Consider the following 72,089-nt stretch of genomic DNA (forward strand, 5'->3'; position numbering starts at 1 on the left):
CAGACTGAAATACCCTTCAGTTTTGTGAAAAAGCACTTTCTTTCAAGGGATGGGTGAGACATTTTTCTCCCTCTCTCATAATATTAGAACCCAGGGTCATCCCATGAAGCTAACTCGTGTGAGATTCAGGATAGAGGAAAGGAAGTACTTCTTTTCACAGCACAATAACTATGGAGTTCACTGCCAACAGATGCAGTGATGATCACCAATTTGGACGGCTTTAAAAGGGGGTTAGACAAATTCCTGGAGGAGAAGGCTATCAATGGCTAATACTGATGGCTATGTGCTACCTCCAGTGTCGGAGACATTATGCCTATGTACATCAGTTGCAGAGGAACATGGGTGGACAGGTGCTGTTGCACTCGTGTCCTGCTTCTGGGTTGCCCATCGACTTCTGCTTGGCCAATGTATGAACAGAATGCTGGACTAGATGGACCATTCAGTGTGTCTCTTCTTATGTTCTTAATCTTGGTTTGTTTTTGATAAGAACTCACTGGAATTAACAAATATCTTCATATTTGGGACTGAAATAATTTGAGATTCATAATGTTGGAATGTGGGGAAAACCTAAATTGATGCATCTGAGCCAGCTCAGGACTTCGAATATTTAGCTGTTAACAGGGCTGGCGCTTCCATAGAGGCCAGTTAGGCGGCCGCCTAGGGCGCCAAGGTAAGCGCCCCCGGAAGTCGCCCTCCCAGCCTTCCGCCCTGCTCCCCAGCGTCCCTGGCTTGGCTTCAGCTGGGCGCCCGCCCAGCAACTGAAGCCAACCTGGGACACTGGGGGGCGGGGACGGGCGGCTCCACATTCTGACATCCGGCGTGCGCCGGACGTCAGAACATGGAGCCGTCTAATTGCCCTCCCACAACTTCCCGGCTTGGCTTCAGCTGGGGGGTCCCAGCAAAACCCAAGCCGGGACGCGGGGTGGGGGGAAGGAACGGCTCCATGTTCTGACTTCCGGCGCGTGCCGAAAGTCAGAACGTGGAGCTGTCTGACTGCCCTCCCCCAGCTTCCCGGCTTGGTTTTGGCTGGGGGCTCCCAGCCAAAGACAAGCCGGGACGCTGGGGGGGGGGGGCGGCGAACGGACGGATGGAATTGGAGATGCCTGCCTACCCCACCGCAGCGTCCCGCCAAGCCAGGAGGACTTCAGGCGAGGGACAAGTAACCTGTCTCCGCCTACCTGGGGGGGGGGGGTGGATACGGTGTGTGGGGGGGTGAAAGCAGCTCACCTTGCCTAGGGCGCAAAAAAGCCTGGCACCGGCCCTGGCTGTTAAATGTCTGAGTTTGAATGCCTGTAGATTCAATCATCTTACTGCTCAATTGGTGTTGCTACATCTTTTTTCTGACAGGCTCCTTATCTTTGAGCTTCTCTACACGAGCAATTTATTGCATGCTCATGATTGGCCACTTATGGAAGTTTCTGGGTCCTTTATATGATGCTGTCAACCTGCAGGACATTTCCCATGTTTTTCCCTGGTAATCCTGTTTTGTTTTGTTTTAAATGGAGATAATGAAGTATATAAATGATCATGGGATTAATTCCTCCACTGGTTGGTGCTGTCCATTTAGCAGAATAGCAGGGAAGTTTTCAGGTCAAAATCATGTGGTCGCCCTTGGTCACCACCTAAAGAATCCCATAGTGAGCAAGACCAAGAAAAAGAAAGCCTGGTAAGAATGCAAGTTTCTCCTAATACTTAGATACCTTTTAACAGCTGTATGTCAGGCAGGTTCAACATGCTCCTCTCCACGGTAGGAATAATTGTACCTCTTGAATTTGGCCTGTCCAGATGGGTGAGAATTTCATTTCAGTTTGCTTTTGATGAGAATTTTACACAATTTGCAAATGACTTTATTTTTGGGACAGAAAGAACTTGAGATTGAAAAAATGTGAATGTGGAAGAAAGCGAAACTGACAGATTTATCCCTCCCTATTCCCATCTAAGCCCTCTGAAAATGGCCCTTAGCAGAATTGGACTCTGGAGTCTATCAGGATTTTGCTTCCAAGCGCCAGCAATGTATTTATACGACTGCCTAGGAGTAATCTTGGCACAGCAGCTTAACAAATTCAGCCTACAGCAGAGCGGCACCAGAGGTAATGAAAATAGAATTGCTGGGTGGAATATGTTGGTTTTGGGCTTGGCTTATTAAAATAGATTGCATGAACACAGTCTGAGAGATGCTTTGGAGTATTATGAGGAGTTGGATCTCTGTCAAAATTGACCAGAAAGAGTAGCATTCTTATCCAAGAAGCACGGCAAAGAAAAGACTTGTTATCTAATATATCCTACAAGTCAATCTTTGGCATCATATGCTAGGTTTTTAATCTGGTCATGGGATACTGTTTGGATACGTGTGTGAGAATGTGTGTCTGCTTTGTTTATATGTTTGTAGCTAAATGTTTTTATATTATGCATAATACTATATTTTTAAGGTTTTTAATCTTTGTAAACCACCCAGAGAGCTTTGGCTATTGGGTGGTATAGAAATGTAAGAAATGAAATTAAATGAGGGGCGGGGGAAATGAAATATTTTGGATTCCTATGGAATTCAGGCACACTTGCCCTTGTTGCCCAATAAACTTCACCCAATTTAGCCCTGGTTCCACCCACTTTGGCCCCACCCACTCTTGACTCTGGCCCACCTACTGTTAGAATGCAGTCCATGATAGGTGTTGACCAAACTAATGCAGTCCTCAACAGGAGAAAGGCTTCCACCTCTGTTGTAAGTGTTGCATTAAGGGCAGGAGCTTTGGAGCAAAGAACCATGATCAGGAGGGCCCCCAAATATAGCAGAGCTACCTTGCCACATGAGACATTCAGAGTTTAACATTACAGGACTGCCCCACTGGCAAGTGTGGCCAGGGACATGTTGGAAAGAAAGGTGGAATAAGAGTCTAAGATGTGAATGCCTGGGTTCCAATGTCATTGCATAGAAACAACTGCCTATGGCCATAGTTAGACGGGGCGAAATCCTGGGGTGATCCCCGGGATTGTCCCTGTGCGTTCACATGAAGCACAGGGGACCCCGGGATCAGGGAGAGATGATCCCTCCCTTGCCCCGGGATCTCGCCCTCTCCTTTAGGCCCAGTTTTTCTGCAGTCTTCGGCTGAGCCTGAGACCGCGGAACATGTGGCTGGGCGCCGTGGTTTGTCCCGGCTCCTCGCAATTCCTCAAGAGGAGCTCGGACCCGTGGACCGGGTGCAGAGCTCTTCAGGAGCACTGGGCCATGGGGGCTGGGGTGGGGGGAGTTTTTTTTTAAAACTACTTACCTTCTGTGCACAAGCGTTCGTGCGCATCATCTCCTTTAACCAAAAAAAAAAAAAAAGGCAGGCGCAACGCCTCTCCATCTGAGGTTGTGCGCCATGTGTGAATTGAGGGGGAGATCTCACGATGAAAAAAACAAGAGATCTTCACCCTTCCATCCCGCTAGGTCTAGCTAAGGCCTCTGTGTGATCCCAGAACTCAGTGCTCTCACTCAGCTTCAGAAGAAGCATTATATGTCAATGGCTGTTGCTTTTATTTGGATTTGGGGACATTTTTGGAAACTACATGTCAGATTGGCAAGTATCTCTCACTGCCCTGAGAAAAGTAAACTTGTTGGCCTTCTTTGACAGGAAGCCTGATGGAATTATATTTAAATATGTCTTCTGATTCACATGGAAGGAAAGGAGTATTGGTGAGTTGAATATACAATGGAGTGTGAAGACTGTGGCTTTTAAAATGTGATGATGATGATGATGATGATGATGATGATGATGATGATGATGAAGAAGAAGAAGAAGAAGAAGAAGAAGAAGAAAAAGAAGAAGAAGAAGAATTCAAAAGAGTAAGGGGGAAATGTCTGAATCTGGAGGACAAGGTCATGGATGCTTGAATGATAAGTTTGGGACATGATTGAGATTAGTTGAGTGACAGAATAAAACGTGAGCTGAAATCATGCCTCCTAACAAGCCATACCGTGTGATACTATGCTGAGTGTATGCTGTGATTCCACAGAAGACCAGAAGGCCCACAGAATTGGGAGTGCTGTGAGTATGCATATGTTCCTCTGCTTGAATGAGTTTGCCTTGATCCTGCATGCTGCCTCCTCCTTCCCCTGAAATTTACTTTGGGGCATAGAAAGGAGGCAGCGTCTTTCAGGGATGAGCCACAAAATGCTCGTGCATTCCTGCACAAAATTTGGCATTGGGTGCCGAATTCATCTTCTTGAGGATCTCCACTTGCTTTTAAAACATAAATTTAAAAAATGGATAGGTTTCTAGTCCTTATGGATTGTGATTGCCCACAGAGCATGGGCAGTCACAAATGCCAATGGGATGGATGAACAAGAAATTCAGTGGGTGAAGCTTTCATCAGTACCACATCTGCCAGGGGGAAATAAAGTTGGCAACCCTGTCTACAAGAGGAACTCACAAAAAGCTTCAGGAACACCTGACTTTAGCCCAATACCTGCACTAGAGGTGCAGCAGGAGTCCTCTTGTCTTGAGCAGCAGGAGGGCATTTCGGGTCAAGCCTGAGGTATGTCGGCGATGTTTCCTGTGGGAAGCTTTGTACCAGGCCTCCCTGCTCTCACCATGATTCTAGACACCTCGATTAGCCCTTCACTCGCATGAACACTGAAAATAAAAACAAAATGACATTCATTAGATGTTTTAAGGAGTGCTCAGGCATATAATCCTCCTGGAATGAGGCAGCCATAACAAGTTACTGTAGTTATTGATGCCTGTGTCAGTTAGCCTTTTCCAAGGATTAATCATGTTCAAGAAAGATCAAGCGCCAGTGGATGTTTTGGGGGCTAGACTTCTGTTCTGAGTCGTGCTAAGCTCCTTTGGCCTCAGTGGGATTGCATCTGTGCAAATATGAAAACACACACGTTGGGACTCACCACCACCACCTATCGCCCCTTTAAAACCTGCACCGACTATGGAAATAACACAACAGCGCAGTCGAAAGTTTAAATGCTGGAAGTTCCATAGGGAGTGTCAGGGTTCCTTCTATGTCCTGGACCCCTTGAGCAACTCTTTAAGGATCTCTTGCTTCCTTAAGAGTCCCACCTTCCTTCTTTTTACCTTCCCCTTCCAAGTAATGTGGGATTTAGGCTGTAGATGTGGGGTGGGTGACACTCCAGACACTTGTGGCTTAACGCAACTGTTTGTTACTATTTTAAAACAGCCGAATTACAATAAAGGTATTTAGTCAATAGAGCTGAGTGATACAAAGCCATTAAAAGAAAATAAAAGTTGCAAAATGCAAGTCCTTTACCCTAGCTGCATTTAGGCTTTTCACAACTGCATCTTCCTCATGCCCTCATCCTTTTCTGCTCTCCCTCTGGCTGGCTTTCTCTTTTTTTATATACCCTCTTTCCCCAAAACAGAAAGTACTGTTTGAACCTTGAAGAAATGAAACTTAACTGGAGAAATAAAACTTAACTGGGAAATGAAACTACACCTCCCAATAGGAAAACAGCAGGCCTCTAGGCCTGAGTTTATTACTTTGTCTCTGAAGGCCTTGAACCTTCACTAGGAGGCATTGTGATTTCCCTAAATTTAGGAAAATACATATTACATTCCCTCTCCCACAGCAGCAACAATAACAAAAACAATAAGATCTATATAACTCATTTCCCTGTAATATCTTTTCTCTGAACATTATCCATATACCAATCTTATATACATTATATACCAGATTTCCTATTGCATCCCTCAAAGAGCTCTGGGAATGTAAATTTGATAACAGTGCTGATAACTCCTTAGAAATACATGGTCCCCTTCACATAGCTGCTGTTCCCAAGGTCCCCTTCACATGGCTGCAGTGGGACTTATATCTGAGTCAACTCCCAGGCTGGAAACATGCATAGACTTAGGCCATAGCTAGACCTAAGGTTTATCCCTGGATCATCCAGGGGTCAAACCTGTTCATCTAGGTGACACACAAGGGATCCAGTGCTCAGGCAGGGGCGAACACTGGATGATCCCAGGATAAACCTTAGGTCTAGCTGTGGCCTTACTCCCAGGTGAATGGGTACAGGATTGCAGCCTAAGCCTGCAATCTTTAGCTGGGAGCAAGTCTAACTGAACTCAGTGGGGCTTCCTTCTGAATAACATGTATTGGCTGCACCGTACACCTGTGGTATAGCTGTACCCTTTTCTCTCCTTTTCTTGTTTTAATTGCTATTTTATTCTGATCATGTTTTTATTGCTTTTAATATTTTATTACCGTTAGTATTTTATGTATTTTATTGTTGTAAGCCTCTTGTGAAGGCCTCTGCCCTGAAAGGCAGCCAGGAAGTGTTTTAAATAAATAAATAAAATAGTAGGTCTGAGATTAAAGGGGAGAAGTTATCAAAACTTTTACTCAGTGTCAAAAGATGCTCCTTAGGGCAATTTTTCAGGAATTGCTGCAAAAGAGAGGAAAGTGATTGCCTCTTTAAGAACCATTTCTCTGAATAGGCTTTGTTTGCCTTTACATTCCTGGCTGGATAGGATCATCTATGACAAGGATGGACACCCATGCTCCACTGCCAGAAGCAGCCATGCTACCAGCAGTCGTTATGAAGCTGAAATCCCAGCCATTCTGATGGGTGAATGGGGAGCTATTTGGCGGATTGTCAGAAGCCCTATTCTTCAGAGAAACAGTCTGATTCTTGGGCACCCTGTTTCTCTTAACAAATTGCAATTCTTCCAGAAAGCACAATCGCACTCCACGCATGCCTTGTTTTCCAGCAGAATCACTGGGATTTCGGCTGTTCGGAGGATCTCCATCCCTGTTCTAAATAGTTTAAATAGTCTTCAAATGTAGCCCCATGTAGAGCACACTGCAGTAATCCAACCTGGATGTAAAACAGGCATGTAATTTAGGCATTTAGGAATGGGCACAGCTGGCCCACCAGCTTCACAATCACTTGTGCTTTTCCAACTGCGCCGGCTCCCAGTTGGTTTCTGGGCTCTGATGTTGGAGTTGACTTAAAAGGCCTTCATAGTTTGGAACCGCATGCCTAAAGGACTGCTTCTGTGCCTGCCTCTACACAATGAATGCTGGGAGGCTCACCGGCAATGAGGGATACTGGAGAAATTCAAGACAGATTAAAATGAGTTTGGACTTCTAAGAATCCAACCTGCAGAATCCGCTGCAGGCTGCCCACACCCCCCAATTTTACACAAATTTATTCACAGGAAAATACACACGTTTTTCCTGAGATATATGCCACGATGGAAAATATACACAGAGAACAACTTAATGGACCTGGGGACAATGTTACATACTAACATAAATTATGTAAATTGTTGCAGACTTCCTTATGAAATTATTTACATATTTTTCAGCATAACGAGAAAAAATATGAATCCATCTGTGGATGGAATCCAGAAAAAAATCACACCACAAAATCTATGAAACACACACAGCATGGACCAGATCCAGATGTTCCTACCTGGAACCTACCTTGATATTATTTTGGCACTAGGCAAAGACATTTCCCCCCCATAGTCTTTTAAATTCTCTCTACATAGCTTAGATGTTGTTGTTTTGGAGTTTGTTTTAAACCTGCTGACTGATTTTATACTGCTGTTTTATACTATGGTGTTTTAAAGTTTCTTGTTTTAAGTTGTTTTATTGTAATTTTAACTTTTTTGCGAGCCATCCTGGGAACCTGTTGAAGAGGAGTTGCAGTGGGGAGGGGAGAAACATCAAATAAATAAATAAAAATAAATTAGAGGAGCAAAAGCTCTAAGGCCACCCTGGGTTTTGGAATGCTGCTTTGCAAGACCAGTCAAGACATACATTGAAAGAGGGGAGCCAAAAAACACATCACACCTCTCTTGGCCTGTCCTCTACTTGCTCCTTTCCTACTACAGTGAAACTGACTAGGTGCAATAAGAAACTGAGGGGCACAATTAGAAATATTCCAGGAAAATCATGTTATGATTATGATGGTGATTTTTTCCAGTTGGAACAGGCTTGCATTGAGAAATCTGGGTGGTTGTTGTACTTTGCACTCTCCACAGGCCCACTGCATCTGTACTGTAAGAAAGACTTCTGTGCCCATTAGCTTTCCACTTGTGGGCCCCTGACCCGAAGATTGTGCTGTTGCTTCATGCTGCCTATATCCGAAAACAATGTGTTGCTTTGGGATGTTATGAAAGTGACCTGTTAAGTCTTCTTCAAGACTACAAATACTAAAAATATTGATGCTGTTTGTGTGTATGTGGAAATCTACTTTACAGATAAGCTATACTGTATAGGGTGACCATATGAAAAGGAGGACAGGGCTCCTGTATCTTTAACAGTTGCATACAAAAGGGAATGTCAGCAGATGTCATTTGCATATATGGAGAACCTGGTGAAATTCCCTCTTTATCACAACAGTTAAAGTGCAGGAGCTATACTAGAGTGACCACATTTAAAAGAGGGCAGGGCACCTGCAGCTTTAACTGTTGTGATGAAGAGGGAATTTCACCAGGTTCTCCATATATACAAATGACACCTGCTGAAATTCCCTTTTCAATACAACTGTTGAAGATACAGGAGCCCTGTCCTCCTTTTCATACAGTCACCCTATTTTAACTGGGTTCTGTAGTAGCCATATCATTAACAGCAGTTGATGTCTGGGCATTTGCAGGTGATAATGTTTATCTCCATGCTGTGTAAAGCTTCACTTGCAGATTAAACTGTACTAAAAAGCAAGCCAGGCTGGGTTTTTTGTTTCTGTTTTTCCTGGCCAGTTGCCAATCCTATCAATAAATTCAAGCTTAGTTTGCTCAGGCAAAACAAGTATGAATTAACTTCACATTTATGTATTCATAACAATCTCTTTGCAACAGGTGCCTCTGATTCAAAGTGGGAAAGGATGTTAGTGAAATGTATGCAAATAAAAGCATGGTATGATACATTATTTTCAACTTTGCCTACTGAGTAAACGAGTCCCCATTTGATGTATCCACTAGTTTCCTGTTCAGGTGAAGTGAAAAATTGTTCTTTTCTACTCCAAGCCCCTAGCTACACATAATGTCATTTTGCTTATTGCCTGACCGCACCAGGAAATGGTTAGCTAAATTTGAGAAATTGACCACAATTTACTATGGGATTTGAAGCCAGATTAAGGAATGGATGGCGTCGTATGAATGCCAATAGGGGTATGAAAATAACTGAACAACAAATTAATGTGTGTCCAGCATTGTGATTGTTGTCACTATTTGAGGAAGAAAATAAAAACCTTATGCATAAAGAATTCTTAACCTTTTTTTGCGGCTGCACAACTGGAAATAGCAAGATTCTGGAAGGAAATCTCAGAAATCTCAATAGATCTATGGTGGCAGATATTATGGACAATTGCTCTGATGGAAAACTAACAAAACAAAAATGGGTAGAATGACAACACAGCAATGATGAAAACTTCTATGCATTTTGGAGATGTTTTATCCAATAAGCAAATGATAATGAGGTCAGACTGAGACTACCGACAACACATGTCAATTTATGGTGGAAAGGCACATTTGACAGAAAAGAAATATAACAACATGAGGAGACAGAGGATTTTGAAAGATAAGGAATTCACTAACTGTAACAGAAATTGGAGATGCTATCCTTCTGATCAAATGTTACTGTTTGTATGTTTTTCTCGGGGTTGTGGTGGACAATGTGATGAAAATGTCAATCCAGTATGCAGCACCTGTAAAAAAAACCTTTATATAAATATATGGTTCGACCACACTTGGAATACTGTGTATATTCACTTTAATAGAGAGAGAAAGTTTGTAGAGCTGGGGAAAGTACATTAATGGGCAACTAAAATGATCAAGGGACTGGAGCATCTCCCTATGAGGGAAGGTTACAACAGCTGGGATTGTTTAGCTTTGAAAAATGGCAAATAAGGGGAGACATGATAGATAAAATTATGCATGGTGTAGAGAATGGGACATTTTTCTCCCTCCCACATAATACTAGAACTCAGGGTCATCCTATGAAGCTGATTGGTGGGAGATTCAGAATCAATAAAAGGAATTACATCTTCACTCAACATATAGTTAAACTATGGAATCCGCTGCCATCAGATGTAGTGTTGGCCACCCATTTTGATGGCTTTAAAGGGGGTGTGGCTAGTCAAATTCCTGGGGAAGAAGGCTATTGATGCTACAGGTCATGATGGCTATACGTTACTTACAGTATCAGAGGCAGTATGCCTATGTACCCCAGTTGCTGGGGGGCATGGGTGAAAGGGTGCTGTTGCACCCATGTCCTGCTTGTGGGTTTCCCATTGACAACTATTTGGCCACTGTATGAACAGAATGCTGAACTGGATGGTCCCTTGGTCTGATCCAGCATGGTTGTTCTTATGTTCTTACAAATATATATATTTTAAAAGAGATGGAAATATCAAAAAATAATGAAAGAATGGCAATGGGTTATTGACAATGGCTTGACATAGCCATGAATTCAGTGTGTGTGTGTGTGTGTGTGTGTGTGTATCAGCCTGCCCCCAACTTGGTACCCTCCAGATATAACTTGGACTGCAACTCCCATAATTGGTCATGCTGGCTGGGAATTATGGGAGTTGCAGTCCAACACATCTGGGGGGTGTTTGGTTGGGGGAAAGCTGGTATATATACGTAAATCACAGAGAGAAAAAGCAAAACTAAATGAGTCTCCTCTTGATATCCCACTGGGAAGAAAATAAGATGGAAAAATAGATCTGGGAAAGCACCCGAGAAGGTGAGTGGAAGAAACTAAAAGAAATATGATGTTAGCATCTGTATCACATTGGTTGCTAAGTGCTCTTAGGATAAAGATAGACTGAAAGCCAGGCCGGATCATTTATGGCTTAGACTTATGGAACTGCATTGTTATAGGACAGCTGGTTACCAGCTGCTGCTCTACACTGCTGGGCAGGGAACCAGTGGATACCCAGAACTCTGTATACAAAGCCAACAGTGAAGCATGGAATTTGGAGCCATAGGTTGGATTTGTAAACAGATTTGAGACTGGATTCCCAGAAATTGCAAGGAAAAGACATTCAAAGAAACCTAATTATAAAGGAAACAAATTTTCTTAGGCCACAGCTAGATGGGGCTTTATCCCAGGGCGATCCCCAGGATCATCCCTGTGCATCCACATGACACACAGGGGATCCCGGGATCAGGGAAGGATGATCCCTCCCTTGCCCCAGGATCTCGCCCTACACTTTAGGCCCACTTTTACTGCAATCTCGGGCTGATCCCAAGACTGCGGAACGTGTGGGCTGGCGTTGCAGTTTGTCCCGGCTCCTTGTGGTAACTCGCGAGGAGCCGGGACCCATGCACATCGGGGGTAGGGTTGGGGGGAGCGGGGAAAAGTGTAAAAAATAATTTAAAAGCCGTAACTTTTGTGCACGAGGGTTTGTGCGCTCTGCCCCTTTAAGAAAACAAAAAATTGCGGCGTGACAACCTCTCCCTCTGAGGTCACTGCATTCTGCGTGTAAACAGAGGGGGAGCTCTCACAATAAAAATATTGCGAGATCTCCACCCTTCCATTGCACTAGACCAGTAGGACTAGCTGAGGCCTTATAGTCTGTTTACAGGAATTTCACCTGCATAGCTTGGAATCAGCTCCAGGACATTATTAAGGCTTGGATAATCAGAAGCCTGGATAATAAGCAAGAGAGGTGGTTTCATAGGAATATATTGATGTAAGGCATAGAAGAACATGGGGCAGATGTGGATGATCAGAATTTTTGGAATAATTAACAATGTAACATTTTTTTGTCAGTTGCATTTTATATTTGTGCGTTCAGAATGTCAAGATTTCCTTAAAACATGGGACTACAGAACTGTGGAATGGAAGCTCTGTGGAAGCTGAGGCCTCTGGTTTTCATCAAGCCAAGAAGAACTGCCCCATCTTCTTAGAAGGCTGCACTGACGTGGGGATTTAAATCCAAAAGAAAACAATTAACCCAGATGAAACGCCTCCATAATGTCAACTTTCAGACAACTCGCTTTTGTTCCCATCCAGTTTTGAACAATATTCTTTCTTTTTTAAAAACAAAACAAAAACCCACCTGATTCTAGATGGGATTGGATTCCCCACTGATGGATCGAGAAGGCCACATGCACCCATGTTTGTATTCTTATTAATCATCTTCAGCAATATATTTTGAGCTAACTTCTGACACATCCAGACAGAAGGAGCCATTCATTTACCCTGTAAACAACATTATAAAGAGTCTACTCCAAAACCAAGAGAAAGGGCTTACCGGCTACCTCATGATATGAAATCCAGCTGGAGCCACAAATTAGTTACCTTGGCCCTAATAGAGGCTCCTTTCCTCCAACAGAGTATCTACTGCTCTTTGGCATGGATGCCAATAAACCAATGGTTTTGTGATTTTTGGGGGCTCTCCAATTACTTAAGGAGTCTTAGATGAAAATGCTCCTTTTTTTTTTTTTTTACCTACCTTTGTGCTACTGTTAGGGATGTATAATGTTGGAATAGACGGGAGGTGGAACTCATTGGAATGACCAGTAAAGACATTGCTTGTTATTGCTGGGTCTTTCATCATGCATTAAAGTTGGAATGCCAGAGAGGCTGGAAAAATTCCCATAATGGAGGAATTCTTTACCATTTGTCAAGTCTAATTTGCCTATGTAAGCACTTAGCTCTTTCCTTGCCATATCTCTACAAACTACAAAACAGGCTTACTAGAGACCCCGACAGACAGGCATGTCAATTGGACGCCTTGAACCAAAGGACCCCAGTGACTTCCTGGTGTTGCCTCCACAAGGCACTGACCTCTAACGTGAGTTCTTTGGACAGAGCCAGCAGGGAGAATATGAAAATAAAAATAATTATGCTTGGGATTATTTTTTACAGCATTCCCCCTACCTTGCTTTCCCAGAGACGTCTTTCTTCTGGGGGGCTCATTAACATTCCTGCTCAACACAGGACCAAGTCAAACAGAATTAGACTAGGCATGGATTGGGTAGGGGGGTTGGCTTTGGGTCTTGGTGGCCTGCTGTGAGGAAACCAGGGGGACTCTTGGAAAGAGAGGGGGACATCATATATTTGCTAACGTTCTGAAAAGGACATTTTGGAGGGAGAGAGGAAGGAAGAGAGAGAGAAAGAGGTTTCCAAAATTCTCCTGATCTCAATTTCTCCCTAGTTTTTACACCTGGTCTTTTTTCCAAATTGCAAACAATGAATGAGACATTCTCTATTGTTCCCTTAAGTTCTCACTTTTGTACCATGTGCTGCACATGCACAGATTTCAGTTTCTTTGTGTCCCCTCCCTGCTTAAATTAACAGTGCAAACAGGTGATCATCCATATGGTTGTGTCAATATACTTTCGAGTGGTGTTTTAACAACAAGCTTCCCATAAAGTATTTATTTATTTATTTATTTATTTATTTATTACATTTTTATACCGCCCAATAGCCGAAGCTCTCTGGGCGGTTCACAAAAATTAAAACCATCATAAAACAAACAATAAGTTAAAAAACACAAATACAAAATACAATATAAAAAGCACAACCAGGATAAAACCACGCAGCAAAATTGGTATAAGGTTAAAATACAGAGTTAAAACAGTATGATTTAAGTTAAAATTAAGTGTTAAAATACTGAGTGAATAAAAAGGTCTTCAGCTGGTGACGAAAGGAGTACAGTGTAGGCGCCAGGCGGACCTCTCTGGGGAGCTCGTTCCACAACCGGGGTGCCACAGCGGAGAAAGCCCTCCTCTTAGTAGCCACCTGCCTCACTTCCTTTGGCAGGGGCTCATGGAGAAGGGCCCCTGTAGATGATCTTAAGGTCCGGGTAGGTACATATGGGAGGAGGCGTAACAATCATTTTGATAGGTAAATGTCTACAATCACACCCAGGTAGCTGGGGGTGGGTGGGGAGGAGGTAGCATTTTGTCAATGCATAGGAGATATCGCAGAAGAGCGGAAAGATGCTAATGAACAGAAGGAACAACGGTGGCAACTGTGCATGCCCCAGTTGCGGGATTTAGAAATTCTCCTGCCTGGGAGAAAAGATCTGAAATTCAAGGAGCAATGATGCCAGCAGAAACAACACTTTCACTTACTAGGCAAGGGGGGGGGGAAATGACGTTTCCAATGGAATGTATTTACTGCATCAAAATCTTTAACTGAGCAATAGGCTAAGGCTTAATTTGCATAATTTACACCAGCCACAGAATTAGCCTTAGTGAATAATTTGTGTTGACTTGGTTTATGAGATTTCCAGAGGCATCTGGCTGACTACTGTTGGGAAACAGGCTGCACTAGCCCAGGTGAAGGCAATCTGACACCCTCCATATGTTTTGGACTGCAATTCCCATAACAGGGGAGGCCCTTCTCTCACTCCCACCACCATCACAGGCACCCCTGGTAGGGACGTGGGAGAGGGCTTCTCGGTGGCTGCCCCAGGGCTCTGGAACTCCCTTCCCAGGGAAGCTAGACTGGCACCCTCCATAGTGTGTTTCTGGAGGCAAGCTAAAACTTTTCTGTTCTGGCTTGCCTTTGGGGGTAGTCTGGACCTCTGTTTATGCATTGTTTTTATACTGGAGATATATATATATATATATATATATATATATATATATATATATATAAATATTTTTAATGTTTTAATATTGTAGTATGTTTAATAATATTTTTAATTTTTGTATATTTCTATCTGTTTTAATTATACATGTTTTAATTTGTAAGGCTGCCTTGAGTATTGTGGAAAAGGCAGGATAATAATAATAATAATAATAATAATAATAATAATAATAATAATAATAATAATTAGAAGAAGTTGTAGTCCAAAGCATCTAGAAATCACCAGGTTGCCTATTTCAAGGGTAGAGAACCTGTGGTTCTCCAGATGTTGTTGGATTCCCATTCCAATCAGCCCCATCCAACAAGGCCAATAGTCAGGGATGATGGGAGCTAAGACAATCAGCTGTATTTTGTTTGTTCAAAATGCAGCTAATTGTCTTTCTTTGCTTCCAATAACATTAGTATAGTATGGCATTCCTAGGTCATAACTAGACAGGGCTTTATCCCAGAGTGATCCCCGATATCGTCCCTGTGCGTTCACATGATGCACAGGGGATCCTGGGGAGGGATGATCCCTCCCTTGTCCCGGGATCTCGCCCTGCACTTTAGGCCCATTTTTTCCATGGTCTTGGGATGATCCTGAGACCACAGAATATGTGGGCTGGCATTGCGGTTAGCCCCGGCTCCTCATGGTTACTCGCAAGGAGCCGGGACCCACGCACGGGGCGCAGGGTTGGGAGAGTGAAGAAAAGTGCAAAAAAAAAAAAAAAACACTTACATTTTGCTCATGAGCGTTCGTGCACTCTGTGGGCTGTCATCACAGTTTGTCCTGGCTCCTCGCAGTTACTCGTGAGGAGCCGGGACAAACCGCTCTGCACCCATTGGGGGCGGGGGGGGGAATGGGGAAAATAATTGTTTTTTAAAAAAGACTTACCTTATGCACACGAGCGCTCATGCGCTCCTTCTTTAAAAAAAATGGCAGCCCGATGTCGCACGCCGTGTGGACCAGTGCGACGATCTCATGATCATAAAAGTGCAAGATTGTCATGGGTAAACCCCTTGGTCTAGCTGAGGCCCTAGTCACAGAATTAGGACAGTTTTGATCATATAACTCTATGCATCACTGTAAGTGCTTTAAAAGACAATTTGGCAGAAAAATGGCCCCCTTTTCAGGCTGAACCACATCTCACTCACTACGTCTGTTTGGTCTGTTGCTGGTTTCATGATGGAGTCAATAAAACTTTTGTTAAGTTCTCATTTCCTCCAAGGAAAACTAGATGGGAGATGCCGACTTCTGCATTTTACAGCTCTCTGAGCTTTCATCCAAAAACAAAGGGGAAAATTATTTAAATGGAACTTTCCGTGCTGGATGACTCAGTGGAAAAATAGTGGGGGGAAACCAAGAAAAATCAGCAGGCCAATGGGAGAAGGAAAGAGCTGGGTGCTGCTTTATTGACAGCCACAAGAAAGGGAACAACGTCTAGTGAATCAGGACTAAGAGCTTCCCAACCTTATTAGTGGCTCCATCACTAATTTGTTGCATAGCTCCAGACAAGTGACATAAGGTCTTTGGCCAAGACACGTTCCAGTTCAGTTCCATGAGTAGGAGGTTTAGTTAATATTTGTACAACACTTTAAATAGAATGCTGCAGTTTTAGTCTTCGAAAGAATTTGGCTACTTGGGATGTGTGTGGGCAGCACTTTTTATGTTAAAGTACAAATATATGTATTTGTATATGTCTATGTATATTTATGTATACATCACTCAACTCATAGCAGACAGAGATGTGCCAAAACACAAGCTTATCGAGGTTCTCCAAATTCCATTTAAAGCCTGTTCCAACTTGTGTTCATGTCAGATTGTAAACAGAAAAGTTGGAGGAATCCATCTAGGGGATGCAACTCACCGGGCTTTCGTCAACTTGCCCTCCCATTGGACTTTGGCTCGTTTTCCCATGAGTTGGCCCAACTCAAGCCTCAGCTAGACCTATGGGTCTACTGCAACGGAGCGGTGAGGATCTCGTGATATTGTTATCGCGAGATCTCCCCCTCTGTTTACAGTGGTGGGCACCGGCCTCGGAAGAACAGGACATCGCAACCGCCATTTTGTTTTGTTTTTTGTTAAAGGAGAAGAGTGCACGAGCACTCCTGCGCAAAAAGTCAGGATTTCCCCCCCACTCCCCACCACCACCCCCGATGGAGCTCTGCGCCCCGTCTCCTTGAGAATAATTGTAAGGAGCCAGGACAAACCGTGACACCCACACGTTCCGCGGTCTTGGGATCAGCCCGAGACTGCAGAAAAAGCGGGCTGAAAGAGTAGGGGCATATCCTGGGGAAAGGGAGGGATCATCTTTCCCTGCTCCCGGGATCCCCTGTGCGTCATATGGATGCACAGGGACAATCCCAGGGATCACCCCAGGATATCACCCCATCTAGCTATGGCCCCAATCTGCATAGAGTTGGGCCACTTGGTGGATTTCCCTTGTAAAAAAAAGTCTAAATAGAAATATGTGCAAATTGCTATTTGTGTAATTTATGCACATTTTGGCTGTAATTTGCATATTTGTGCAAATTTCAGCTGCAGTTTGCATACATTATGCAAATTGCAACTGCAATTTGCACGCATTTCTATTTACACACAAAAAGTAGGGGGGGGATTTCCAGGATTCGGGGGGAAGCCTTGCAGCTATGCACACAAATGTGTTGGTGGCTCAGGGGGAGTCTGCAAAGCCCCCAAAAGACCAGGTTTCACAGCGACGGACCTCCCTAACTGTGAATTCTTCTTCAACATGAAAATTCATGCATATTTTTATGCGTATTTTACCAACTGGATGCATCAATTGTGTGGATTTTTAAATTGTACACATTTTCTTCCCATTAACTAAAGCGTGTTTGTGGGCATTTTTCAAAAGTATGAATATTTTTATGCACATTTTTCCAATCTATGCATTTTTTCAAATGCATTTGTTGTTGCTGCACAGCAACTGACATCACAAGCTTGGAAATGTATGAACATTTGTGTTCCGGTCCACATTCAGTTCTACAAACGGAATATTCTGGACAAAAATTAATGGAAATTAGTTGCACTGCCAACAGCTGAAACTTTAAATGCCCTCTTCTGAAGTGGGTTAGGTTTGAGGTGATGGGAGTCAGCACAAAATGTGTGTGATGTCATTGTAGTCATTGTGTACTGAAGAATAAGGTGTGAATTCATCCTCATCTTTTTTTTATCTTTACATTCACCTATTAAGCTTTGTGGTGTAGTGAAGCGGCCATAGGTGAGTGGTAGAGCACATGCTTTCCATGCAGAAGGTCCCAGGTTCAGCTTCTGGTATTTCCAATTAAAAGGGTCATCTAGGAGGTGGCTTCTGCCTGAGTACGTCATAGAGCTGGAAAAGGTGCTGAAAAGGGCAACTAAAATGATAAAAGTGCTGGAGCAACTCCCCTATGAGGAAAGACAACATTTGGAGCTATTTAGCTTTACAAAGGAAGCATTTCTTCACACTGCACATAGTTGATCTATGGAAATCGCTACCACAAGATGGGGTGATGGCCATCAACTTGGACAACTTAAAAAGAGGATTAAACACATTCATGGAGGATATGGCTATCAATGGCTACCAGTCATGGTGGCTGTATATTATCTCCACTTTCAAAGACAGTAGGCCTCTCCATACCAGCTGCTGGGGAACATGTAATTTATTTATTTATTTATTTATTTATTACATTTTTATACCGCCCAATAGCCGAAGCTCTCTGGGCGGTTCACAAAAATTAAAACCACAGTAAAACACCCAACAGGTTAAAACACAATTACAAAATACAGTATAAAAAGCGCAACCAGGATAAAAACACACAGCAAAGTTGATATAAGATTAAAATACAGAGTTAAAACAGTAAAATTTAAATTTAAGTTAAAATTAAGTGTTAAAATACTGAGTGAATAAAAAGGTCTTCAGCTGGCGACGAAAGCAGTACAGTGTAGGCGCCAAGCGGACCTCTCTGGGGAGCTCATTCCACAACCGGGATGCCACAGCGCATAATTATGCTTATGTCCTGCTTGTGGGCATTTGGATGCCCACTGTGCAAACCAAACACTGGACTAGATAGCCTTTTGGTCTCATCCAGCATGGCTCTTCATGTCCTGGTGAGTTGCTGCCAGCCAAAGTAGACCATATTGGGTGAGGTGAGCACCTTGAGTACCATTTTCTTAGTGAAAAGGCAGGGTATGTCCATATAAATGTAATCTTGATTTGCAAATGAGTAGGAAAAATCTTCCAGTGTGATCACTTGCTTCTTCCTTTCCACAATCAAAATGGCATTAGAATACATGTCTGAGGTTCTACAATTTATCAACTTCTACTACTCTCACTTGGGCTGACTCTGGGTTTTGGAGACCCTCAGAGAGGTGGTGTCTTGGGAATCTGGCTAAGTAGCAACACTTTTGGCTGCAATGTTTATTATGCCAAAATACTATGTGCCAGATATTTTGGTTCCAAGACATCGTGGGTAAAAAGAAAAGGCGGCGGGAGAGCACTGCCAGGAAAAAATATCATTGTGGTCATGTTTGTAGCAGTCAGATTAGGGTAAGAAAAAATGATGGCTGAAATAGGAAAACTGGTTGGGTTACAACTGGAAGACATGAATTAGGCAATAGTAGCCTCATGTGGAAGTCACCTAGGTGTCAGCATACTTTTCATGTGGTGGCAGCTACTGGAAGCATCTTTGACTTCATGGTTCATCATGTACAACCCTGTTACATCAGATCACTGTAGGAGTTTTTCAGCATTATTGTGGTGAGGTTCCTAGCTGCCAGGGACATGGAGGCTCTCCACATGATGCTGGGGATAAATCTACATGAGGTTACTGCAGTGCAGAGAAGCCTCTGCATGAAAGCTACTTAACCACCTTCTATGTGCCTGCCATATTGTGGAGACTTGCCCTAAATGCATTTTGCTGACAGATAATATTGGTGTGTCACCTTATATGAACAATGGTGCAGTGGGTGGCTACTTAAGTACAGGATTCTTAAGTATAGGAATACCTGAAGAACTGCCTCTAATTTTGTCAGAATTACCCCCACCCCCCTTATCTGATTAGGGTGCCCTCTTAGGTAGAGTGTCCAGATCCAAAAAGGAGCAGGGCTCCTGCAGCTTTAACTCTTGTGATGATGAGGGAATTCCACCAGGTGCTGCATGCATACAAATGACACCTACCGAAATTCCCTTTTCAATACAACTGTTAAAGTTACAGGAGCCCTGTCCTCCTTTCCACATGGTCACCCTACCTTATCCTCTTTAGCTTTGTTTCCTAATAAGGAGTTAGTCTTTTTAAATCTCCAGGGCACTTTTGTTCTTCCCAAAGCTGTGTTACAAAATAGCTTATAGGATTCCCTCTATCCCTCCTCACTGCTTGAAGTTTAGCAGTCTCAACATGCTGGCAGCGGATCTGAACTTCTTTGGAACGAAAGAGAAAAAACAGAACTGTTTGGCTCATTTTTCTATCAGACTGGTAACTGATAAAGGCATGCTAATTTCATCTGTGCAAACTGAGACCACCAACAAGGGTTTTCAATTGGGAGATCATACGCAGCAATGTGTGACATCCAATACAAATATGAAATGCCCTTTGACTTAAAGTTGAAGATTCAAAACCTTACTCGGGATTCAAGACATTATTCAACATAGTTACAATCGTATGTTTACAAATACACCAAGGATGCAGTCCTTCAAAGATTAGGTAAGTCTGATGCTTGAAAGTTATACTGTACCTTGTGGTTTTAATTTTTGTGAGCTGCCCAGAGAGCTTCAGCTATAGAAATAAATAAATACATTTAATGGGTCCTATAGTCAAAATAAAGGTACCAACTTGGCAACTCAAAGAATCATTTGTACTGCAATTCTCCTAGTGCACCATGAAGATGCAGCTGGTGAGATGGGGAGGAGGTAGGCCTCAGACACCACTTTTGAGTGGTGATCAAGGGACAGGAAACTCCACAATTTCTGTTGTGACTTCATGATGCCAAGGGAGATCTCCTTGTCAGTGACAGCTGAGTAAGTGCCTTCTGTCCCACCACACCAGTGGTGTCTCTTACTACAGCAAGAAAATTAATGGTAAAGATGGTTCTCCAGGTTACCAGCTTGACAGCCATAGGTCAACATCACCAAAGAAATGATGAAGATACTTTCATATCCACGTGAGCCTGCCCCAAATCTAACAGACCGTTGAAAGTCTCCTGCTGGGTCCTTTGCCATCTGGAATTATGTGGCGTACATTAGTAAAAACAATGGTTATGTAACGTTTACTAAAAGTTACTAAAATTGTAAGAATTACAAAGCTTGTTAAAATTCAGAATAACAGATTAAACCAGCATTCTTTTTTTAAAGGTCTCCATTTGGAACAACAACAACAACAACGGAACAGAACAAGTCATACGGACAACATAATACTTTGCAATCGACCAGACATAATAGTCATAAATAAAAAAGAAAAACACACCTACTTCATTGACATAGAAATACCCAATGTCAAAAATATTGTAGAAAAGTTAGAGGAAAAGAGGGGGAAATGTACACCACTGTCTATGGAAGTTAAAGAACTATGGCAACAGGAAAAAGTAACAGTTTTTCTGTTAGTAACATCAGTCACCGTCATCGCACTAATTTTTTTTTTTACAGGAAACCTTCAGAAACTAGGCCTATCAAAATACATCCAGCCAACATCCAGAAAGCAATCACACTTAAAACATGTACAATAGTCAGGAAATTTCTGAATCAGTAAAAGACAGCATGACTTGGCAAAGCCCATCATGTTCTTCTAGAAAAAGTGCCACCAGCAAGAAAAGAGAGAAATAATAATAATAATTTGATAACAATAAATTGATACATTTATATCTCACCTTTTTTCCTTTTGTAAAGAATCCAAGATGGCGCACATGGTCCTCTTCCTTTCCAGTTTATCCACATGGCAACCCTGTGAAGTAGGTTAAGCTAAGAGTCAATGACTGGCCCAAAGTCACCTACTGAGCTTCATGACCAAGTGGGGACTCTCAAATCCCAGTCCAACACTTTAACCACTACTCAATACTCACATAATGCCAGCTTCTCTGGGGAGGCCATTCTATATACTGGGTGCCACAATCAAGGCGACCCTCTCCCTAACCTCAGATAGCAAAGGAGACCCAGAACGGAGCCTCCAATGATGACAATAAGAGATTGTGAATGACTGAGCAAATGAGTGGTAGGCAGTGGCTGGAAATTTTACGTATAATTATTTTAATGATAATAATAGTCATCATCATAATCTATAACTTAGTATTACCAAAATACAAAAACATCAAAACTTTCTACTACATTTAGAAAAACATTCAGTTCAAGTAACTTTGTTTTTTATAACTCGTAATGGTTAATTTGTTTATATGAATGTTTTCCAGTACTTTTAATAGCCATTCTCTAGTAGAGGGAACAAAAGAGTTTTTCAGTGATGGGCAAGAACAATTCTTGCTGCTGTCAAAAAGGTTAACAATCACATTTTCACATTTGTTGTCAGCAACAGCTTTTATGAAAGTTAGCGACATTGACTTTAATGCATCTCATCATTTTAACCTGTTACTTGGTTAATTATCTGTGATACCCGAGTCCAGCAGCTTCAAACAATGGGAAGAATCCATCACTTATGATGTGAATCTGCATCAATTGTACCACATTTTAAATATCCAAACATATCCTGTTCATTTTGGGGTGTTGTGCTGTAAGATCTAAACAAATTCTTGTCTTGGTCCCTGTGAAAAAAAATTGCCTGATTCATAGGTTAATGTGTTTTATTATATTAATATGAATGAATTTAGTTTTTCAGGGTTGGGACTTGTGTATGATTGACTTGTTTGGTTCTACCTGGGTGGAGAGGAGAGTCAGTGATGTCAGAGGAGGGTTTTTGACAATTCCTGAGGAACATTTAGAAGGGTGGTGAGATAATAACAACATCTATAGCACTGAAGCAACATCATGTAAATACCAAATTTATTTTGTGTTACTGAGTTTGGTCATCGTTTATGCTACCGCATACATTAGCACTTAATCCACTTCCTCAAACTATGTTGTTGTTGTTTATTCGTTCAGTCGCTTCCGACTCTTCGTGACTTCATGGACCAGCCCACGCCAGAGCTTTCTGTCGGCTGTCGCCACCCCTAGCTCCCCCAAGGTCAAGTCTGTCCCCTCCAGAATATCATCCATCCATCTTGCCCTTGGTTGGCCCCTCTTCCTTTTGCCTTCCACTTTCCCTAGCATCAGCCTCTTCTCCAGGGTGTTCTGTCTTCTCATTATGTGGCCAAAGTACTTCAGTTTTGCCTTTAATACCATTCCCTCAAGTGAGCAGTCTGGCTTTATTTCCTGGAGTATGGACTGGTTTGATCTTCCTGCAGTCCAAGGCACTCTCAGAATTTTCCTCCAACACCACAGTTCAAAAGCATCTATCTTCCTTCGCTCAGCTTTCCTTATGGTCCAGCTCTCACAGCCATAGGGTACTACGGGGAATACACATGCTCCCCCCTTGTTTTTGCCTGATCCTTCTCACAAATTTCAATTTTACCACCAGCAGATGGCACTGCTTTACAGCACATTTTCCATTTATGACTGTATTTTCAGGGTTTTATAAAATGCTGGGAAATGGCAGGAGTGGCATTGGACGTTGACGATGTCATGAAAAGGACCCACAAATTTCTGTGAGTAACCAACCACAAGCATGCAATAAATCACTTGTGTAGAGAAGCTCTTAGCATCTTTTGAGGGAAAGCAGACTCTTTTTTTGTTGCGGGGGAGGGGGAGCAAGCAACAGCTTCAGGACTGGGTGCTTTTGAACAAGGGGGGGAGTGTCCCTATCATTCCAGTCACCCCATCCCTCACAGCTGCTTTCCCCCAAGGGAGTCAGGCATGCATTTGCAAGGATAAACATGTGTCTGGACTTCTACAGGGGGGATCAGCAGGGCAGACAAAAAGTTAAATACTGCTTGTTCTGATTGTTCTTCTACTCAAAGTATCTCCTCCCAAAGGTGCCTTTAATTTAAAAATAAGTTAACTGTTGGTTTCATGAGATGCATTTGCATGTAATGTGAGGGTATAATGTCATCTAATATGCTGAGCGAAACAAATCCTACATATCTGTAACCTTTTACTTGCTTATATCCATCCCATGTTAATTGAGAGCTGGTGTAGCACAGCAGTGACAAGACTGAATTACCAGTTAGAAAGTCCCTGGTGTAAATCCCGCCTATGTTATGAACTCATTAGGTGGCCCTAGTTCAGGCTCTCTTTCTCAGCCTCAATCCTGCCCCCACCCCCCCGGGTTGTTGTTTATTCGTTCAGTCGTTTCCTACTCTTCGTGACTTCATGGACCAGCCCACGCCAGAGCTTTCTGTCGGCCGTTGCCACCCCTAGCTCCACCAAGGTCAAGTCTGTCACCTCCAGAATATCATCCATCCATCTTGCCCTTGGTCGGCCCCTCTTCCACTTTCCCTAGCATCAGCCTCTTCTCCAGGGTATGCTGTCTTCTCATTATGTGGCCAAAGTACTTCAGTTTTGCCTTTAATACCATTCCCTCAAGTGAGCAGTCTGGCTTTATTTCCTGGAGTATAGACTGGTTTGATCTTCTTGCAGTCCAAGGCACTCTCCGATTTTTCCTCAACACCACAGTTCAAAAGCATCTATCTTCCTTCGCTCAGCTTTCCTTATGGTCCAGCTCTCGCAGCCATAGGTTACTACTGGGAATACCATTGCTTTAACTATGCGGACCTTTGTTGTCAGTGTGGTGTCTCTGCTCTTAACTATTTTATCAAGATTTGTCATTGCTCTCCTCCCAAGAAGTAAACGTCTTCTGATTTCCTGGCTGCAGTCAGTATCTGCAGTAATCTTTGCGCCCAGAAATACAAAGTCTGTCACTGCCTCCACGTTTTCTCCCTCTATTTGCCAGTTATCAATCAAGCTGGTGGCCATAATCTTGTTTTTTTTTGAGGTTTAACTGCAACCCAGCTTTTGCACTTTCTTCTTTCACCTTTGTCATAAGGCTCCTCAGGTCCTCCTCGCTTTCAGCCATCAAAGTGGTGTCATCTGCATATCTGAGATTGTTAATGTTTCTTCCTACGATTTTAACTCCAGCCTTGGATTCGTCAAGCCCAGCACATAGCATGATGTGTTCTGCATACAAGTTGAATAGGTAAGGTGAGAGTATACAACCCTGCCGTACTCCTTTCCCAATCTTAAACCAGTCCGTTGTTCCGTGGTCTGTTCTTACCGTTGCTACTTGTTCGTTATACAGATTCCTCAGGAAGCAGACAAGATGACTTGGTATCCCCATACCACCAAGAACTTGCCACAGTTTGTTATGATCCACGCAGTCAAAGGCTTTGAATAGTCAATAAAACAGAAATAGATGTTTTTCTGGAACTCCCTGGCTTTATCCATTATCCAGCGGATATTGGCAATTTGGTCTCTAGTTCCTCTGCTTTTTCTAAACCCAGCTTGTACATCTGGCAATTCTCGCTCCAGTAAAAGTGATAAATTTGACACAATTAATTGTGGTGAGCATAGAATGTTAGCTAGGGCAGTGTACAGAATCTTTTAAGTAGTTGCCACAGCAGCTGCCTGGGTCCTCTGCACAGACACTCTGGCAGCATGGGTCTTTGCCAGATGATCAGTGAACTCCTGGTAAGGAGATTTTGTGAACACAGTCTCTTTCCAGAGGTCAGATAACTGTAGGTCTTGGAGATGGCATCAAAGGTGGCCTTAGCAAAGTTGCCCAAGGTGGCTGTGCAACCCCTTGCTGACGTGTAACAGTCGTCGATACCAGCCATAATCAGTAGTTTCTTGGGAACTGGTGCAGACACAATTCCAGTACCACGCGGTGCAGGGATGAGACGAACCAGGACAGAGCCGCACCGGCCTGTTACCTTGCATGGTACGGTGTGGGGCTTGCCAATCTTATTACCCCAGTAGCCTCGCCTCACTGGCACAATGGACAGTTTCGCCAAGATGATGGCCCCGCGAATTGCAGTGGCAACTTCTTTGGAGCATTTGACTCCGAGACCAACGTGGCCGTTGTAGTCCCCAATGGCGACAAAGGCCTTGAACCTGGTGCGCTGACCGGCACGGGTTTGTTTCTGAACAGGCATAATCTTCAAAACCTCATCCTTCAAAGAGGAGCCCAGGAAAAAGTCGATGATTTCAGACTCCTTGATTGGAAGGGAGAAAAGGTAAATCTCTTCCAGAGACTTGATTTTCATGTCCTTGACCAGGCGACCAAGTTTGGTGACTGGAATCCATTCTTTGTCTTCAGCTTTGCCTCCTCGGGCCCCACGCCCTCGTCCATGGCCTCTACCACGGCCTCGGCCTCCACTGCCAAAGCCTCCTCGAAAGCCACCCCTGGCAGCAGCTGCTGCTCCACCACCAGCACCACCACCTCCTCCTCCCGCAGCACCGGCATCGTCCGCCATTTGGTGATATAGTGTGTACAGCTGATTTGACAGTGACGTCCCACTCCTTGGCCTTATTATCCTAGGTGTGAAGGGATAATAGGGAAATGCCTGGATAAAGGAGGGGTGGACGTCAGAGTCCTCTTTCAGGTACTAAGAATAGGGAAATGCTTATCTGCCCCATATATTTTTGACATACCCTCTCCGAAATAAGAGTTCCAAAACCTCTCACCCAGGCAACCCTATAGGCTTTTTAAAGGATCTTTAGATTTGATCAATATGATGTAATACTTGTTTGGTCTCTGGGTCTGTCGCCAAAATTATCTCACAAGCCAACTTTGTCAAACGCCTGAGTTGCTTTATCTCTTATTCCTCTTTGATAAAATGTCTGATCTGGAGCTATTGAAACAATAGTTCAGAAAACACCTTAAACCACGGCTTTAATTATGGTGGTTAAGCAAGAAATATGGTGAATAAGGCAAAAAGCCTTATTTACCATGGTTAAAGTCACGGTTTAAGGTGTCTTCTGAACACAGGCTAGCTTGCTGGCTTCACCACCATGGTTAAAGTGATGGTTTAAGGTGTCTCCTGAATGGGACCATTGTAGGTAACAACTACCAATTAGGGTGGGGAAATCTATGGCTTTCTAGATATTGTTGGACTACCACTCCCACCATCAAAAGCCATTAGCCATATGGCCTGGGGCTGATGAAAATTAGAGTCTAATGACATTTGGGGGGCAACAGGTTCTTTTCCTTGCACTATGATTTGAATTTATTTTGTTTGTTTGTTTGCTTTGTGGCTTTTTAAATCTTCAGTGTGCATATGAGTGATGGTGCGAATTGTGACTGCAATGGTTTGACAGGCAAGTAAGGAATGGAAGATCCTGCTTTTAAATCAAAAGTGGGACAACCCTAGCTATGAATCAACTTCATTTCCTACATCCAAGCAAATCTTTATGGAAAATGTGCTCAGCTGTTTGCCTGGTTCTATCAATAAATCTTAACCCTGACACCTCATCTTTAGGATGCTCTGTGAACATTAACCAGTGAATTAAAAACATAAACGTGCCTTTCATCATTATAATAAAATCCAATCCAATTGTTCTGCTGAGATCTGGATTTCTGAAAAACAGGCTCTTGCCTAGTACCGTCTCATTCCTGGAAAAAGACAGACTGTCCCTTTAAGGCAAGAATGACGAACGTATCCTGGAAGCTCTGGAAAAGAAGTCGAGGCAATTGGCTTCCACATCCCCCGGTATTGGCCATCAATTCACTGTAAATGTTTTATATTGGTCCAAGCTGGCTATTGATGGAATAGTTTCTGATTTAACACTCCTGACTGCAGCTGAGATCCAGATGGGTCCCATTAACTTTTCAGAAACCGTCATTTTAATTGGCTGACAAAGAAATATTTCCAATTGCCCCACTCCCCTTAATTCTAGAAAATAAATTTCAGCCACTCTAATGAGATTTACAAAGGAATCCTTGTTATTCTCTCCACCCACCCCCTCCCCCAATTGAAGTTCCCATCTTGTCCTTCCAACTTATTCAACATAATGGGCTATGTGGTAAATGTCATACAGTAGCTTTTATATTCCTTTGGGTTTCTCCAATAAATCATTAGATTTTTGCTGGGATTCTCCAATTCCCTCCTTTTTAAAAGGATATATATATATATATATATATATATATATATATATATATATCTCACATTCTTTTGTCTTGCTCTGTCAACGGTTTCCCTCCTACCTCTTCTTTGTCTCCCATCTTTTCCTTCCCTTAGTGTCTTATTTCTGTGTTCAGAACCCATCGCAAAAGCTCTCACAGAACACTGGGCTGTAACCCAAACAGTAAAGACTGTTTATATGTTGGTTAGTTTCCACGTGTGTAGATGAGTATTACACACGCAGACATGTGTAGATGAGTATTACACACACGTGTGTGTGTGTGTGTGTGTGTGTGTGTGTGTGTGTGAGAGAGAGAGAGAGAGAGAGAGAGAGAGAGTTAGTTGCTGGCTCCTTGTTAAATTTGTCAGCCAAGTGAATCCAGCCAAACCTGAAGTTTTGGGCCCTTCTGAAATGGGGTGGGGTGGGGAGTGGAGAGGGGGAATCAAAATAAAATAGCTTTGGGATTTGGAAACTACCAGTCTTGGGATTTAAAGAGAGTCTGAGGAGTTTGCCGTCAGCTTTAATTTGCTTGGCAGGCAATGCCTTCTCATTCCCCAAACCAGTGTAATACAGTGTTTCTGGAGGCACAGAGCCCTTGTTTTATTGCAGGCAACGAGGAAAAGGCTGAGGGAAAGACACTCCAGGAAAGTCCCATGGCCAGGTCTTAGGAGCCTAGCTTACTTGCTCCTACCATGGCTTCAACCAAGGTTTTTAAAGGCTGATGGAATTTAGAACAGCTGCATGCCACATCTCTATCCCGTCCTGGTATATAAGTGGAAGGCAAAGTAACCACCATTACAAATCCAGATTTGCCTGGCATGTTTATTACAGATCACTTGCCTTTCCACAGTCTTTTGGAAATGAAGAGCTTCGTCTTCAATGTATATAGCTTGTGGCATACAATATTAAGCACATGAATCATATGATGGAAGCAGAGATCTACTGGAAGGTTAAGAAGGTGGAGGTGGGAGAGCTAACGTTTGGACAACCCATGCCTTTTACAAAGCTCAAGATGTTCCAATGACTTGGAGTTCTTCTCATGATGAAGCCCTCTGAAAAGCTACCAGGAGACATTCAAGAGAAATTATATAAGGCTGCATTGCTCAGCTTGATGCCCTCCAGTTGTTTTGGACTACAATTACCAGCATTTCATTCCTTTGGCCATGGTGGCTGGTGCTGATAGGAGTTGAAGTCCCAAACATCTGGAGAACAAGAGGTAGGGATGGGAGAGAAATTTCACACTTTCAGTCCACTACGGGAACTGAAACACCAAAATGCACACTTCTCCTCCAAAATGCACACTTCTCCAAATTTGCAATGGATTTCTCCAATCAAAAATTGCATATATTAGAGAAAATAATGTTGAAATATGCATTATATTAGGAACATTGAATGCAAGAAAAATGTGTACATTGGGCATCAGGAGAAATGTGCAGGAAAATGCTTCTGGGTTTTCATGCAATTTCCCCCCCCCTTTTTTTTTTTTGGATGAACTGAAATTAATAGTGGAGAAATTCTCAAAGTTCAGGAAACTGAACTTAAGTTTGGAAAAAAGAGACCTGAGAGAACCCAAAATTTACAGATTCATCCATCCTAATGCCAAGTTGGGGGAGGCTTCTTAAGATCTATGGGCCATTTCATAGGAACAAACCAGTGCATTTAAAATGTAGTCTGCACAGATTTATTTATTTAAAGCCCACAGTTCACCACCACTGTGAATGTAATCTACGTTTACTGGTCCACACATTTTTGGCAAATGGAAACATTGCCACCCTAACTCTAGTCTCTGAGTGTAACTTTCAGCAGATTATTTATTAAGTAAATTGGTGGCATTTCAGCTCCTCTCAAGAGCCTTTAGGATACAGGTCTTTCTTTCCCACACCTAGGGGCTGCCTATAAAGCAGCAGGTTGCCGGTGTGATGAGCAACACACACACACCCATGCTTTTGTTGCTTTGGGAGGGTGGCAGCTAATCCCGATGCAGCAGCAAAAGCATGGAGTTTCTGGTGGAAAGGCCCACCCTCCACCAAGGTGGACAATGACCCATCAGGGGTCACCACCTGAAGTGACTCTGAAGCCATGACTCTGAAGTGAGGATAGACACTGGATGCTCCATACTCGCCTCGCTCCAGAGAAAAAGTCAGACTAAGGCCTTAGCTAGACCTAAGGTTTATCCCAGGATCATCCCTGTTCATGTAAATGACACACAGGATATCCCGGGAGCAGGCAGGGACGACCCCAGGACAATCCCGGGATAAACCTTAGGTCTAGCTAAGGCCTTAGTCCCCAAAAAATTTCTTCACAGCTTCGTGGGAAAGCCCGTCATGGCTGCAAGGTGGCTGATGGGTTGTATAATCGATGCAGTACCACCACGCATCCACCCTGGGGCTTTCTGTGTGTATAGACAGCCCCCTGATGGCTTGTTCTCACAGTTACCTGCTGAAACACCAGAAAGGCCCATAGAGACTAGTCTCCTTCTCTTTACTCCTTGTTCTTCAGTAATGGAGTCTTTGGAGACATGGATGCTGTAGGCATTTTGGCCAAAGAAAAAAGAAATGAGAAGGGGAAAAAAGACTGGCATTAAAAGTTTCTCACTTAAGCTGAGGAATCGTCTGGATTCCTGTGTGGTGAAAGGAGCTCTCCACACTGTTGAATTAGGAGATAATGATAACGTCTATCAAAGAGATGGAAGGAGTAGCTTTAGAGTTAGGTGAAATAAAGGATGAACAGCAATACAAGATCCCCCATCAGCTACAGGGCGGGAACTGTCTCACTACTAGGCTGTGGTTGCTTGTCCATACCAATCCCCGTTAACACCTCCAGGAGCACACTTTAAGACCTCTGCAACTGGAAATGGAGCAGATTCAGCAGAACTAAAGCATCAGTTTTTCTTCCTGTTAAACACGAGAGCCTTAACGTGCCTCATTGTGGCAAGGAGGACAGGGCTCCTGTATCTTTAACAGTTGTATAGAAAAGGGAATTTCAGCACATGTCATTTGTATGCATGCAGCACCTGGTGAAATTCCCTCTTCATCACAACAGTTAAAGCTGCAGGAGCCCTGCCCTCTTTTGTATCTCCTTTCCATATGGCCACCCTAACTTACGGAGCAATCCTAGGCATGTCTAGTCAGAAGCCCAAGTCATTAAGTTCAGAAGGGTTTACTTCCAGGTAAGTTTATATAGCATTCCAGGCTTGGCGAACTACACATTATGGTAGAACCCTGTATACTTATCTGTATGTTAATGTAACTGTTGGATATAGTTGTGTGTGTTCTTTTATGCTTATTCCGTACTACATGTTCTGACCATATCCGTGTTTCCCACACTTCTGGTTCCATGTTTCCGCTGTCCATTCCTCTATGTTTACAGAACATACAGCACAGTGAGAACTTCTGGTCACCATGCAGTTATCATTTAGTACCGTGATTTATCACACTGTAAGTCACACCTGCCTCCTCAGCTCCAGTGCAACTTTATAATTTGATTAACAGCAGTGAGATTGCTGCTTTAGCCTCACAACATCCTCTGGAGGTATATTAGGCTGAAAAATATGGTAAGCCTATGCTATTTTTTATTATTATTATTAGCCACTATGGAAGAAAATCTTGGCTGAAAAGCAGGGTTTGAACCAACTTACCACCACTATTTTGGAGGGGTTGAGGAATAGGGACTGAACTGAAGCGGGAGCAGTGGGGCAGCTGCTTCCCCCCCCCTTCCAAAACATTTTCAAAGTCACCATTTGTGAGAGAGAGACAATAGGCTTTCTCTCCCCACTCCCTCACATGTAAAATAAAAGCTGCAGTGGCCAATATTTCCTTACTGTCAGCATGCCTTTGGAATGAGGAAGAGCAACACTGTACCATATGGACGCCCACGGAATGTTTTTCGATTATTTCTAACCTATGAAAATCTGAAACACAGTTCCAAACCAGGTTTGACTTATGACTCAAGTTCTCCCTCCATAAGCCACACCTGCTTGGGCAGCCATGAAAGATTCTGGAAGGCCCCACTCTATATACATACATGTTTCCGCTAAAGGTATTTTAGTAAGACCACACTTTGCCCTAATCATTCCCTCTGAGTTTTTAAGGGGTCCCTGAACAGTCTTATAAAAATTACGATTGGAGTCCCAGTCATGGCTCCTCATTGTAAAGTGGAGTGTGGCCCTGAGCAATGATTTAAACTTTGGTTCCTCACATCCAACGACAGTACTCCAGCATTAGTCCGTACACTAATGGCCACAGTAGGGATGGGGATAAAATTCATTCAGGTCTACTGAATTTTTCACTGTTGAACCACTATGCAAATTGAAATGGATTTATCCTTCAAGATTCACACTTTTCCGAATTTTGCAAAGGACTTCTCCAATCAAAAATGCGTACATGATGCCTGTATTGGAGAAAATAATTATTAAAAAATTACTTTAAAATGCGTACATGGCTTGGGACCACAATACCTGAACACCTCTTCCGACATGAAGCTACCCACACACTGCGCTCAACATCTAAGGTCCTCCTCCAAGTGCCTACTACAAGGGAAGCTCGGAGGATGACAACAAGGGAGAGGGCCTTTTTGACGGTGCCCCCACCCCGACGGTGGAATGATCTCCCCGATGAGGCTCGCCTGGCACCAACACTGTTATCTTTCAGGTGCCAGGTCAAGACTTTTCTCTTTTCCCGGGCATTTAACAGCATTTAACAATGCTAAATTTGTTTTTTAATGGACCCCAGAACTTTTGTTTTTAAATGGATACTGTTGTTTTTATGTTTTTGATTGTTTTAAATTATGTTTACTTTTTAAAATGTTTACTGTTTTTAACTTTTGTAAACCGCCCAGAGAGCTTTGGCTATGGGGCGGTATATAAATGTAACAAATAAATAAATTTAAAAATCATTATATTAGGAAAATTGCTTGCAAAAATGTGTATATTAAGCAAAAATGCATATAAAATGCATGCATTAGGAGAAATGTGCACACAAGTATGTATGAATTTTCACGCAAACTTTTTTTAAAAAATGTTCAACTTTTGAGATGAACTGAAGTTAAGACTTAAAAAGTGATAAATGGGGAGAAAATGAAATTGGCAAAGTTGTCTTTCTTTATCTATTCATGAACCATATGACAAGCAAGATGGGCCACATCCTATATGGAAAGACAAATAAAGAAATTGAGCACGTTAAAAAAATGCTGCAGAAATGTAATCCTAGAAACTTTGATGGGCCAACTGTGCAACGTGGTGACACAAATGGCTCTGGTTATATTAAGTGACTTACAGAAGTATACCATTTGTATCTGATTAACCGTAATTGCTTCATTACTTTCTGCTGTGTTCTGGCATCCCCAATCTACAGGAAAGCCTCAAAAAATGCCACTTGGAACTTTTTTAAAAACCAAATCTAGAAAATTGAATTGTATTTTCTGCTTAAGCCTAGAATGTGTGTTGGCTTGAAGATCCTTCTGCATCTTATATTACTGGGGTCCATAAGGAAAACATAATTGTGTAGGATTTTATGCATGATTCTATTAAGTTATTCCCAGAAGCTGTGCAATGTTTGCATGATTTGTGCAAATGCATTTTTTTTCATTGAAGATATTTGCAATCAGCCTGTAACAAAACAGATTATCCAATCTTTCAGCTGACAATCATATGAGAATCGGGTAACTGGCAGAGGGATCTTTTCCTACCAGGCCATGGGAAATAGTCCAAGAAACATCTTCTTGGACTAAAAAAAAACACCATTTAGAAACTGGGAGTTTCCAATAAGCACAATGAAGCCAGCAAAAAACAACAACAGACAAACAAAAAAACTGCATGAGCTGAGCAAGCAGAAGGCATAAAGTAAGAGTGAAATTTTGTCCACACTGGCTCACTTCCCTTAAACTTTGTGTATTTCTCTATTAATTATTCCCTGCTGTCTTTGCACAGCATGTTTTTGAGCCTTGTGTGCTGCGCCTGGTTTGGTAGTGAGCAAGAACTTCCACCTCCTGTGATAACTGGTATGTTCTTTACCTTTGGGTAGGGTGACCATATGAAAGTGACCAGATACTAGAGTGATCAGATACAAAAGAGGGCAGGGCTCCTGCAGCTTTAACTGTTGTGATGAAGAGGGAATTTCACCAGGTGCTGCATGCATTCAAATAACACCTGCTGAAATTCCCTTTTCTATACATCTGTTTGATACAGGAGCCCTGTCCTCCTTTCCATTTGGTCACCCTACCTTTGGGTGGCTGTAATTATTTTTAAAAGTCAGGTCCAATGAATGTAGACACGCACACATACACATTTTATACACTGCTACATATGAGAGGGTGTACAAAACTTTGAAAAAGAGACAGAGGTGTACAAAATCATAATCGGTACACACAGTAAAGTATTGTGCACATAATCAGAAAGAGGGGGAGGATCTCTCTTTGTGAACAGTGATGAACAGGTGGATTTACTGCACACAATTAATTAAAAAACATGATAACAATAAAAGGCTGTGTGGTGTAGTGGTTAGAGTCTTGGACTGGGTTCTAGTTCCCAGTCAGACATGAACCTCACTGAGTGACTTTGAGCCAATCCCTGACTCTCAATCTAACTTACCACACAGGGTTGTGGTGAAGATAAAGGAGAGAGAAGGAGGAGTATGTAAGCCACCTTGCAGGAGAAAAAAGGTGGGATATTAATGTAACAATAAAGTAAATAAATAAATAAATGGCGCAGAGGAAATAAACAAAACAGAAATTGTGAAATGTTGCTTATAGCAACCACAGCAAAGCTCTAGTCGACTATTTTATGAAGTACTAAGAAAGAATTTATGCTAAAAATGCTATAAGTAGAACACAAATTGAAACAGGACACAGTTGCCAATTGCACACAACCTATACAGGATATATATGTATATATATCAGAACACAACAAAACTTGGCCAGTGTGCCTATATCCTGAAAATGAGAGTATGACAATATGGATGATAAGAAAATATGATGGGGGGGGGGATGGATTCAGCAAAGGACCAAGCATAGCATAATTATAAAGACTTCCCAGCAGGCTCTAACCTACGCAGGCATGTTCACACTGACCCAGTATCCCCCCAGCTGTTCATGCCAGTGGTTCTAGTGGTATTGTAAAAATAAGAAGTCTTAAATAGATGCATATGTAATCTGAATTAGTTGGATTCATCTGTAAAGTGGTAATGTGTGCAGCAGGGATAGGGAACATGTGGTCTTCTAGATGTTGGCCTGGAACTCCCATAATCCATCACTATTGGCTAAGCTGGCTAAGGCTGATGGGAGTTAAAATCATGGTAAGAAGAGCCATGCTGGATCAGACTAGCAGTAGAACAATATCTGGAGGGCCACATGCTCCCCACCCTTGGTGCACAGTGAATGTGAGCCAATGTGTGAAGCAAAGAATGGATTCTGGAATTCGTGACTCTCTACCCAGGCTGCCAAATTCATTGTTCTGGTGCTCTAAAGCTGCATTTGACTCATTCAGCTTGCCAAGAAGCTCTGACTGTTAGGCTGACTTTGTCCACATTATACAGATCTCTCAGAATGGATTCACATGTGTGCCCAACAACACATATCCAGTGCAATCCTGTGCATGTTTACTCAGGATGGACTCCATTTAATGGATTTACTCTCAATGAAACGTGCACAGGATTGCAGCACTGGACTGGTGATTTCTTCTGGGCTTGTGAAAGTAAGGCCTTGTCCTGCCATGAATTGATGTATACATGCATTTCTTTATTCCTTTCTTGGTGTGCCCCTTCAGAGAACAGCTTAGAGGGTATCAGTTCTGGAACAGGCCTTTTCTGTGAAAGCCCCGTGTTCGTGGAACGCTGTCCCTAAGGAAGGTCATCTGGTGCCAATACTTAGGGTGACCATATGAAAAGGAGGACAGGGCTCCTGTATCTTTAACAGTAATATAGAAAAGGGAATTTCAGCAGGTGTGAATTGAAGAGGGTGAAATTCCCTCTTCGTCACAAAACTTGAAGCTGCAGAAGCCCTGCCCTCTTTTGTATCTGGCCACTCTACTATAGCTAGTGTAGCTTTAACTGTTGTGATGAAGAGAGAATTTCACCCTCTTCAATTGACAGCTGCTGAAATTCCCTTACTGTTAAAGTTACAGGAGCCCTGTCCTCCTTTTCATATGGTCACCCTACCAATACTGTCATCTTTTCTACAATGTTAGTTATGGCCTGTTGTGGCTCAGGGGGGCGTGGCTCAGTCTACAAAGCTGTGAATGATATGTTGAATGGGACTGGTTATAGGGAGCATACAACTCCCTTGTTACAACAGCTTCACTGGCTTCCAGTCTGTTTCTGGGCACAATGCAAAGTGCTGGTTATGTCCTATAAAGCCCTATACGGCTTGGGTCCAGGTTATCTGAAAGACCATATTCTCCCTTATGAGCCTGCTCTTGCCCTGAGGTCTTCAGGGGAGGCCTTCTCTTTGTCCTGCTACCATCACAGGCACTCCTGGTAGGAATGTGGGAGAGGGCCTTCTCAGTGGCTACTCCAGGGCTCTGGAACTCCCTTCCCAGGGACCTAGACTGGCTCTCTCTTTGCTACACTTACAGAAGTAGGCAAAAACTTTCTTGTTCCGGGAGGTCTTTGGGAATAGTCTGGACCTTTGTTAATGCCCTGTATTTCTTTAATTTGTCATATGCTTTTTAATCTTTTAAATGTTTTAATACTATAGATGATTTAATTGTATTTTTAACTTTTGTATACTTCTTTTCATACATCTTAATTGTGTATGTTTTAATTTTGTAAAGCTGACCTGAGTCTCAGTATTGGGAAAAAGGTGGGGTACAAAATAATAATAATAATAATAATAATAATAATAATAATAATAATAATGCATCTGCTTTGCATGCAGCAATTCCCAGTTTTGATTTCCAGCATCTCCAGGTAGGGTAGAAAAAACTCCTGCCTGAAATCCTGGAAATTTGCTGCCAATCAGGGTCAGCAATACTGGGCTTGATGGACCAATGATCTGACTCCGTATAAGGCAGCTTCCTATGTTCCGATGTGGGCTGCAGTTGTGATGTTCATTCTAGTTTGTGAGTGGAGGAAGATTTTGTGAACTTGTGGATGAACACTTGTCAAATTGTATTGTTTTTAGATTATATTTTTATGGTATTTATTTTTATTTTTATTATTGTGCTGCTTATGGATTATATTGATTTTGGCATAGTTGTTGTTTTTCTGTTATATTTATCATGAATGTCTGTATTGAGACTACTTTTTGCAGTGGGAAGCAATGCACAAAATTTTAATAATGGTAACATGACAGTAATATAATTTATGTCAATAATGGTAACACCACCAAAAAGTAAATATTGTTGATGGTGTTTTAATGGTGACAAATCATAGTTACTGATGCAATTAAAAATGTTGGATGTTGCCTTTAAGTTTGTTCAAGTGTGTATATCAAGACCTGTAGAGTGCAATCCAAAGCCTCTTTTCTCAGGTATAAATCCCACTGAGTTGAATGGAGATTACTGCCACATAAGTGTACACGGGATTGCCATTTTAGCATCTCTCTGATTCAACCTCTTAACAGTTTGCTAAACTTGAAGGAGTCACTTGTCTAAAAAGAAAAGAATGAGCACCATACCGAATATATTGCAACAGCTATTTCATGAACATAACAGTTTAATAACTGGAAAGCTGGCCTTTGCCCAAGAACTGTAATTGCATTCCCTGGAAATTTACCAGCCCCGAATTCAGAGCATTTCAAACACGACCAAGGCTGCCAAACATCCAACAATAGCCAGTCATCACCACCTCTCTAGGAAGAAATAAGGGTGCAACCCTATGCATGTTTAGCCAGAAAAAAAGGCCTCCAGCTCCTAGCTGGGGCTTGGGCATGCTGGGAGTTGGAGGCCTTTTTTCGGTCTAAACATGCATAGGATTGCACCTTCAGTGTGTGATACTGTTCTATGTATATATTTAGATGTTGGTGTGAAGGTGACCCACAAAACTTGTCCAGCTGCTATGTGCTCCATGGTATGGTGCTCTGTAAATAACTTTGCATACTTCAAAGACTACAGCACTGAGATGGCATAAGACACCTTTCTTACTAATCCTATATGCAATACAAAGAACATCTCACATGGAATTTCTCAAATGCCTGTCATGCATGTGGCCAGTTGGCCAAAAGATGCTGCCAGGAAGTTGAGCTAAACATTATGGCTTAGTGTGTCATGTGAACCATTCCTAACCATGGTGACTACATAACTGCGGTTTAAACATGCTCACTAACCATTTGCTGCAAAAGGGTTAGCAGCCTAGTCATGGCTTAGTGTGTTGTCTGAGCAGGCCCATTATTAGGCCTTGCAATAGGAGGTCTAAGAATGTCACCAGATACAGGCGCAGAGTTGGCATCTAGATTTGTTGCATGGTCTGTTCCCCCCCCCCTTTGGGGGATGGTATCTCTGTTGAACTGCTTCTTTTTTTCTGGCAAAAGTGTTTTGTTAGGAGGCTATCCATAAGCAAGGTTAGGCCTACCACCCAAGACCAATGAGAGGAAAAACTCATTGTCCAATGTAGATCATTGGTGATTTGCTAGAGCAATGAACTAGGAGCTGTAGGATACAACAAATGAGACTGTCAGCAGGGCTTGGTACAATACAGCTGTAGCATCCATAGGATTACACCCCTAAGCACTCAGAGCCCGCTATCTGGATACATGCATCTGTCTTATTTGCTTTCTCTCATATTAGCTTTTTTTAAAAAATAAATAAAAAAAATCTCAATTTCTTTCCATCCTATCTATAGAGAAATTTTGGTGGTGGTGGAGGAGGAGGAGGAGGAAGAGGAAGAGGAAGAAGAAGAAGAAGAGGAAGAAGAAGAAGAAGAAGACGAAGACGAAGACGTCATCATCCCTAGTGCTGTGTTCTTCTGCCAGTGCAGTGAATACCTAGCAAATATACCTTGGGGGGATAGGATCACTCTGCTGATGTCTTTGTCTTCTGCCTGAATTCTGCTTTCATTCCAAAAGCAGAAACAAACAAGCAAGCATTCATTTCCTCCTTGTCATTGCTGTTTGCTGTCATCACTAAACATTTATTAGTCTCATCCCAACTTGAAATGCCTGCCCTACTTGTGACTTCTTCTTCTTCTTCTTTTTTTTAAAACAATTTTGGAAGTACTGGCCATAGCTGTCAAACCAAGTAAGCACAAATTGCACCATTCTGTGCTTTACATCCATTCAAACATAGTCTGTTCCTTGAAATTGCCGTGTTATCAATTAGGTGTTTGGGAACCCACATGCACACATCAAGTCTTGATCTAATTTATGATGTTACACCTCAACAGTTTGGGATGCAGCAAACAGAAGGAAGGAAAGGGGAAGGAGAAGAGATGAACATGAGCAGGAATTGCAACTTTAAACATGGCTCTGGTGTCACAGGTTCCCTTAGGCCTCTGGATCAATCCAGCAATTGAGGTCAACAGACCCCATTCTGAGAAGTGACACCAGGCAAAACTGTTGTTTAATGCAGCACTGGGGTGAGAGTAGATGGCACACTTATGCTTAATGATTCACTGAAATTCACAATTACCTACTTTGGAATGCAGATTTGTCCAGCTTATAATGCTTGGATGTATTACAAAGCAAGTGTTATTTTTCTGAGAAGTGTTCCTCCTACTAAGAATGTAAAATGAGATTCTGAACCTGTGTGTTTTCAACATGCAGGCGTAATAGGCTGCTTGTAGTAGAAAGGGACAAAATCCCTGAAATTATCCTTGAATCAGAACTCTGATAGTATCCTAGGGTGACTATACGGAAAGGAGGACTGCACTCCTGTATCTTTAACAGCTGTATAGAAAAGGGAATTTCAGCAGGTGTCATTCGTATCCATGCAGCACCTGGTGAAATTCCCTCTTCATCACAACACATAAAGCTGCAGGAGCCCTGCCCTCTTGACCAGATACAAAAGAGGGCAGTGCTCCTGCAGCTTTCACTGTTGTGATGAAGAGAAAATTTCACCAGGTAATGCATGCATACAAATGACACCTGCTGAACGTCCCTTTTCAATACAACTCTTAAAAATACAGAAGCTCTGTCCTTCTTTTCATATGGTCACCCTAGACAGTAATGAACATGTATTTTGTATCTAAAATTTTTCACCTGGATTTTAGATTTTAATTGATCTTTAGTTTGGAGTACTGGGTGTAGATGAGGAAATCACATTTTGGATCCTTCTTCTCCTTATTAGGTGACAGGGAACATCTCCATCTCTTAGCCAAAGCTACTTCAGAATTGTGAGGATAAAATATATAAGGATTTATCGACCCTGGGCCTTTAAGATAGGGTGGATTAAAATATAAATAAATAAGAAATAATGGGCTTGCAACTTAGGTGAACGTGTAATTGTTGCTGACTGTAGCCACCTAGGCAAAAACTACTCCGGGTCAGTTCAAATACATGCATAGAACCTTTGCAAGCACTTAATGCTCTTATGAAACTTAAATCAAGATGCATTTATTGTTCTGATTCCCTGTTTGATCTTGGCAGCCTATGGTACCTTACTAAAGAAAGGACTCCTTAGGCTGACAAGAGCGCCTCCTTTTCATCATTGCAAGCCGCGTGTTCATCTGCTTCTAATTCTGGCCCAGAAAACAGTGCAGGGGTGAGAAGGGGGAATAATAGATGCCATGGCCTGCTTGCCCACTGGCTCTTTGCCTGGCAAGCAAGCATATAACAGCAATGATGAGGAGAAGGGGCAGCAACAACTGATGGCAATGGTGGTGAAAAGGTAGGCTCATTTAGGCTAGGGTTGTTGGAGGAAGCCAGTTTGGGGGTAGAACTCGGTGAGTTTTTGCCAGCTTACCACCCACCCACCCATCACCAGACACCAGCTCACAGATCCCTAAGCTAGCTCGACTTCGTGCATGCTGAGTTGGGGATGCTTGTGTTTCCCTGCTTGGTTTTTTTGTGTACAAATCCAGATTTGTGCAGATCAGGATTTTTGCAAATCACAATTTGCTCAAATTCGCAGCTGGGAATATTTATGCTTGCATTTTTATACAAATTGTGCTATTTGTTTACAATTTTGTGCAAATCACCATTTCCATAAATATTCCCAGCCATGAATTTGCACAAATCATGTCTTTCTTTCTTTCTGTCCACGAGCTGTGAACCCTTGCTGGGTGCCTGCGGACTGTCTGTCGGCTCATCCCGCATGCACATGGGGGGGGCGGGCGAATGGCAGGAGTCCAGCGAACAGAGCATGAACAGGACCCGGGGGAGTTCACCCATCCCTAATTAAGGCAGGGGCTGTATTAAGGATGACCTGTCAAAGCCAGCCTCCCCCCCCCAAAAACAACAACAACAACCTCACCACCCACCCACCCAGTGAGAATTGCTCGTTATTGTGGGGGCATCAGCTCAGTTTTGATGCAATGACAAACCATGGTTTGGCACTACAAGAGCTACCCTGGAAGGATCCTTGGGCTAACATGCTCTCCACTCCATCCTCTGCCTTCATTCTCTTAAGTTAATTAGTTCTTTACTGGTTTGCAGCAATCTATATTTTGCCATTAGTTTGCAAGTTTGGTTGTAACAACAAGCTAAGAAAGAACAAATTAAGCGAAGTGCACAACAGGAAGAAGATGATTTGGTGCATGAGCATGATTTGGTGTGCTGTTTGAACTAAGCCATTGTATAGGGATTTGAATTTAGCACAGTAAATGGGAAAGTATAGATTTAATAAATAAATAAATTAAATGAAGCTTTCAACTGTAAGTGTTGAGAAGCTGCTATGTGGACATGTTCGTAGATCACAGTGTTGTTGGGTATACTGAATTTGGTTTCCAAGGCTCAGATCACCGCAGCTCCCATTAGTTTAAATGCCAAGATTCCATCATAGAAACAAAGACCAATGGCAGCTAGCCAAGGGAGTTCATTGGCGAGATTGAGAGGACGCTGATGTTGCAACAGCAGTTCTATGAAAAGGCTTGTAAATAAATAGAACTAGAAAGCTTGCACACTTTCGAGGCATTCTGATTGGTCATAATCAAGGTATTTCCCAAATGTGGATTTTGGGTGTTAGTTTTTTCATGGACCAACATGGCTGTCTTCTGTTAGTTTTTTACTGTAATAGTCACATGAATTCATCATCAGCATGTCTCAAGTAACTCAAGTTGTATGGGTTTTGTTTCCAAATTTGCCGAGTTTGTTTCCAATCTTTCATTTTGTAATACAAGGCTAAGTTCTAGACTTTTGATGGGATTTAGTCGATAGCACATGCACATCATTGGCAATGTTACGGTTTGCTTGCAGAGGGTTTTGTAGACGCAGATCCCTTAGGGTGGATTTTTCAGAGATGCTGCCGAGCGATGAAGGTGCTAAAACTCATAATGCTTCCTGTAACACTCAACCACTTAGCAGGTCTCTTGTGTCCTCCTCCCACACCTTTCCCACTGCATGGAGTCCAGAAATGCATTTGAAATGAGACCGAGCCATAAAGCAGCCTCTAGATCAGCATTCCAATTTCCTCAAAATGATATAGATGGTTCTATTCTGGAGTTTGGACTCGAGGAACTGATGGAAGAAATCCCAAAGGCTATCTAGGCTCAGTATTCCATGTCAAACACCTGGATTGTTTTTCTTCTCTACTCACACACCTCATCTGAAGGACAAGTGTTTGCAATTTTCATAAACATTCAGGTATACTCATTTCCCCTACAGAAAGCCAATCGTTGTGAAACACTTTAAGTCCACATTCATGTTCTCCATATTTTTAAATCAATGTTATTATAGGTTAAAACAAAACAAAACAAACAAACAAAAATGCAAGTGTAACTACATATTTTCAAATATTACAACTTTCTAAAAAAAAAAGAAAAAAGAGTAAATTTCACATAGACTTCAGTAAAGGCAGACCAAATATCAGTCCATTCATGAATTGTGCCTAGATACTTCTCCATATTAATTAGTGCTGGGCTAAAAACCTGCCCCCTATTTTGGGGAACTTTCTGTCTTGTTTTTTTTTTTAATAATTTTTATTTGTTTTCTACACTATATAAACATACAACATTACAATAGTAATAATAATAAAAAGAAAAACATCAAACAACTGCTACATACATATTGAATAAATGTTGAATACATATATGTTGAATAAGTATTACCTATACATTATCATACTACAACATAATCATTCTTAACATAAAAGTGCACCCCCCACCTCGGGATCTATTCCTGAGTCCAAAATCTAATCGTTTCTTCTGCTGGCGGTTTCCCACTTCCCTTAGTAAACACAAATATTAGGAACTGTTTCCAGATTCCTTCAAACTCCTTTATTTTAGTTACGCCTTTTCTCCACTTAATATTACATGTCAGTTTATCATTAATGTATATATCCCATACTTCTTTGTACCATTCTTCAATAGAATATTCCCCTTGAATCTTCCAGTTCCTAGCTACCATCAATCGTGCTGCAACCAGCAAACTCGATATCAGCTCTTTAGTTTCTTTTCCACACTTTATATCTTCAAATAGTGACAGCAATGCAATCTTTGGTGTTTGTTCTATTTTCATTCCCACTATTTCTTCAATTTCTGAAAACACCATCTTCCATAATCTTTGTACATATTTGCATTGCCACCACATATGTAAATACGTTCCTTTCTGTCTTGTTTTTTTCTGCCTCTTTCGCAGGGGTGGTGGTGAATTCAGATAATTTTCTCCTTGAGGAGGGGAACAGGGTTTCCACATACCTTTTTTAAGTGTAGCCGGTCACTGAGGGGCCTTCTTCCTATTTTTTAGTTTTTCAAAAACAACAACCCCTTCCTCCAGCATTTGGATGAGCCCAGAAGTTGAAATTGAATGCCTATTGGAGACCATGTGGCCTTTCTCTCTCCAATAAGCATCGAATACTCCTGGGCTCCTGAAAATGCAGGGGGGCGTTTTTTAAAAATAAGTAAAAATAAATAAAGAAGTCCCCTCAACAACTGGCTACATTTTAAAAGGTATGTGGAAACCCTGTCACCTTCCCCAAGGATAAAATTCTCCAAAATTCTCACCTCTCCCAGCCTCTTTTGTTTGACTTTTAATTTTTACCCCACCCCCCACAAAATGTCAAAATTGGAATGGTCGAAGTTTTTGGCACAGCACTAATGTTTATATCCAGTCTCTTTTTTATTTCTTGCCATATTTTTGCCTGGATTATGTGCAAATGGCACACAATATCCATATCCCATTCCTAATAGCGTACATGGAAATAAATGTCACCGATTTCAGTGGGATTCATTCATATAGATCAGGGGTACAAAATCTCAGGTCCACATGCTCAATCTGGCCATCTGCGGTTCCCTATATAGGTACAATTTGGATAGTGGGTTGGCGGGCCGACCCTATAAAGAGAAGCATTAGCAAACAGCCATTTTCAGTGCACTGCAGCCGCAAACATGCCTTTCAATTCATCAGCCTTGCAAACACTTCCACAAACGTTTACAAACACAGGTCATTTGTAAGAGATCAGCCGCCTGAAAGGGAAGAAAAGCAATTTTCTCTCTGAGTTTCAATTCCCTTCCCTGCCTAACATCAAGCAAAGTAGCTGAGTGCATCCAGATCAACACCTCATGTCATATCGATATGATCATGGTGACGCTATATCTTTCATGCGCATTTATACCTCATAACACACAAAAAGACATCTGTTGTGGTATTTTGGATACTGTGGAATTAAAAAGTGGGAAATAATGTTGGAAAAGTGATATATAGAACGTGTCATGGGCCCCAACAGTTCTCACTATGCTTCAGTGCTGATAAAAAGTGCATAATGTGGTTCAGGTCACAGCAGCTAGAGAGGCTGCAGATGGCCTGAAGCAAAGGAAGTGGGCAAGGGACCTCAAACTATAGTTGAGGGAGCCAACAGGCTACAGCTGGGTGCTGTCAGGACCTGCTGGGGTTAAGACACATTCTGTTGTGCAGCTGCCCCACATGGTGAGCCGTCAGAACAGCAACGTAGAAGATGTTCCTGGCAGTGAAGTATTTTTAGGTTCCAGGCTGGCTCCGCCCACCTAGCTAGCCATTGGACCCTGCTGAACAGGAAGAATTATGAAAGGCTTCTTATTTGGGCCAGGAACTTGCCAGAACAACAAGGTCTTCCTGGCTCTAGTGTGTTTCTTCACCTTATTCCTCAGCTCCTAATACACCTAAGGCTAATCCCCAACAGGGGGACTGGTCAGAAGGTTTTGACCAGGACAGAGTTGTGGGAGGAAACAAACATGGATGCAGAAAATAGTCAGCAGCCCACTCTAGTAGCACAACATCCACATGTACAACTTCCCCTGAGGGGGAATGCAAAGGCACTGAAGCTATATAGCAAGCAGGGGAGGGAGATGGGTCAGGACTAGTGCAAGCCCTCCTGTGCCAATGCCCATCATCCCCCACCTGCACAAATCCTGCTATCCCCCCATATCCCACTACCTCCCATGCCCTCAACCTCCACCACCACCACTTGCCCTGTGTTTCACACTTAAGGCAAACCAGAGGGCGGGTGGGCTCACTGAAGAGCCACACTGGCTGGCAAAAGGGGCTGGCACGGCTCTTTAGAGAACCAGCCAGGCCCAAATGGCTGGCTCTGATGGGTCTTTCCTCAGAGCCAGGTAGTATGGAAGGAATGTCTGAGGAAGTCGTCTGTTCACTGTCATCCAATCCATTATCGACATCAAACACTGATTTAGAACTAGAACAGCTTCTTTGGATTTAGGTGAAAGGATAGGTAAGAGTTTGGTGTCATCAATATACAGGTTGCACCAAATCCAGACAACCCCACCCAGTGCTTTCATGTATATGTTAAATAGCCTGGGGGACAAGATGGAATCCCATGGGACACCACTGGAAAATAGCCACAGTGTCCAGCAGGAAACCCCCCGCCCCCCCCCAGCAGCACTTTCTCTCCAAGAAGGACCAGACTTGTCACAAATTGATCACAATGGCTGTAAAAGAGGTCCACATTTTCTTCCCATGGGCCAGAATGTAATAGTCCTATGACTCTGCAGATGCGGTGGTAGCAGAGAAGAACCATTTATTTGCCACCTTTATTGACATTGAGTGGGCTTTTAAATGAGTTCTAGCCTGTCTTCAGTCAGACTCTTTCTGAATTTTCCTCCAACATAATTCTATTCACCGTCCCACTCGTTTCATCATCTCCAGTTCCCATTTGGATGCTGAAGAGTGATTAAGTCAACTGCCGGGCCATTTCCCCATTCCAGAGATCAATCAGGGCTTTGACATTATAACCTGCCATAGTGTCAGAAAACCATTCCGATCCATCAGTCTTCCGGGGCAGACCATCTTAACTGCCCCCTGCCCCTGCAGAGGCTCTCAGTGTCCCAGTAAATCTAAACCCCACCAGGTACCTTAAGCCTTTGTACAGCACAGCTGAGACATGGAGCAGAAAATGCTGATGCGACAGATAGCTGTTGTGTCTCTCTTTGGGCTGAGACTCAAGGTCAGTAGAAAGAAATATATTTCCCTTTCATAGGAGCACTGAGATGTGAAAGTACCTTAGTGGAGTTTCTCATCGGATAGTGCGACTGGAACACTTTCATACATCGTGGTTAACTGGTGGAAAAATAGCTGCGAAAACATCTATAATCCAGTGGCGGTTGTCTCTTTAGTTATGGTTGCTCTTCATGCATTTCTATCAGCTGGAGTTAATATACTGGTGGTTTGTCATTAGGACATTTCTGTCTAGGCACAATGTCTATGTTAGTATTCCAGAAGGCACTCCATCATTCCCTGCGACCACAGAAGGGAGACCAGAGGAGTCTGCACTTTTGGCTTGCCTATCCACTTCTCTAAGAGCATATGGGAGAGTTGATAAAATGTGGCCTTTGTGATATTTGGCTGTCTTCATCACACCCCTCTTTGAAAGGATTTCAGGGGTCTGCTCTGAATGTATCAAGTGAAGAAAGATTATTTGAACAGTGTGTCGTTCCTTCCCTTGAACCCCCTCTGAGATTCCTGCATTGCCCACTGGTTGTGAACGAGTTAATGTAAAAATTAAAGACTAACATAGAACCTTCATAAATAAGAAACAAGAAACAGAATGAGCTTTCTGTGTGCCAGAAGTTATATTAAATCTGATTAGCTTGGCTGTTTGAGGATGTGCTCTGTTAAAACCATACATTTTCACTCGCTCTATAGTTTTTCCACACATTAGCTTACATGGGCTTTCAAAACAGAAGCCAAACTATGCATAACTTCCTCTTGCATTTTTCCATTTCTCCCAAGTGTGGCTTTGCAATTACTATTTCTCCGTATACATTGCTGCAGCCATTTTGCATTGTGGAGAGTCATTTTTATTTCCTCCCCTACTCTGCCTTTAGATTGCTACGGGCTGCTGTAATATGTATAGGTGGATGGTGTACTATTAATGGGTGATGTATTGAGGCATCTTTTGACCCATAATGTATTGATAGTGGTGTAGTGGAGCCAATACTCATGGGGATGCCACACTGGCACTTTTTTATTAGCAGGGACGCTAATGTTATTTGACAACTCCCTCAGAATTTTCTGATCTTAGCAGAAGCTGAGGGGAAATGATTATTCACAACAACAATATATTGTTCATAAGAACATAAGAAGAGCCCTGCTGGATCAGAACAAGGGTCCATCTAGTCCAGCATTCTGTTCACACAGTTGGCCAACCAGCCATTTTGTACACCTCCATCATGTCCCCTGCCACTCGCCTTTTCTCCAAGCTAAACAACCCCAGCTTTTGTAACCTTCCCTCATAGGGGAATTTCTCCAGCCTCTTGATCATTTAAGTTGCCCTTTTGTTCCCTTTTGTAATGCCGAGTATTTTAAGGTGGCTTGGTCTTGAGCAGGCAATAAGGATCCATTACCTTAGGAAAAAATTCCTGCTGCTAGCAGATGAAAACTGCTAGAACTGGTTTGTTGGTATGGATCAACACAGCTGACTGTATTTTTGCACTCTCCTTGGTGGTGTGGTTATAAGGACTCTCTTGATGAGTCCCTGCACTTCAAAAGGACTAAGGCCACAGCTAGACCTAAGGTTTATCCTGGGATCATCCAGGGTTCGCCCCTGCCTGAGCACTGGATCCCCTGTGTGTCACCTAGATGAACAGGTTTGACCTCTGGACGATCCAGGGATAAACCTTAGGTCTAGCTACGGCCTAAGTCATTCGTTTAAACAGGTCTAGTATTTTATTGCAACTGTTTTTAGCTTTCTAAATAGTTTTAAATTTTGTATATGTAAAATTTTATGCTGTATTTTATGCTGTATCTTTATATTGTGTTTTATTACTTTAAGAATTGTTGTAAACCGCCCTGAGAGCTTTGGCTATTGGGTGGTATAGAAATGAAAATCATCATCATCATCATCATCATCATCATCATCTCAAAGGAAAGACCAAGCTGAAGCAATCAAGATGCATATGCTGCATTGGCTAGCGCTTTACAAAAGCTATGATATCTTCAGTGTATGAATAATACAGAGACCATGATAGGATCTACTCTACTGCTTTTAAATGGTTTATAACAGTAGTGACAACTGTTGGGGCTCAGGATACACTCCATATACAGTTTTCAAACCATTTTCAAAGTGTCATATCCTGCTTGGTGTAGATCTGGCCCATATCTGAACAGGCCTGTAAGGCCAAGATGGACAAAGGTCTAATGATGAAATTAGTTAGTGCTAGAGCATACACAAACACTTTGAGGTGGTATTTGAAGGATATTGGGATGGTGACATGTGTAGATACAAAATGCAATTTGGTCTCGTGGCATAATCCAGGGAAACTTCATTTGGCCCAAGCGTTGAATTCAATAGAGAAGCTCTCAGGAGCTGCATGGTGGGTGAGGCCAAAGGGGAGGGGACAAAATACAGCACCCTCTGCCCCCCAGGATTTTGTAGCTTAAAGCTCTTACTGCCAGTAACTAAGGCCTCATCTACACCAAGCAGGATATTGCACTATGAAAGCAGTATATAAGAGGCAGGAGCCACACTACTGCTTTATAGTGGTATTGAACTGCACTGACAACTGTTGGAGCCCACTGACACATACCACTTTCATGCCACTATATCCTGCTTGGTGTGGCTCCTGCCTTTTAGATACCGCTTTCATAGTGCAGTATCCTACTTGGTGTAGATGAGGCCCATGTCTTAGGAGAGTCATTTCAACATCTTAGAATTGGGAGTCAGTGGGTGGTGGTGGTTGGGTTTGCAGAAAAGCCAGGAAACCAGCAAGCAACGAGTGGCTGGAAGAAAGGGTGTAGACATCTGGGGAACCCCAGAGGACTGGATTGGGACCCCAGGATGGCCAGATTTGGTCCCCAGGCCTGAGGTTGCCCCCTTCCCATGGACTAAGGACAGAGTGGGGAACAAATATCTCCAGAGATTTTTAAATCCTGTTGTGCAACTCATTTTGACACCATAGAGCCCAGTCAGTAAGGGAAACATCAGGTTCATCAACCTTATGGAGATGTCAGAGTATTATTGGTGTGAAACACAAGAACTTAGGGTAGCCCTGGTCCTGGCTATTAATGGTGCTGGGTTGAATGTTCCAGCCCTTCAAATTAAAAAGCTTGTACCTCAGAGCAAATTCTATCAGTTGTTGTGAATGGTGACAAATATTAGCACAAGTAAAGATGAGCATATGGAAAGGCCAGGAGAACAGGAAAGAGAATGGAGTTCGGCTTGCCACATCTGGAACTTAAGGTGAGGAACTTAACCTCTTTCTCAATGACATCAAAACTCATTCATACGGCACAAGCAGCTGCAAATGGTTGAGAGGAGCAGGTGGCTAGGGGAGCCCAAAGGACTGCTTTTTCTCCCTCTTCTTTTCAGTGAAATGTGTGCATCACTAGTTGCTTCTTGCAAAGGGAAAGTGGACTGCACCTCTGCACAGGAAACAGCTGGAGACAATACTGGCCAGTAATGTGCTACTTGGCATGTAGATGTTCCATCAGTGTGAAAGCACAAGCATAACTACCATAGAGTGCAGGGGAAGGTTAAGGAGAGATTAAAAATGGAGATATTGGCAGTCTATCAGCATGCTCCTTCCCCAACTTGGTGCCCTCTAGATGTTTTGGACTTCAACTCCCATCAGCCTCAGACAGTATGACCTGTGATCAGGAATGCTAAGAGTTGTGGTCCAAAACATCTGGAGGACACCAAGTGTGGGAAGGCTGATAAATGCCCCATCATATGCCACTAAATGCCATTCAATGCCTGAGTGTAGGTTCTCCTGGACAGAAAGAATGGTTGGCTAAAACCAATCTACACTAGAGATGGACAAATCAGTCTATTTCCATTCCATGACAGGTTTGCATGTATTTTTGTTCATCATTTCCCTAATGTTCACATTTTGTATGCAACTTTCCCTAATATACACATGTTGTACTCTGCAAAATAGGAAAAGAAAACCAGCTTCAGTCTCTGGTTTGTTAGGAGAGTGTCAAGCCTCATCTCCAGGTTCAGATGCAATTGGAAGCTTTTGCTACCTCTTTACTTTAGTTTTGTCAATCCCACTGGTGGTGGGGGAACCAAATGGGGCTTATCAGACAACAGGCATGAGCCTGCTGCTTGTGAATGTTAAGCCAGACTTCTGGTTTATCAGTACTTCTGATTGTGGCCAGTATCTGAACACAATCATGTGTGTGCTGTTGCTGGAGTATAGTATGGAAACAGGAAGGCAATTGAATATAGCATGAAGATATTACGCTAAGCCTTTCCCACAAATTATTTGGACTTCCACTTGTCTCGGTTCAGTTCTAGAGTGGATTGCTCTACCCTCTTGGAATGTATTCTAAAGAGATACCTTTGCTTTGCTCAGAACTACATTCCAGGGCAGCCCTCAGTTAATTCAATTCTCTCTCTCTCTCTCTCTCTCTCTCTCTCTCTCTCTCTCTCTCTCTGTCGCACCCCCCCCCAACCCACAGGATTAGTTCCATGTCCTATTGTGATGACCTCTTCTAAAAACTAAATAGAAGCCTTGAAATAACTGGCCATGATGAGTAATGTTTTATTGCAGAGAAAAAGATATATCAAAGCCAGAAGTGATCCTGCCCTCTGTAAAGCCAGTTGCTCCCCCTTTCTCTTAAGTGCAGACAATGGCTTTATTGGGCTGGCTGTTCTCAACTGGTCCCTTGAGAAACGGGCGGAATCCTTGATTCCAACCTCCACATCTGGAAATTGGCTGTATTCAAACAAACTGTATTACATAACAATTGACATCTGGAGTCTGTTACCACTACAGTTTTTAACAAAAAAGCAAAATAATATCTCTCCTAAGAATTTGGCAATGGGCCCCTATGAATCCAAATCCTCTAAGAATTCTTATAACTATTTTCCCCCATTCAATATCCCCACCACCACCACCACCATCTTTTAATCTTCTGTCTGTTGCATTGCATTTGTATGTACCTATGTGCACAGTGTTCTCTCCTGTGGCTGCTCTCATAGAGAAAAATGCTGGAGTGATGGACAGATGGGGAGAAGATTGAGATAGAAATATATTGCCTACAAAACCCTCAGGGAGGCTTTCAAAGTTAAGGCAGGTGCAGCAAATGAAGCAAGGCTAAAGGATTCCAAACTCTTCTTGTTTGGGTTCAAGTTCTTCATGTGCACTGGGAAAAGCTGATGAATAAAACTGATATCCTGGACACATCAACACAGCACACACTGGAGAACATTTGTTGTTCATGCAGGTGCCCGTCTTCACACGGAAGTGTGCAGGGTTATGATAGTTAAACTTGGTATGTGGATTACAAGCAAAAAAGCATTTGTTTGCGGCAATCTGATTGCAAATGCACCTATGTGGCATATCCCAAAAGGAGATTTGAAAAATAGAAGAAAATGCAGTAAAAAAGGAGACAGGTTAATCAAAGCAATTTTCTTTGCTTATTCCACCACCTATCATGTAAAATTGGATGAACTCCCAATAAGCAACCTGTGGTTCTGTTATGCAAATTATGTTATACTTTGAAGACCTACGTGTTCCCCACATGATACATATCATATATCTTTCATATGATGTTTGGCATGGAGGCTTCACAAAAACAAAAGCACTAATATGCAACATCCTCACCAGGGATGCAGGGTGGGGTAATAAAAATCATAAGCCCAAGTGCAGTTGTTTTGGTATGTAATCGCCTCCTGCTTTGTATAATTCAGCAGTAATTTTAAACTGGGCAGTCAGATCTACAGCCAACCAACAACCTATGTTTCAGAGGCAAATGAGGTCTTATCTAGCTTTCCAGTCTGGTCCTTGGCACATTCTCTGCTCCCAAGGATGCCCCCTTTGCTGCCATGCGTCACTGCTGCTTTCTGATGAGTTGCAATATGGAAAGGGGTTATAATTCCCTTTACGTTTATGTATATTATTTATATAGTGCCTAATAGGTTCTGTGGATGGTGTACAGTAAAAAAAATCCAAAAAAATCCCAGAAACATAATTAAAGTACAGACATCAAATCTAAAAACAGCAGAAAGCCAAATAAAACAGGAAATAGCAAATAATGTTAGTGCAAAGGATCTAAAAGGCACTAAAAGCTCACCTAACGTCAAAAACCCCCACAGTGTGAGCCCCAAGTAGGATGGCCACTTAGAAATCACCAAAAAATAGGAAATGCATCACCAAAAAAGTAGATACAAGTGAATATGAATTTGCATAAAATTAGCATATGCTAATTTATAGCTATAGATGAAAATTAGAAATACATTATAACTCACCATAATGTGGAAGATAAGTGACTTGCTCAATCTGCTGTCAAACATCATACAAAGTTCTTCCTTGGAAATTATCAGATGCATAAATTTTGTATTAAAATGCTCTTTAATATTTTTGGATGTACATCTTAAATTACTTACTGGCTTCTTGGAAAATAACACACAGGTGGTGTGGCTCTCCCTCCTGAGGTCCTCCCTCTTCACCATGAGTAGCATGGCTCAGGAAACAGGCACGGAGCTGTGCGGGGGCGGGGGGAGTGTGTATCGGGGGGGGGGTGAGGGGGAGAGCATTTTTTCCATCTTTGGAATGGTGCTTGGCATCTTCCAGCACTGAGTTTGTTGTGTGTGTGTGTTTTAAAAAAACATAGGATCCTTCACATAGGATCGCACCTGCAAAATTGCACAACTGTGCAAATGTCTCTTCTTTTAAAATATAAAATAAATAAATAGCACCCCAGAACGTCCCTCTTTACTTCCAGGACAACTTGCTGGCGTGTGGCCCCTGAAGGACAATCCCAGAAGTGGGAAACTCCGTGATCATCCCTCCCCATTCCCCAAAAGGCTGCAGGTGTAGATGAGCCCCTACAGGGCCATGCCGCAAGGTTCCAAAGGCATCATGCTTCCTTCTTTCTATCATAGAATCATAGAACTACAAGTTCAACCGCAGCTTTTAAAGCTCAACTAAAAACTTTTCTTTTTCCTAAAGCTTTTAAAACTTGATGTTGTGCAGACTTCTACTGTTACTTTCTACTGTTAGTTTTACCCTACCCTGTGCCTGCTTACCCTACCCTGTACCTGTTTGCATTCTCTTCCCCTCCTTATTGTTTTACTATGATTTTATTAGATTGTAAGCCTATGCGGCAGGGTCTTGCTATTTACTGTTTTACTCTGTACAGCACCATGTACACTGATGGTGCTATATAAATAAATAATAATAATAATAATAATAATAATAATAATAATAATAATAATAATACAGATGGAAGGGGCCTACAAAGCGATCGAGTCCAACCCCCTGCTCATTGCAGGAATCTACCTTAAAGCATCCCTGACAGACGGCTGTCCAGCTGCCTCTTGAATGTCTCTAGTGTGGGAGAGCCCACGACCTCCCTAGGTAATTGGTTCCATTGTCATACTGCTCTAACAGTCAGGAAGTTTTTCTTGATGTCCAGCCGGAATCTGGCTTCCTTTAACTTGAGCCCGTTATTCCGTGTCCTGCACTCTGGGAGGATCGAGAAGAGATCCTGGCCCTCCTCTGTGTGACAACCTTTTAAGTATTTGAAGAGTGCTATCATGTCTCCCCTCAATCTTCTCTTCTCCAGGCTAAACGTGCACAGTTCTTTCAGTCTCTCCTCATAGGGCTTTGTTTCCAGAGCCATCTCTTCAGTTTGGAATCATCTCTGAATGCTGGTCACATCTCAGCTGCCCCCTGACAGGGGAGAGTGGAACCCTGGGGCATGGGAGAAAGCAGAAAAAAATAAAGGGTGTAGGTATAAGAGAAACTGTGGTTTTGAGCATGTTGTTCAATGCCTGGCATGAAATTGCACCTTGCTTTCAGTTGTGCCTTTGGAGTCAAGGCCCAGCAAGATGTTGTCCAGCTGTTTCCAGACCCTTCAAACAAAGGGGCTTTATTTATTTATTTATTTGTTTGTTTATTTGATTATTTTAGGGTCTATTTTAATGGACGATTAAGAAAACAAAACCTATCATTCAATGAGCATGTGCCAATCTGGGCCAGTATTTTAAAGATGGAAACAGAAACCCCATCTGCTGTAAAGCAGAGCCTTTTTTATTGACTTCCTTTGGTTTATTTTGGAAAGGTTTTCCCCTCTCTACAGTACACCTCACATTCACAGCTTTGCTTTATTTTTGCATTTGGGAAACTGACCTAATGTCACCACCAATTTTCTACTTAATATACTTAGAAAGGCTAGGAATAAATGGGAGAGAAACAAGGGCTTCAATCAGATTCATTTAGTCTTTCATTCTCCCTCGCTTTGGTTTTATCCCTTTCACCCCTTCCTTCCTCTGTACAAACATGAAAGTCACTGCATCCTGAATTGCTATAGCCAGTGAGTAACTGTTACCTTATAATTAACCTCATCTCAGACATCCATGGCAGACATTTCTGGTGCCTTCCATTGCCTGTGTGAACCATGGAAAGCATTTCTGTATGGAAGACTTTCCTTTCCTCCCATCTGCCTTGCAGTCCCCTTACGGAATTACAATGTGGGTCTTGGGAGCTGTTTGAGTGACAGGAGGGAACAGCCAATTTTAGAAAGTGCTCAGAGATCAAGTGCTATACACAATCTTCACAAAGGATCATTCCTGCCGTCCGTAAAGCTTTTTTCATCAGTGGGACTGAAGCAATGCATTCATTCCTGGTCTTCCCATTTGAGGAAGGATGTGGACAAAAATGCAGAACAGAGTAATCGGATAGCAGATTTTTGGAGAATGGAGAATGGAAGATGTGTGATGAGAAAAAACAGGGTGTGTGCTGAGGCAGTTTGGTCTAGTGGGTAGATTATTGTGTATTTACAATATTTATTTACTGCTCCCCACTGAAAATTTCGGAGCAGTGTACAAGCTAAAATAAAATACAAACGGAATAAATAGATGGTTTGGGTTTAAGGAGGAGGAGGAGGAGGAGGAGGAGGAGGAGGAGGAGGAGGAGGAGGAGGAGGAGAAGAAGAAGAAGAAGAAGAAGAAGAAGAAGAAGAAGAAGAAGAAGAAGAAGAAGAAGAAGAAGAAGAAGGAGAAGAAGAAGAAGAAGAAGAAGAAGAAGAAGAAGAAGAAGAAGAAGAAGAAGAACTATTACTACTACTACTACTACTACTACTACTACTACTACTACTATTACAACTGCACCAGAGTGTGGTCACCCTCTTCCAGCCTAATAGTTCTGAGGATAAAACAAGATGACCTCATGTATGCTATCCTGAACAACTTGAAATACCGCTTTGCAGTTTAATCGGTCAGGATAAAATTAGATGGGTATCCAAATGCAGACACTTATCCTTCCTGCACTGCATTGCTTTAAAATAAATGTGCAATCGGATGTGCTTCCAAACACAAACACATATCTCCATCGGGATGCATATTCCATGAAAAGCAATACAGTGCAGATAGAGTGGATCTGCTCTGGGGTGCACATCTGATTTAGGCTCACAGTTCCACTTTAAAGGCTCCTATAGAGGGGGATGTTGGGTGTATCTCATAATCTTCTGAGATTAGTTCTCTCACACACACCTGCACCCAAACACATACATACTTCTCAGCATCCTATGAATTGCAAAGAGGCAATCCTCTCCCAGATTAAATCATCCTTTCAGGGTGGGGCAGGGTGGTGGGATTCGGATGCTGTGAATGCACACCTTCCGAGGATGGCCATATAAAGGCAGGGCTCCCGTAGCTTTAAAGGGGAAGGGAATTTCAGCAGGTGTCATTTGTATGCATGCATTACCTGGTGAAATTCCCTCTTCATCACAACATTTAAAGCTGCAGGAGCCCTGCCCTCTTTTGTATCTGGTCACTCAAGCTATACTAGATACAGAAACAGGAGGTCTGTCCTCCTTTTATGTGGTCACCCTATAACCTCCTCCTTGTGTTTAGGTTCCCAACTGAAGGGAAACAACTGAAAGATTACTTGATTCTGTCCCAGCTGGCATAAAGCTCATACCTATGTACTGATCACTTTTGCCAACATTTGCTGAGTGCAACAGGTTAGTGTCTGGGTGCATCCCTTTGTCCCTATCAGTTTGGAATGTACCATGCTTCCCCCCAAATTCAAGATTTCCATGCATAATTTGGAGATGCCTCTTGTCTGCAAAACAGAGCCCCTTCCAACCCTGTCTCTTCTCATGTTTCGATGTCCAGAATGTCTGCACATGGATTATCCAATTTACAAACTAAGCTTTCCTAACTCTTGTTTCCTAGCACCGTCTAGGGATGGACTAATCATTCAATTTCAGTTTCTCTCAATTTCTCATTTTTTCATTCTTAAGTTCAGTTTGTCCTGAGTTTTTTTAAAAAAAATGTCTCGTGAAAATGAATACACATTTTTGTGCATGTTTCTCCTCCCACGTGCATGTTTCTATGAAGTTTTGCTGAACGTACACATTTTTGCAAGCCATTTCCTTAACATAATCCATTTTAGAACTATTTCACTAATATATAGATTTTCATGTGCCCTTTTCTTTAATACTCATATTTGTATATGTATTTTTAAAATACTTATACTAATACTAATACTAATACTATTAAGAACACCATTTCAAAATTCAGAAAAATATGAATTTCAATGAATAGCTGAGTTTGGGGTTGTATACTGGTTTGAAAGTGCAAGATTAGGCAAACTCACATTGAAATTAATTTCTGTCCCATCCCTACTGCAGCCTGGAAAGTTGAGCAGTAGCAGCCTATTTAAGTACAGAGAGGAGGAGGAGGAGGAGGGAAGCTTATTGAAAGACACAGAGAGTAAGGGCAAGCAGAACACTTCATCAAGAGTAGCTAACAGCACTATCCTTTGCATGTCCACCAGAAATAAGTCCCATTGAATTCAATGAGAGACTTAATCCTATGCAAATGGGTCTAGGATTGCAGACAAAGTACAACTGTGAAAATATTATGTATTTATTATTACATTTATATCCTGCCTCCTACATCCCGCTCCTCGCAAGGAATGGAGAAGAGGAGGCTTACGTAGTCCTTCTCCTCTCTATTTTATAGCCCTGTGAGGTAGGTTAGGTGACTGGCCCAAAGTCACCCAGGCCATAGCTAGACCTAAGGTTTATCCCTGGATCGTCCAGAAGTCAAACCTGTTCATCTAGGTGACACACAGGGGATCCAGTGCTCAGGCAGGGGCGAACCCTGGATGATCCCAGGATAAACCTTAGGTCTAGCTGTGGCCCCAGTAAGCTTTGTGACCAAGTGGGGAATAGACCCCAGATCTCCCTAGTCCTAGTCCAACACTCTTAACTACTACACCACAAAAGTGGTTCTCCCCACTCACCACCCACTCCAAGAAGTTTACAAGCATTAGACTAGGGGTGTTTCTATACATGGGGAAAGCCCTGCAGTGGCTGTGAATCTGCACTACATCAGTTATATCATATCATATTATATATATGCAGCCACTGCAGTGCTTTCCTGCAAAGCTGTGCATTGAAAAAGTCGGGGACTTACCCTGACTTTTTAATTCGGAGCGAGATCAATACAACTCTTCCACTGTCTGATGATGCTTTGTGGCCAATCCGGGGCCAATCCAGGAGGCGGTCCTGATGGAAGGTGACCAGTGATTGGTAGCCTTCCACCAGGAAGAGGCCATGGAGGGGGGGGGGGTGTCCATACCTGTATGACAATCAGAAACCCCGCTTTCTCTCCTTGGCATCAAGATTACCCGATGCCACCACGGGGGAGTAAAACCATGGGCTTTTGGAGGGAGGCAGCATCAGCTCGGGACTAGGAGGATTCGGTGACAAAGGGCAATCAAACTTAAGTATCTAGTGCAGGTGTTAGGAGAGAGGAAGCAACACTTTTAACATTTGGCCTAGGGAATCCAAATATCTATTGTCAGCTATCAACAGTACCTGCTGTCTCAGCAATACATATAATAGAGAAGACATATAATTATCCAGACAGAGAGAAAGAGAGAGAGAGAGATCCAGCCAGATTGTTAACATTACAGATCTGTAGAAGGTGCCCATTGCCACAAAATGTTGGAGCCGTTTACACGGTTTGGATTATGTGCAATAACACTTCAGAAGTATAAGGGACAATGATGCCAAGACCTCCCACCTCATGCTGCAAGCAGAAATGGAGTGGTGGGGGTGGGGTAGGGGGAAGGAAACCTCAATTGTGGGTTGGATGCCAAGGATTCTGGAATCTAGAAGGGGCTTTTTTAGATGGTGGGTGGGTGGAGGGGATAAGGCATCTGAGAATGTTTTGGAGGTCAATGGGGTTTGAGATTGGCCTGATTTGTAATAAGATTGAATTTCAGAAGTGAGTCAATGGGACAAGTCTGGCTTAAATCCAAATGTTTTGGTTTAACTATGTTGCAGATCAGACTATGAAATGAAAGACTGGCCAGATCATATCCAGATTAAAATGTCAAATTAAAACCACCATGATCTGTGTTTATTTTTGTGATTAAAAATCCCTACAGAGCCACCAGTTCTGGTTTCTTGAGCAGTTCTTTTATCATTAAGTTATCCTTTTATATGAGATTATTTTAGTTGTGAGCAATAATATTTACACAAGTCACTGATCGTGTTGAGAATGGTTCAAATCCACCAAGCAATGCTGCTCTGAGGCTGGAACCAGAAAATACAGAGAGCGAGTGGTTGCCATCAAAAGCAGCAGCCCTGTGCTCCCTTCCCCTTGTCTTTCCAGTAATGTTTGGTAAACTAAGATCTGTGGCATCATCATCATCATCATCATCATCATCAATTATTTCTAACCCGTCTCTCCGTCCTGATCGAGGCAGGGAACAACAATACATAAAATATTAATCAAAACACAACATACTAAAAGCATCCTAAAAGCATCCTAAAAGCATCCTAAAAGCATCCTAAAATTCCACTAGATAGGCCTGCCGGAATGGCTGTGTGCATTAATGTTTGAGAATGCATGTGTGGATGCGTGGATGGGTGTGTGTGTGTGTGTGTGTGTGTGTGTGTGTGTGAGAGAGAGAGAGAGAGAGAGAGAGAGAGAGAGAGGTGACTTCACTCACTTTCTTTGGCTCCACCGTGGTGGGGACATAGGCTTAAAGCCCCTGTTCCACACACACACACACACACCTTGGTCTCAATCCAACAGAGATGGAGTAGCCAGCCAGTGGCTATAGCATGTGCCACTGTTCACTCTGCTGTAGGCTTCAAATGTATGTACATTAAGAAGTGAGCTCAAAAGAAGCGTGCTGTGATCTGATGTTGCATATGCACCTGCACTCGGCCTCCTGCCAAAGTTACAGGTGACTGGTACTCGGAAACGTGTGAAATTAGACATGTTGTGGAGAAAAGGAACAAAGCAGGTTTTGTTCTCCATCTCCCTTTTTGCTAGAACATGGGGTCGCTCAATGAAATTGGGTGGCTTGGCAATCCACTCAAGACAGACAAAATAAAGTACTTTTATTTACCACGTGTAATTAACTTGGGGGATTTGCTGCCACAAGAGGTGGTAATGGTCACAGGCTGACAGGGATTTAAAGGGGGATTAAGTGCATTCATGGAGAAGGACAAATCTATCAATGGGTATTAGCCACGAAGCCTATATGGGGCTTCCATAACAACAGCCTTTCCCTACTGGTGCCCTCCAGATGCGATGGAATGCAACCTCTCATCATTCCCACCTAGCATGGTTCATACTGGGATTTCAGGCAATGGCCATGCTGGCTGGGAATGATGGGAGTTGCAGTCCAACACATCTGGAGGGCACCAGGTTGAGGGATGCTACAGAAGAACAACCTTGCTGGATCAGACCGAAGGCCTAGTCTGGCATTCTTCTTCCATAGCGGTCAACCCTATGTTTATGGAAAACTCAACTAGCAGGACATGATCCCAATAGCCTTTGCCATTCATGTTCCCCAATAACTGGTATTTAGAGGCATCGTAACCCTGATCCTGGAGGTAATACATAGCCATTATGACTAGTAGTCATTGATAGCCTTATGCTCCATGAATTTGCCTAATCCCCTTCCATATTCAGAAATAGATAGATAGATAGATAGATAGATAGATAGATAGATAGATAGATGAGAACTAGCTGCTGAGGACGTAAGAACAGAGGAGAGCTGTTGCACTCAGACCCTGCCTGTGAGCACCCTGGAAGCATCTGCATGACCACTTTGAGAAACGGGTTTCTGAACTAGATGAACCTTTGGTCTAATTCATCAAGGATTTTTATATACAAATATAGACAGGATGCTTAACTAGATGGACCTTGTTTGATTTGATAAGTCTTATATGATGTATTCTGGTGGCAACACAAATATTCAAGTACTAGCTGATATACCTGGCATTGCTCGGGCCTCCTAAGGTATATATCTGCGAGGTAATCATCTTAAAGTAGTAGGCTGGTGCTAGGCCTGTTAGTTAACTTTTAAACTAACTAAATTGCCCAAGACACGCTGGGAGTTGTACACGTAAGCCTAGGTCCCTGAATAATGTGTTAATCTTTGAACACTGTCTGAGGTGTAGTGGGAGGCAACTGGAGAGCGGGCCTTCTTAGTTGTGGCACCCTGCTTATGAATTTCTTTTTCCTAGGCAGGCTTGCCTAGTGAGTATATTAATGGCTTTCCAGTGCAAAGTGAATATTACTATTTTTCCCCCAAGGCCTTTTAACTTGATTAGATTTTTTATGCTGCACTTTTCCCCTTTTATAACTAAACAACAATATTCCAAGACAGATGCAGGAATTACTAAATAAAGTTTATAAATTTTTTTACTTAAAAGCTTGATTATACCATTGAAACAGAAGAGTAAATGGAGGAATGACTGACAGCTGAGGCTAGAATGGAATGGTGGGCGGGGTGAGTGGCAGTTGGAGAAAGTCAGATAGAAGGAGAACAAAGACAGTTAGTGAGAATTCAGGAAAGTGGGAGCTGAGTTAGGATTGAGAGAAAGTGACCTGGGGCTCATCTACACCAAGCAGGATATTCTACTATGAAAGTGGTATGAAAGTGGTATATAAAAGGCAGGAGCCACGCAACTGCTTTATAGCAGTATTGAAGTGCTCTGCAGGATCTACACTACTGCTTTATAGTGGTGCTGAAGTGCATTGACAACTGTTGGGGCCCATGACACATCTACACCAAGCAAGATATAACACTATGAAAGTGGCATGAAAGCAGTATATGGTTTGTGTCAATGGGCCCCAACATTTGTTAGTGCACTTCAATACCGCTATAAAGCAGTAGTGTGGCTCCTGCATTTTATATACCGCTTTCATACCACTTTCATAGTGGAATATCTGCTTGGTGTAGATGAGCCCCTGGTTTGCACATAGAGAACTGGTTTGTTAATCCATGCTTTATTTAAAGTTAGCCACTCTACATCTGCCTAAGATGCCCAGGTCCTCTGAGAGGTGTTTCCCTCAACATGTTGCCGATGCTGCTCCTCAATAGAGCAATGAGGAGTAGCATCACCAAGGAGGGAAAGCGGCTGTCAGTGGACATGCCCAGCTCTGGTCAAGTCCTGCTGGGACTGCCTTGGCCCATGCTTCTTGCCCACCACGTGCTTCATCAGGAGCCTGTACTGAAGGACCAGGGCCAGCCAGGGCACTTGCCCCCTTCATTGGGCCTGTTTTTGAGCATGCAGAGAGTGCCTTCCTTTCCTTCCTCCTTCCTTCCTTCTTAAGAGTGAAGGTCATGCATGCACCTCCCCCAGATTCTGAGAAAACAGCGATGGGGTACCTTTGAGCATGTTCAGAGTTTGGCTTCTCAAAGTCATGCTGTTGTATCTAGTTATGATTTTAAAAGCATGCATGCCAAGTGGGGGGAGGCACCACAAATGGAGGCAGCCCAGTTATGTGCGTTGTTTTCTTTTATGTGGAATTGGGTTGACTACTCAACACCGACATTAGGAGTCTGGGGCCATAGCTAGACCTAAGGTTTATCCCAGGATCATCCCGGGTTCATCCCTGCCTGAGCACTCAGTCCTGTGAAATAGATTTTCTCAGGACTGTTTTCTCACAATGGCTGCCAAAGGCCAGCAAGTCTGGCCTCCTGCCCAAGGCATGCTGGGAGTTGTAGGTGTAAGCCTGGGTTGGGTTTTTTAATGAAATTCTTTAAAAAATACTTAAACCCCCAAATTTCATGTTTTTAGATTTTTCTGGTACATTGTACAGCCAGACCTATCAGCACGCCAAATATCAAGTTTCTAGCTCACCTGGAAGTGGGTAAACATTTCCGGACATACATCCCACACACATACTTTCAGCTATGTAGGTAGAGATTCCAGTTCCAACTTTGGTTGTCTAACACATGCACACATACATGTTAGCATCTGTATATTTTATGCACCCTCTCTTGTGCTTTTTTGGGATAATGCATTTCCTGATGATGTCCACCCTAAGTGGGAATAGAAATAATTGCTGTCAACTAAAGAGGGAAGAACAGATCTGCCTAAGATCTACCTTTATAAACCAGTAACAGGGTGATATGGTAAAGGCAATCCAATAATTACCCAGAGCAAGAAGGGAACTTGATTGAAAGAGCACAGATTACTTCAGGGGCAACCGTCCAGAGTTTCCTCTGCATGAGCTCTAACAAGATCATTGGGGAAATTTCTCCCCCTCACTTTAATGGTGATTACTCCCCCTCACTTCAATGGTGTATACGCAGTCATAAATGGTGGAATAAAGCAATGCCTCCATAAAAGTCATATTTTGCAGGATCTTAGGCAGAAGGGACTGATGTCTTCCCTAAACACTGGTGAACTTGAAAGGAATATTTCAAAGTCGAACCCTACCATCTCAATCTCCATTCCGCTTTTTTTCATTCTGCTTTTGGATTCTGTTCCATTCTCCCCCTCTTCCGCAAAATATATTTCAGCAGCAAGGCATTAATCCTTCCATGAGAACCTAGGATTTTGAGGAATAAGGAACAAAGGAGCCATTCTGCAGAGAAGCAGGTCAAATCAATCAGCATTCGACCAACTATTCTAAATACTCTTATCACAGCGTCTTAAAACAGAGGTGGAACTACTAGGAGTTGTGAGAAGGAGTGGGGTGGAGAGGGGGAGAGAGAAGGTAAGGAATGCAATCCGATTCAGTCTCTGTTTCTCTTCCCTTCTTTTCGTTCTCATATCCCTTTCCAGGCCTAATGGATGTCCAAGTGCTTGCCTGGATGCTTGACAACTGGAAGCCTTTCCAACAACAGGACTCTCTCTAGCAAACAAACACTGAGTAAATCTCATTCCTCAGTTAAAAAGTACTGTATCCAAGTCCAAATTATGGGTCTGTCTGAGAGACCATTGTATCAGGGCTAGAAGGTTACATCACAGACACACATACCAAGCATATCTACATAACAGATTTAAACTATACAATTTACCATACCACTAAAACATTTATTTATTTATTTATTTATTTATTTATTTATTTATTTATTTATGACATTTATATCCCACTTCTTTTCCTCTTCAAGGAACCCAAGGTGGCATACATAATCCTCCTCCTCTCCATTTTATCCTCACAACAACAACCCTGTGAGGTAGGTTCAGCTGAGAGTCAGTGGGCCTGTTCAGATGACACTTCAGGCTCTGGGTTAGTGAAACTCTAGTTCTCTAGGGTTAGCACTAATGACAAGCCATGCTGTCACACACAACAGTTTAAGCCACGGTTAGAGATGCTAACCCTGCTGCAGATGGTCTGACTGTGGTTAGTGAGTGAGCAGGGTTTAGCAAAACACATTGCACAAGACAACTTAAACCCTGCTGCTTAACCAAAAGCCTTAACCAGCAGGGTTGAAGGTGTCTTCTGAACAGGCGCTGTGACTGGTCTAAAGTCACCCACTGAGCTTCCATGGCTGAGTGGGGACTGGAACCCGGATGTCCTAGTCTCAGGGCCCTCTTAACAGCATTATAGGCCCCCAGGCAAAGCAGTGCACTGGGCCCTGCCTACACAACAACTCACAGGAATAAAAATGTAAATTATCGATAAAATAAACTTATAATTATTGGTACTTCCAACAAAATCAGTGTTTTGACATTAAAAAAAAATGCTGTACAGCAAAGATTAATCAATACAAATGTTTGGACGATATAACATGAGCCTTGAACTTGAAAAACAAAAATTTCAACATAAAAATGGTACTTAGTTGGTAAATCATACTGACGGAGATGTCACAGGCACACAGTATGAAATTACTATGAATTATTTATTATTGATCAAGTGTTCAACACAAACATTTGCGAAATTTCTTTGCAGAGAATTCCTTTATAATTGGCTTGAAGTCAATGGTCTTCAGGATGTCTATGCAATTCTGGTCTGTGCATAGATTAGCATGGGGCCCCTATGCTCGTGGGGGGGCCGGGCAACTGCCCAGCGTGCCCATGCGTTAAGAAGGCACTGCCTAGTCTAATCACATATTACTCCTTAGCTCAAATCTAGCATCTTTGTCATTTTCAAATATAGAATAAGCCCTGATGTGGATCTTGGGATAGGTGAGGATTTCAATTTAGGGGATTTGGGTGTGTGGGGGGTGGGGGTGGTGTTTTAAGGATCTACCAATATTCTTCACAAATTATCTTGAGGTCTCAATATCCAAACAGGAGAAATCAAAATGTCAGATTTGTCCATTGAGGCCCAGGGCTTTGACTGCTTAGCCCTTAAAAGTCTGAGTTTGAATTCCTGTGTTTGTAGGTCTGAATTTGGGTTGCCACCTCTCTTTTCTGACAGTCTCTTCCTCTTTAACAACTATACAACGGCAGGTACAACTTGGTCTTCTCTGTGCTAAGAATAGCTGTAACTAGTAAATTTACCTGATGCATACAAAGCTTGGTTCGTATCTAATAAGAAATTAGCAAAATTCACACAACCAGTGTGGTGCAGTGGTCAGAGTAATGGACTAGGAGTCAGGAGATCCATGTTCTAGACCCCACTTGGCCATGGAAGGTCACTGGGTGACTTTGGGCCTAACCTACCTCACAGGGTTGTTGTTATGAGGATAAAATAAAGAGGAGCAGGATTATGTATGCTGCCTTGTGTTCCTTAAAGAGGGATGTAAATGTCATAAATAAACGAATGAATAAATAAATTTCTTCATATACAGGAGGGAAAGAACTTGAGATTTTAACCATTCACGTGTGAGGGAAAAGTGAAACTGACAGATGCCTCCTTCTCTACTTTGATCCAACTAACTTTTAACATTTTTGTACTGTAGTTCAAAATTTTCTTTTCGGTGCCTACAAGGTCTACATGGCTGGCATGCCTAAGAAGCCAAACTTTGCACATGTTCAAATGTTGCTTGCTGTAATGCACTTTTTTGGTGCTCTGCTAGTTGCTGGTCCTGTCCACTTCTGCAGCTGTTAATTCCAGCCGTAGTTCCATATAATCTATTTAAACGGATCCCAGATAACAAGGAAAGGAAAGGAGGAACACAGGTAGCTACCTAATACTCAGATTGGCCACTAGTCCATTTTGCTTGGTATTGTTTACACTGACTGGCAGCGGCAAATCATCAGCTCTTGGGTTTTCTGAGCTTTAAGCCATGAACTACTGGGGACAGAGAGGACTTATATCAGCCTTCCCCCAATTGGTGCCCTACAGATGTTTTGGACTATAACTCCAAACATTCCTCCTCACTGGGGCTGACTGGGGCTGATGGGCATTTAAGTCCAACACATCTGGAAGGCACCAGGTTACAGATGGCTGGAATAAGTTATCTCTGCCTCCAGTAGTTCTTGGCAGAAAGCTCAAAAGACCCAAAAGCTGATGATTCTGATGCAAGCTGCTCCATTCTGTTGCATCCCTTTGCACACTGGCTTTGTTACGCTCAGTACTTTGGAGCTGTGCAAAATTTGGTAGGTTTGATGGCAGTCCAACGTAGGGTTGTAGCATGCTGGGGAACTGAAAACTTTCTGGGTCATTACCTCACACCACAACAACAGAGCTATGGACACATACATTCCCATCAGCCAAACCAGAAAACTGCTGGACATATTCTGATGAAGGAGATCAGATGTTCTGTGTTCTTTGCCAGGACACAGTTTTCCATAAGCCATTGAAGAGGTGCCAGTTTTCACGTTATATTAGCCACACATTTAGCCTGATCTCTGCTCGTTTAGGTTCATTCACTTGGCCCTGTTAATGTCCAGCTAGATGCTCATGTAAAGCTGTCATAGCCACCAATCAGAGCAAGATGCACCCAGTTTTCCTAGGACATGCACCCAGGCTATCTGGACATCATGCAGAAGTAATGGAGTTTTGCAATAAGGAAAACTCTTATGGGATGATTCAGTGGCAGCAAATAGCAGCTTAAGTTGTAGGTTAATCAGGATGAGAAGGCTATGAAGCTGTGATAGAGCATTTGTGGCCCTGCAGATGCTGTGGGCTATAAATCCCATCATCCCTGACCATTGCCCATGGTGGCTGGGGCTGATAGGAGTTGGCATCCAATAGCATCTGGGGGGCACAGGTTCCCCACCTGATTAGAATCTCATGATGGGGAGAGTGAACCCACTGATCCCTTCTATCATGTCCTCATTGTCTTCAATGTATTGGAGGGGTAACGTCTGCTATGGGGGTCACTTCTACTCTTGTAGGCTCTCTGTATGGTTTGGAGCCCTGATTTTCCATAGATCTAAATTGTACTGGGAGCCCACACAAGTAAATCCTCTGCCACAGACATTCAGCCCCCCAACATGTGGAGGGCTGCAGAAATAGGTGACAAGGATGTGATAGAGATAGAGCCAATGGGGTCATCTGTGCTCTCCCCTTCATGTGATTCTGATCTCGTGGCAGGTGAATGTCTGCAGGGGGCTTGGGGGCACCTGAAAATTAAGGTGGCGTTTCTACTCTGGCATTTCCCTGGTACATGGAAGTATACAATATACTTCTTTTTAAAAAACAACAACAACACAACAACAACGCATCTTTAGAACCCCCAAATCCAGCCTGACAATGATCTATGAGTTTCTGGGATATACAGAATGTTGAGTTGTCATTTTGAAAGGGACAGGAGAGAAACTGGAAGTGAGAGGAGAAGAAGAGAGAATTGTCTGCTCAAGCTCCAGGGATGCTTCAGGAACAAGGAAAGTAAAAAAGAATAACTTTTACTTTTCCCACTCTTTAGAACCCACCCCATCCCCATTCCTAGCTATAAAATGCTCACGCTCAGGGCTGACAGCCATTCCCAAACTTCAGTCCTCTAGTGCTAAATGGTGCAGCAGAGGATTCTTTCAGGTGGGGTGGGAGAAGGGAAAATGTGTCCATTCCCACTTATTCCCTCCTGAAACCTCCTCCTTCCATAGCAGCCTTGAACAGCTCCTCTTCCAGGATGAGTGGTGTCTTGAATAGGAGCACTTTCTGGCCTATGGATATGCTGCAACGTTGTTGTTGTTGTTGTTGTTGTTGATGATGATGCAGGCACCCCATGTAAGAACCTAAGCAGAGATCTGCTGGATCAGACCTGAAGTCCATCTAGGCCAGCATCCTATATGTAAAACTGGCTAGCCAGGAAGGGCAAATATGCATTCGGACCCCCAATCAGGGTGGTAGCAAGAGGGTTATTAGGATAACAGATGTAGTAGTAAGGAAAAGATGAGTAACACACACACACACACACACACACACACACACACACACACACACACACTGTTTCTGTGTTCCAATTCTTGCCCTGTCCAAAGCAGCCTGCTTTTCCTTTTTTAAAAACACACCACTGAGTTTGTGTTACAATGAGTATATTGCATATTCTCCCCCTCCCCCGGAAATACTGTAATGCAGAGGAAGTTCCTGGTTCAAATCTCACTTCTCTTGTGATCTAAATAATTGCCTTAAGCAAGGCCAGATCTACACCAAGCAGGATATAACACTTTGAAAGCAGTTTGAAAAAGATATATGGAATGTGTCCTGGGCCTCAAAAGTTGTCAGTGCACTTCAATACCGTTATAAAGCATAAGTATAGATCCTCCCCCACCAGTCCTGCCTGAAATGTGGAAATGATAATACTGATTGAGCTTAGAGAGTTGTTGTAAAGAGGATTACTGAGATAATGTATGTGAAGCGTGATAGAGTGACCAAATGACAGGAAAAAAACAGGATTTGTCAGGATTTTTGCCAACAAATCCAGGAAAGGGGAGAAGGGAATTGTGAAATTTGAAGAAAAATCCAGTACCTAAAGGGCCTATGAAGTTATGGTCATAGCAGCTCCCAATTTTTCCTATATCTATGGGTGCAAACTACAGTGGCTATAAAGACGAATGGCCCTTTGTGGCTGCTGTAATTTGCAACCATAGATTAGTAAAAATAGAGTTGCCATGACCTTAACTTCATAGGCCTGGGGAAACAGGGCTGCTGCTTCTTGTGCCTAAACGCATGCACGTTCACTCCCTGATACCTCCTGATAAAGGCTTTCTGTAAGAGCAGGGGTTGATTGAGTGGGTGCTTCTTGGGGGCAGGGGTAAGAGGAAGCCAATCCCTGATCCATTTTGAGACTGGGTGGGCCTGACTGACTTCAATATATGGATGCTAAGCATCATCTTCGTTTGCCATATACAGGAGGAGATCGTCTCCAAGATATGCAATGTATTTTGGGGATGTTTATCTGAGATAAACTCAAGTAGCTGCAAGAATCCTTCATATATAATCGCTCCCCCTGCAAAAAGAAAAAGAAAAAAAGAGGAAGCCACTCTTGGCTCAGCTGCATTCCATCTCTGCCAGTATCATAACCACCACGATTGATTCATTGCGGGGCAGAGCTGCACGGCAGATGTGGAATAAATGGTCCAAACAGAAGGCGAGTCACGCCGAGCCCTCTCCGTGCATCGATGGATGCAGCGAAGGGAGCCAGCTCTGCATAATTTAGCCCACTCCTCCGAAATATATGGGTGGGAGGCCATCTGCCGTCTGTTTCCCAGCCGGGCCCTCATATTTTAAATAAATATTTAAAATCAAAATATAAATACACGATCTCGTGGAGAGAGAGAGAGAGAGAGAGAGAGAGAGAGAGAGAGAAGCACTTTCACTCTTTTTCTTCTCCCGGATGCTTTCAAGACTACTCCAACCAGCCTGGAGCTTCAGCCAAAAGTTAATTGTGCCTGGGATCTCTACAAGCAGCGCCGGTCAGTAGGAAGGAGAACGGAGCTTAGAGCAGTTGTCTAAATAAGCAGATGCCAAGAGTGCCTCTTACTGCACCCGCCACACACATGCAGTGTAGAACTCCACCGGGGCCCAGTTGCGTTGCTTCCTTCACACTGTATAACACAACACCCTTTTGTTGAGAACAACGTTCCAAACGCACCATGTGCCGTGCCGTCTTGCATACTGAAAGTCACACCCTCAAACGAGTTGGCTCACGGCTTTCTACATTCTATTGGCTTGTATACTTCTGCTCGATCAAGGATGGGCAGATGGGAGATCTCTAGATGATTTGCAGGAGAACACCAAGGTTTTCAGATGTTTAACAGCAGCCGTGAGGCTTCCCCACTCGCCAGATGGCTTCGTTGTCAGTGGAGCAGTGAATCGGCTCCAGGGGCTTGTCTTGATGAGGGCTTTGCCCCAGGATGGATCCGCAGTGGGGGCAAGTCAGTTATATGACACAGCTGCTATCGTGGTGCCCGCCGAGGCATTCCCGCCAAGCTCCAAGTTTTAAAAGTTGGTGACTTACCTCTGTCACCTTGCTGTAGCGTGTTATACCAGAGGTGTGGCCGGGGAAATGGCGCTCCCCAATTGGGCGCCATCCCCCGGGGAGGTCCAGTCAGAACTAGGCAAAACTGTAAAGCTCTCCACTTTGGATAGCTCCTTTAGAGTTCTGCCTGGTTCTGATTGAAACCCAGGCATCATCATCAAAAACAGTATTCATATTAAATGAAATCATGGACCCTACAGTGGACTTCATAAAAGTTCCCTTAAACTGGTAAATTTTTAGAGTAAGATTATTAGACGGTACCAGCACAGCATTATGAAAATCAGGGGGCTTAGGTCATGGCGTTATTAGCCTCTTTGATAAACTGACTAAGATGGCCACTTATGGATTGCCAAAGCAGAGGAGAAAAGAGGACACTTTAGTGTGGAAGACCATGACCAGGTGACCTATGTGACTTGCTGAATCTGCTGTCCACATGTTGTTGGTGGGCCACTTCAAGGCCCAACTCTCCCTTCTGATGGTTCTTTATTTTTCAACTGGACTTGGACTGGATCGCCCTTCAAATAGAGGACTCGTTCCAAAGAGAGGACACTTCTCCAGCCACCCTTCAAATAGAAGACTGTCTTCTGCAGAAGAGGACATAAGGCCACCCTAAATTTGGCCCAGGTCAAATCAACCTTGATCTCCATTGTCAGAAAATAAATAAATCAAGTGCAGGACCGGGTACAGATATCCTTAACAGTTCTGCGTCCTTTCCATGGACCACATGAATGGAGAACTTCTGTCCTAGCTGGTGGCTGGATAGCGATACCTAAAGCATCATACTTAACGGATGGGCTATTAAACAAGTGCACCCCTCATCCACATCTCCCGATCCACAACCTTTAAATTAGACTTCATCTATTCCATTCCATCACTGCCGGCTGTTTTCTCCCCATCATTTCCCTTTATGAGACACCAGCCGAGCATTCCTCAAACCAAATGTACTTATTTCTGTTTAATTTTTTTTTTTTAAAAAAAAAGACCCACTGCTTCCTGAATCTTTGAACAAATAGCACTTTTTCACCATAACTGAATTTCTATAGTCTTTTACCCCAGCCTTCTATTTGGAAACTTGTAAAGCCATTTAATGAACAGAAGGAAAACAGACCCTAGGAAAGACTGGACTTTTTAAACACACACACACACACACACACACACACACACACTTACACTTTCATTGCCTTTCGCATCCTTAGAAAGTTAAAACTCTTTTTCGTTTTCGTTCCTCCATTTTTTTCCAAAAAATATATATCTCATTTTTAATGAGTCCCAGAGTAGTTGGGAAGTATTACATATAAAATGATTTTTTATTCAATTCTGATGATGTCATTTATGTATTTATTTACTTTATAGGATATTACATAATCTCTCCTACCTCCATGGTTGTCACACCTCCAAAACATGGTGGAAAATAAGTTTGATTTTTTTTTTTCCTGGCATGGGATACTTTTGACGTCTATTTACAAGTTACACCACTTAATTTTCTTTTACTATGTATTTTCCATCATGGCTTCACATGTACGTGCTTGCTTCCATTTAACTGGATTGGAAGTTCTTTATGGATCATCTGCTGCCTGCTAATTGCTGGTATTCTTGCAAAGGATGTTGGATTCAGTGGACTTGGGGTTTTCTACATACAGGGAACGTCCTGCAGCCTTATTGGAGCTTTTGTCCTCTACAGCCTTCCTGCCATGACAACGTGGCCCTTTACACCCGATCATGTGTTTGAATTGGAAAATTTCCCTTCCTGAAAAGTCTCCATTGAGTTTAATGAGATTGCACCATCTAGTGGTGGAATTACAGCACAACACCAAATTTACACAATGGGAGATCTGGTGATTTCCCAGATAATACCACATTATCTCCGTTTTTTTTAAAAAATGTGAGATTCCCCGGGATTAATGCGGGAGACGTCCTAAACATTGATGATGTTGTGTAATGGACTCGCAAACTTCCATGAGTGGCCATTCACGAGTGTGCAATAAATCGCTCATTTAGAGCATGTGGGTCATCGGGATTCTACTTTAAAAAAAGAAGACTGGATTACTTAAATAAATAAAAAAAGATTGAATTCTGAAGTTAGTCTGCCTCTGCTCTGCACATCAGTATCTGAAATAAAATGTAAATATCTCTGCCATAAGGAGCTTTCAAACCATGGGTGACATCAGAAGGGGGTGATGGGGGCACATGCTGGTGCTTCCACCCTGCATGTCCTGACTTTGCTGCACCACAGGACTCATCTCAGAAATGTGTAAATCCCCATCTCCTAGCAAAGGAAGAGACTCAGAGCATCTCTACACCATGGAAGATCCTGCAACTTTGCCGCAGCTTTCTGCTTCTACTTTTGTCCCACAATCACGACATGTTCTCTTTACGCTTGGTTCCCTTCCACCTCCAC

At 42.7% G+C, this 72,089-nt stretch overlaps 1 protein-coding gene across 1 annotated transcript; it reads right to left on the reverse strand.

The window, feature by feature from the left end:
• Nucleotides 1-25,110: 25,110 nt before the first annotated feature.
• LOC134394534 (small ribosomal subunit protein uS5-like) lies at nucleotides 25,111-25,992 on the reverse strand. Its single transcript, XM_063120076.1, is given in 2 exon segments — nucleotides 25,111-25,246; nucleotides 25,249-25,992. Coding segments are annotated over 2 exon segments (870 nt in total). The 5' UTR covers nucleotides 25,991-25,992; the 3' UTR covers nucleotides 25,111-25,118.
• Nucleotides 25,993-72,089: the final 46,097 nt, after the last annotated feature.

Source organism: Elgaria multicarinata, chromosome 1 (genome assembly GCF_023053635.1).
Source record: "Elgaria multicarinata webbii isolate HBS135686 ecotype San Diego chromosome 1, rElgMul1.1.pri, whole genome shotgun sequence".
Classification (NCBI taxonomy): domain Eukaryota; kingdom Metazoa; phylum Chordata; class Lepidosauria; order Squamata; family Anguidae; genus Elgaria; species Elgaria multicarinata.